This window comes from Oncorhynchus mykiss, chromosome 7 (genome assembly GCF_013265735.2).
Source record: "Oncorhynchus mykiss isolate Arlee chromosome 7, USDA_OmykA_1.1, whole genome shotgun sequence".
NCBI classification, from domain to species: Eukaryota; Metazoa; Chordata; class Actinopteri; order Salmoniformes; family Salmonidae; genus Oncorhynchus; species Oncorhynchus mykiss.
The window spans coordinates 64194133-64265268 of NC_048571.1; the positions used below are offsets into that span (position 1 = coordinate 64194133).

The 71136-nt window shown below is 43.6% G+C and overlaps 4 protein-coding genes across 11 annotated transcripts in view; 3 read left to right on the forward strand and 1 right to left on the reverse strand.

Moving 5' to 3' along the window:
• The window catches only part of LOC110528222 (microspherule protein 1), a 5866-nt gene extending 943 nt beyond the window's left edge, over nucleotides 1-4923 (forward strand). Inside the window, exons 2-8 of the mRNA XM_036984442.1 lie at nucleotides 2017-2092; nucleotides 2199-2227; nucleotides 2409-2501; nucleotides 3683-3765; nucleotides 3981-4068; nucleotides 4447-4574; nucleotides 4717-4923. Of these exons, the coding sequence (XP_036840337.1) occupies nucleotides 2017-2092; nucleotides 2199-2227; nucleotides 2409-2501; nucleotides 3683-3765; nucleotides 3981-4068; nucleotides 4447-4574; nucleotides 4717-4779 (560 nt within the window). The 3' untranslated portion in view covers nucleotides 4780-4923. The remainder of the gene's footprint in view (nucleotides 1-2016; nucleotides 2093-2198; nucleotides 2228-2408; nucleotides 2502-3682; nucleotides 3766-3980; nucleotides 4069-4446; nucleotides 4575-4716) is intronic.
• Nucleotides 4924-8051: 3128 nt separating this feature from the next.
• On the forward strand, nucleotides 8052-24840 carry suox (sulfite oxidase). Of its 5 annotated transcripts, XM_021610092.2 has the most exons (7): nucleotides 8090-8194; nucleotides 15713-15938; nucleotides 16662-16685; nucleotides 17651-17727; nucleotides 20450-20645; nucleotides 20903-21175; nucleotides 22882-24840. In XM_021610092.2, exons 4-7 carry the CDS (start codon nucleotides 17669-17671, stop codon nucleotides 24115-24117), a joined length of 1764 nt encoding a protein of 587 aa, XP_021465767.2. In that variant the 5' UTR covers nucleotides 8090-8194; nucleotides 15713-15938; nucleotides 16662-16685; nucleotides 17651-17668; the 3' UTR covers nucleotides 24118-24840. The 5 variants fall into 5 exon arrangements, with proteins under 5 accessions (XP_021465764.2, XP_021465765.2, XP_021465767.2 ...); XM_021610090.2 differs by lacking the exon at nucleotides 15713-15938 and having other exon boundaries at nucleotides 8087-8194; XM_021610093.2 differs by lacking the exon at nucleotides 16662-16685.
• Nucleotides 24841-33486: 8646 nt separating this feature from the next.
• On the forward strand, nucleotides 33487-36838 carry LOC110528996 (matrix metalloproteinase-19). Its single transcript, XM_036983812.1, has 7 exons — nucleotides 33487-33502; nucleotides 33827-33957; nucleotides 34176-34753; nucleotides 34921-35040; nucleotides 35294-35458; nucleotides 35674-35775; nucleotides 36008-36838. The coding sequence occupies exons 3-6, from the start codon at nucleotides 34585-34587 to the stop codon at nucleotides 35691-35693; spliced, it is 474 nt and encodes a 157-aa protein (XP_036839707.1). The 5' UTR covers nucleotides 33487-33502; nucleotides 33827-33957; nucleotides 34176-34584; the 3' UTR covers nucleotides 35694-35775; nucleotides 36008-36838.
• Nucleotides 36839-39033: 2195 nt separating this feature from the next.
• On the reverse strand, nucleotides 39034-58275 carry LOC110528224 (transmembrane protein 198). 4 transcript variants are annotated; one of them, XM_021610096.2, is made up of 5 exons: nucleotides 57716-58275; nucleotides 43107-43277; nucleotides 41436-42011; nucleotides 40905-41053; nucleotides 39034-40540 (listed from the first exon to the last, which is right to left on the reverse strand). In XM_021610096.2, exons 2-5 carry the CDS (start codon nucleotides 43246-43248, stop codon nucleotides 40391-40393), a joined length of 1017 nt encoding a protein of 338 aa, XP_021465771.1. In that variant the 5' UTR covers nucleotides 43249-43277; nucleotides 57716-58275; the 3' UTR covers nucleotides 39034-40390. The 4 variants fall into 4 exon arrangements, with proteins under 4 accessions (XP_021465771.1, XP_021465769.1, XP_036839708.1 ...); XM_021610094.2 differs by having other exon boundaries at nucleotides 43107-43371; nucleotides 57716-58274; XM_036983813.1 differs by having other exon boundaries at nucleotides 58135-58273.
• Between the last annotated feature and the right edge of the window lie 12861 nt (nucleotides 58276-71136).

Below are 71136 nucleotides of genomic sequence, written 5' to 3' on the forward strand. Positions count from 1 at the left end.
AGTAGTCCAAATTGGTGAAGTGAAATACAATTTTGACTTGTTTTCTTAAAAGAAAAAGAAAAGTGGTGTGTACATTCACTCCCTTTGCTATGAAGCCCCTAAATAAGATCTGGTGCAACCAGTTACCTTCAGAAGTCACGTTAGATTACTTAGATTAGATTAGTTAGATTGCACACAGGTGAACTTTATTTAAGTGTCACATGAACTCAGTATATATATATATATATATATACATACATACATACATACATACATACATACATACATACAGTGGGGCAAAAAAGTATTTAGTCAGCCACCAATTGTGCAAGTTCTCCCACTTAAAAAGATGAGGCCTGTAATTTTCATCATAGGTACACTTCAACTATGACAGACAAAATGAGAGAAAAAAATCCAGAAAATCACATTGTAGGATTTTTAATGAATTTATTTGCAAATTATGGTGGAAAATAAGTATTTGGTCACCTACAAACAAGTAAGATTTCTGGCTCTCACAGACCTGTAACTTCTTCTTTGAGAGGCTCCTCTGTCCTCCACTCGTTACCTGTATTAATGGCACCTCTTTGAACTTGTTATCAGTATAAAAGACACCTGTCCACAACCTCAGTCACACTCCAAACTCCACTATGGCCAAGACCAAAGAGCTGTCAAAGGACACCAGAAACAAAATTGTAGACCTGCACCAGGCTGGGAAGACTGAATCTGCAATACGTAAGCAGCTTGGTTTGAAGACATCAACTGTGGGAGCAATTATTAGGAAATGGAAGACATACAAGACCACTGATAATCTCCCTCTGGGGCTCCACGCAAGATCTCACCCCGTGGAGTCAAAATGATCACAAGAACGGTGAGCAAAAATCCCAGAACCACACGGGGGGGACCTAGTGAATGACCTGCAGAGAGCTGGGACCAAAGTAACAAAGCCTACCAGCAGTAACACACTACGCCGCCAGGGACTCAAATCCTGCAGTGCCAGACGTGTCCCCCTGCTTAAGCCAGTACATGTCCAGGCCCGTCTGAAGTTTGCTAGAGAGCAATTGGATGATCCAGAAGAAGATTGGGAGAACGTCATATGGTCAGATGAAACCAAAATATAACTTTTTGGTAAAAACTCAACTCGTCGTGTTTGGAGGACAAATAATGCTGAGTTGCATCCAAAGAACACCATACCTACTGTGAAGCATGGGGGTGGAAACATCATGCTTTGGTGCTGTTTTTCTGCAAAGGGACCAGGACGACTGATCCGTGTAAGGGAAAGAATGAATGAGGCCATGTATCTTGAGATTTTGAGTGAAAACCTCCTTCCATCAGCAAGGGCATTGAAGATGAAATGTGGCTGGGTCTTTCAGTATGACAATGATCCCAAACAATGAATTTATTTGCAAATTATGGTGGAAAATAAGTATTTGGTCACCTACAAACAAGTAAGATTTCTGGCTCTCACAGACCTGTAACTTCTTCTTTAAGAGGCTCCTCTGTCCTCCACTCGGGCAACGGAAGGAGTGGCTTCATAAGAAGCATTTCAAGGTCCTGGAGTGGCCTAGCCAGTCTCCAGATCTCAACCCCATAGAAAATCTTTGGAGGGAGTTGAAAGTCCGTGTTGCCCAGCAACAGCCCCAAAACATCACTGCTCTAGAGGAGATCTGCATGGCGGAATGGGCCAAAATACCAGCAACAGTGTGTGAAAACCTTGTGAAGACTTATAGAAAACGTTTGACCTTTGTCAAAGGGTATATAAGGGTATATATATGTTGGTGCACTGGCAGCTACTCAAACAGTACTATCTGCCGGCTTATCTGTTCATTACACAGTTTACATCCCAAATGGCACCCTATTCCCTTTTAGTTGGTCAAAAGTAGTGGTGCCATTTGGGACACTGTTAGCCCATCACTTGACATCCATGGAGTGTAGTTACTATATTTATTTAAAAAAAAGTTAACTATACACAAATGTTTGACTGTTAAACTAAAACTAAGTGAGTTGAGCCTTATTGTATGGTTTGATTCTCTTTTGCAGTTCAACCTCTCCCAAAAGGAAACCAAGTTCTTAACTTCTCTGATGCTGAGCAGCTGGTGGATGATGCTAAGCTAAAGTAAGAGAAACGTTCTGACCACAATTAATTAAAGTTCCCCTGAGGTTAAATTCAGAGCTCCTCCCGTGTCGGTCATTTTAATCAGTGTCTCTGTCTCGTTACCCAGGGAGAGCAGGGATGAGGTGCTGGAGCATGGTGGGTTACTCAACCATAGAACCTTGTATATACATTACACATTACTAACACATAAAAAGGAGTCTAAGAAGGTGCTTCATTGACCAAATTCAGAGCAACTGAATGCATGTTAATGGTTTATTGGAGTAGAAATTCTTTGCATCATCTCTCCTGCCCTTCCTCATTCTCTCCTCACTCTCAGAGCTGATGATCTCTGACCGCCATCAGAAGAAGGAGATAAGACAGCTGGAACAGGAGCTACCACGCTGGCAGGTCCTGGTGGACAGCATCACAGGTGAGCAATACAGTGCATTTGGAAAGTATTCAGACCCCTTAACTTTTTCCACATTTTGTTACGTTACAGCCTTATTCTAAAATTGATTAAATTGTTGGTTATGACGCTACAAGCTCGGCACAGCTGTATTTGGGGAGTTTCTCCCATTATCTGCAGATCCTCTCAAGTGCTGTCAGGTTGGATGGGGAGTCGCTGCCCAGCTATTTTCAGGTATCCATAGAGATGTTAGATCGGGTTCATTCTGGGCTCTGGATGGGCCACTCAAGCACATTCAGAGACTTGTCCCGAAGCCACTCCTCCAGACAGACAGACAGCGTCTAACACGCTAAAGCTCAGTGGGGGAACTGACCATACCACAGGCGCTGTGTGTATGGTGCCCTGAAACTAAAGTACCCCTCTGTTGTCTTGTTGCACCCCAGCTAATTCTGTTCAGTGGAGATGTAAAAAATAAAATAGGCATTCATCTGTGTGTAGCTTAAAGAACATTGTGGCCAGTTGGGTTAAAAAGTTTACACGTAACAATGTTTCAGTCATTATTTTCAGAGATAGCTAAACGGCCCCACCCATTGCAAGTCAAAATGTGATTGGTTCATTTCACTGTCATTCCAAAATTCGGCTCTAATACAGTTGTATGGCTGAGGCCTTCATCTGAAGGCCTAGTCAATGGCTGACTGAGATAGCTACCCAGAGACCACCAAAGAAAATCCTGATTGGATATTTTTTTCTCTTCAGCATTAATCTCTGTCTTTCCAACACAAACACAACATTTTTATTTAATTGGAAACCCATTTTGACAATGTAGCCCACAGACCTGTTGGCTCTGTAGGCGAACTGCAGGGGGTCAAGGAGGGCATCTGTGATGGTTTTGAGGTGGGATAGGATAAGGATCTCGAATAGGATAGGGGGGATTTATAGCCTAGTATCAGTCTAATTGAGGTGTAGACAATAGAACTTGTTAACGCGGCTGCATTAACTTCTAACATGGCTGCATGGGATTTGTCAGATTATAAAGTCGGGTGGTTTCGTTGCGTCCAATAGCTTTTCAGACACTGCCAACGCAAGGAGCCGCTTGTGGATTTGACCGTTATAACGCAGTTCCGACACATCAAAACAACCGCTATGCGGGTGTCGGCTAGTGCGGATCTGATATAATCTAGCCCTTTATGTTGTTTTGTTCTCAGGGATGAACTCTCCAGACTTTGACAACCAGACACTGGCAGCGCTGAGAGGCCGGATGGTTCGCTACCTTATGAGGTCACGAGAGGTGAGCAGCTAATTTCAGAATTGACAGTTAACTGAATTTACATTAGACCGTCCAAGACCAAATTATATTAGCACCGTGGTAAGATGACTGTGGAGCAGGTTAATTATACAGAAATGTATGCTTACAAAATATGAAAATATATACACACATGACTAACTTGCTTTGGTCTGCTAAATGTCCTGTATTTTATGAAGCTGATCTGACTGTTCCTCTAGATCACCCTGGGCAGAGCCACCAAGGACAAGCAGATCGATGTAGATCTGTCTCTGGAAGGACCTGCCTGGAAGATCTCCAGGAAACAAGGTGACTCACTACATCACGTGCAACACAATGACATTGGTCCTCATTTAACACTGGTTGTGTCTAAAATGGCACCCTATGGGGTGGCGCTATAGGCCCTGGTCAAAAATGGTGCACTATGTAAAGAATAAGATGCCATTTCAGACACACCACCTATCTGCATTATCTGGGTCTGAAGCTGAACAACCAGTATTATCTGGACTCTACAGGGCAGTGCTTGTCTTGTCCTCACGGCTTTACACGGCTTAGTGAAATTATACCCTGTTAAAATGTGACTGTTTTCTGCTAAATGTCTATCATGGGGTAATATTATCAGGACTTTACCCAGTTTGTCATTGTGTGTTTATAACTGGTTTATAATTATATGTCCATAATGTACAGGGATCATTAAACTAAAGAACAACGGAGACTTCTTCATAGCCAACGAAGGCCGCAGGCCCATCTACATAGACAGCAGACCAGTCTTGTCTGGCTACAAGTGGAAACTCAACAATAACTCTGTGGTGGAGGTGTGTGGATGGTTCTGGACAACTTAAATGGCAGGGAATATGATTGAGAAATCTGTTAAAAGTGACAAAGGGTATATTTCATAAACAACAACAGCCACCTCTTATAATACCTCACAAGTAATTTATCTCTCCATATTGCCGGTCTTCGTTTTGTATTCCTGATCAACCAGCAGCTGATCTCACTCATCAAGGCAGAAGCAGCTAAGATGAACCAGCAGTGAGAGAGAGAGAGAGAGAGCTGTGCTGCCTCAGTGGAGCAGAGGCCAAGGCACATGCCTTTGTCTACTGCCCAGCCAGCTCCTACATACAGAGCAATGAGGTCCACATGAAGGAGCACAGACTTGAATGAAAGGAACACAGAATCCCTTTGGTCATGGTTATACAGTGGAGTAAGAGCAGGACACCCACACACTGAGAATGGTTGTGATATTTGGTAACCTTTCCACTGCTGGGTATTTTAAGGTGAATCTTATCTCAAAGACCCTCAATTATACTTTCAAAACTACAGGACCATAACACCAGTTTAGTCTTGTTTAAATTGGCATTCATATCATGAGGTTCCACAGTGCATATAAGACAATGAATTGGTTTTAATTCTGTTTTTCCTTTTTTTCCCCCATACAGATTGGTTTAGGTTGAGCTGGTACATGCAAAAATGCATTTAGGACCAGGATAGGGAATCACTTGAAAAGGGATATTGTGTATGTATGTATGTATGTATGTACAGTTGAAGTCGGAAGTTTACATACACTTTAGCCAAATACATTTAATCCTAGTAAAAATTCCCTGTCTTAGGTCAGTTAGGATCACCATTTTTATTTTAAGAATGTGAAATGTCAGAATAATAGAGGAAATTATTTATTTATTTCATCACATTCCCAGTGGGTCAGAAGTTTACATGCACTCAATTGGTAGCATTGCCTTTAAATAGTTTAACTTGGGTCAAGTGTTTCGGGTAGCCTTCCACAAGCTTCCCACAATAAGTTGAGTGAATTTTGGCCCATTCCTCCTGCCAGAGCTTGTGTAACTGAGTCAGGCTTGTAGGCCTCCTTGCTCGCACACGCTTTTTCAGTTCTGCCCACAAATGTTTCTATGGGGTTGAGGTCAGGGCTTTGTGATGGCCACTCCAATACCTTGACTTTGTTGTCCTTAAGCCATTTTGCCACAACTTTGGAAGTATGCTTGGGGTCATTGTCCATTTGGAAGACCCATTTGCGACCAAGCTTTAACTTCCTGCCTGACTGATGTCTTGAGATGTCGCTTCAATATATCCACATAATTTTCCTACCTCATGATGCTATCTATTTTGTGAAGTGCACCAGTCCCTCCTGCAGCAAAGCACCCCCACAACATGATGCTGCCACCCCCGTGCTTCACGGTTGGGATGGTGTTCTTCGGCTTGCAAGCCTCCCCCTTTTTCCTCCCAACATAACAATGGTCAATATGGCCAAACAGTTCTATTTTTGTTTCATCAGGCCAGAGGACATTTCTCCAAAAAGTATGATCTTTGTCCCCATGTGCAGTTGCAAACTGTAGTCTGGCTTTTTTATGGTGATTTTGGAGCAGTGGCTTCTTCCTTGCTAAGCGGCCTTTCAGGTCATGTCGATATAGGACTAATTTTACTGTGGATTTAGATACTTTTGTACCTGTTTTCTCCAGCATCTTCACAAGGTCCTTTTGCTGTTGTTCTGGGATTGATTTGCACTTTTCACACCAAAGTGCGTTCATCTCTAGGAGACAGAACGCGTCTTCTTCCTAAGCATTATGACGGCTGCATGGTCCCATGGTGTTTATACTTGCGTACTATTGTTTGTACAGATGAACATGATACCTTCAGGAGTTTGTAAATTGCTCCCAAAGATGAACCAGATTTGTGGAGGTCTTTTTTTCCTGAGGTCTTGGCTGATTTCTTTTGATTTTCCCATGATGTCAAGCAAAGAGGCACTGAGTTTGAAGGTAGGCCTTGAAATACATCCACAGGTACACCTTCAATTGACTCAAATTATGTCAATTAGCCTATCAGAAGCTTCTAAAGCCATGACATCTTTTTCTGAAATTTTCCAAGCTGTTTTAATGGCACAGTCAATTTAGTGTATGTAAACTTCTGACCCACTGGAATTGTGGTACAGTGAATTATAAGTGAAATAATCTTTCTGTAAACAATTGTTGGAAAAATTACTTATCATGCACAAAGTATATGTCCTCACCAACTTGCCAAAACTATAGTTTGTTCACAAGAACTTTGTGGAGTGGTTGAAAGGCGAGTTTTAATGACTCCAACCTAAGTGTATGTAAACTTCTGACTTCAACTGTATGTATCTATATTAGTGCTACTTAAGCCAAAGCCATGTAAATGTGACCGTTTCTTAGATTTTTGTATGAAAGTTTGGATTAAACTTTGTCATTAGTTGTATGTCCTTCCTTTGGGGAGCCATTTCTTAAGTGTCATCATAATAGCATGTAAATGTAGGGGGTTTGTTCTACCACAAGGTAACGCTGTTGGATAATTAAATCGGTTCAAAATGGCAAATTGTTTTTGTTTTTTACTCTTCAGTCTTGATTCTGAAGCACACATTATTACAGAGTGTATTTCATGTTATTCATATCTGAGAGTTGAGCGGTCAATGAAAAATATAAATTCTACTCCATAATTTGCCTGATAGGTGTAGACAGAACCTCAGAGTCCCATGAGCAGGTGTAGTGCTTGTCTGACTACAGTATAGTACTATTTTCTTTGCAACATAGTAGAAAGTTGCTAGTTAATTTCCAAAATCGGAGACACCACAGTCTCCGTTTTAATATGCTGCAATATTAAAGAATATCACATCAGTGGATATGCAGATTTTCTAGAAGTGAAAGAAGTCTATTGAAAAATATGATTTTAATCTGTGAACGCTCACTTGTAGTAGCAATTAATACATTAATAAATAGTGGTATGATTTACATAAACCCTATGCTCTTATGCTATCTCCTCATTGTGGAATTTTCTGTTCAATTTAAATCAAACACTCTGTGTTATCATGGGTGCCAATTTATAGTGATGGGCATTCTGAGTCTTTTCGGTGAGCTGGATCATTTTTGCTACGTTCACCTAAAAGACATTTGTCTAAATACAGATCTTCGTTTAGAAATCTTTCCCCACTATTTGTTGTTCATACAGTGAGGATTTACCATCTTCAGATAATGTAAAACAAAGTGGTATCTGATCAAATGTGGATGTTGGATATTTAAATTGATCAGCAGCATCAGGAATTGGAATAACAAAATAGGTTTACTCACGGCTTGCTTTATGTTTTACCATTTTATTTGGGGATGTAGACAATTTCTGAAGTAGCTAGTTAACCCTATTTGGCCAATTTCTGCCAGCGAGTATTCCACAATGAGCGAGTTCGTTTAACATTGCCAGTTGCCCTGGATGGGCGGATGTTGCATATTTTAGACCATTCCATTGGTCGTTAGGCAACATCTCCACCGAGCCGGTGCACCGGGGCATGCAAGACGAACTCGCCCACTGACAATCAAACTACGTACCCAACCGGCTAGTGGAGGAGAGCTCGATCCTCGAGGACTTGTCAGCAGTGCATCTGGAATATAAAAAAATAGACAATATTAAACTTTAGGTGAGTAACAGTTAATGTCACTTTCTTTTAAAGATGCTAATTTATCGTTTCTATTCAATAATTGGAATGCAAGAACACTAGCCACACCTAGAAATACTATTGAGTGGCTTGTTTATGACATGGTCCTGACATGGCTAGCTGGCAAATCCACATGCTAGCTAATGCTAACGTAATGTAGCTAGTTTGCGGCTGGTAGCAGCTATGATACAAGCCATGACATTTTATCAGGTCTTTGCCATCCATCCGATTTTCAGATTATGCAGGCACATCAAAGGTAACGTTAGGTAATTAATTTAATTAAATCATGAGTATTTCTTAATCAATTGAACCAATGATGGCATTCGAAATAAGGGTATGTGGAATTAGTGCTGTAGCAAATATGGTTTTGATTACTTAAGAAAAAACACATATCTAGCGAACGGTGCACCAAAAATCGAACCCGGGTCGCTGGTGTGAAAGGAAACGCATAACGTCAATAGGTATGAATTAGAACACTGCTGACGCAACACTGCCCCTTACAAACGGGAAGCACGTTCCGGTGCTTCGTATGCTTAGCCCCCCTTACAAGTCCGGGTCGTGCGTTCCGATGTCCTCACAGCAGTCATCCCACTTTTAACACGAACGGCAAGGCATCGAACCCGGGTCGCTGGCATGAAAGCCAGACACCCGAGTTGCGTCAATACTCAGTAGGGTAAACTCTCTGGGAATTGTACAGTGGCTCAATAAGCAGCATCACTATAATACAATTGCAGTGTCCAGGATTTGTTACTCTGTGTTTATATTGTATGTATGTATCAAGCCAGGATGCTGTGTTTAAAGTATATTTGACTTGTTTAAAATACATTTGAGTTTTGATTAAAAGCCTACTAAAAGGGTGTTTACCACATGAGTGCCTCAATTTGCAAGAAAATAAGTAAATGCACTCTTTCAGTGTCCAGGACGTTTTCTTCTAGGCAGGAAGCGCCGGATTGCTGTGTTTAACGTGTTATCACAATCGGTCTTATGTAGATTTATGATGGACAATAAACCACTTAACAGTTGATTAATCACCGACTTTTCACTCTTCTGATAGTGTAGTCAGGTGATTCTCATGAAACCTGTTTTAACCCTGGCAGTAGTTGAATTACACTGAACTAAAATATAAACGCAATATGCAACAATTTCAAAGAGTTTTATGAGTTTAAAATGTGTTTATTTTTTATTTAACCTTTTTAACTAGCCAAGTCAGAACAAATTCTTATTTACAATGACGGCCTACTGTTCATATAAGGAAATAAGTCAACTAAAATAAATTAATTTTAGGCCCTAATCTATGGATTTCATGTGACTGGGAATACAGATGTGTTGGTCACAGATACCTTTTAAAAAAGGTAGGGGCGTGGATCAGAAAACCAGTCAGTATCTGGTGTAACCACCATTTGCCTTATGCAGCGTGGCACGTCTCCTTCACATAGAGTTGATCAGGTTGTTTATTGTGACCTGTGGAATGTTGTCCCACTCCTCTTCAATGGCTGTGCGAAGTTGCTGGATATTGGCGGAAACTGGAACATGCTATCGTACACGTCAATCCAGAGCATCCCAAACATGCTCAACAGGTGACATGTCTGGTGGGTATGTAGGCCATGAAAGAAGTGGGGCATTTTTTATCTTCTAGGAATAGTGTAGAGATCCTTACGACATAGGGCCTTGCGTTATCATGCTGAAACATGAGGCGATGGTGGTGAATGAGTGCCATGACAATTGCCCTCAGGATCTCGTCACGTTAGCTCTGTTTATTCAAATTGCCATCGAAAAATGCAATTGGGTTTGTTGGCTGTAGCTTATGCCTGCCCATACCATAACCCCACTGACACCATGGGGAACTCTGTTCACAACGTTGACATCAGCAAACCACTCGCTCACACAATGCCATACATGCTGTCTGCCATCTGCCCGGTACAGTTGAAACTGGGATTCATCCGTGAAGAGCACACTTCTCCACCGTGCTAATGAACACCGAAGGTGAGCATTTGCCCACTGAAGTCGGTTTTGATGCCGAACTGCAGTCAGGTCAAGACCCTCTTGAGGGTTACAAGCATGCAAATTAGCTTCCCTGAGATGGTTTCAGACAATTTTTGCAAAAACTCTTAGGTTGTGCAAACCCACAGTTCCATCATCCGACTGGGTGGCTGGTCTCAGAAGATCCCGCAGGTAAAGAAGACGGATGTGGAGATCCTGGGCTGGTGTAGTTACACGTGGTCTGCGGTTGTGAGGCCGGTTGGACGTACTGCCAAATTCTCTAAAACGACGTTGGTGGCAGCTTATGGTAGAGAAATGAACATTCAATTCTCTGGCAACAGCTCTGGTGGACATTCCTGCAGTCAGCATGCCAATCCCTCAAAATGTGAGACATCTGTGGCATTTTGTGTGGCAAAATTGCACATTTTAGAGTGGCTTTTTATTTTCCCCAGCACAAGGTTTGATTGTGCTGTTTATAATCAGCTTCTTGATATGCCACACCTGTCAGGTGGATGGTTTATCTTGGCAAAGGTCAAATGTTCACTAACGGGTATAAACAAATTTGTGCACACAATTTAAGAGAAATAAGCTTTTTGTGCATATGGAACATTTCTCGGATCTTTTATTTCAGTTCAGGAAACATGGGACCAACAGTTTACAGTTTACATGTTGCATTTATATTTATTCAGTGTAGAAAACCATGATGCATCTTCAACAATCAACTATCATTCTGAAGGCTAAGATGTCTAGTGTCTGATTTAAAATACATTTTCACACTTCATTTTTTACATTTTAACCCCAAATTCTCATTACCCAAAATGCATCCAGATGAAATTGTCAGATAATTTTTATATACCTGCGTTGGTGGTTGTGGAAGTTGTGGTAAAATGCATAATATCTGATCAAGTGCCAGTTTCGTGAGGGTCACCCACAGCTCTGACTGGTGTTAGGCGGTACTGTCAGCAACTGATATGAGATGATACTGATATAAGTAAATGATGCAGGTAGCTGCTAAAGTCATAAACAGGAATTTAAACAAGACTTAAATAAGTGTTGATACAACATGTATAGCTTATTAATACTACAAGGGCCCAGAGTTTTCCCCAGTTAGCCTACTTCTTCTTTCCCTACTGAATCTACTTTTGTAACAGTTCTGAATGGGCTGAGAAAAGAACTGACTCTGACAAGCTAGCCCTCCCCTTGGTTCACGCCCCTTGGCTAGTTTGGCTTGGTAGCCCTTGATTGGTCGAGGAGGAGGCGTTGAAGGAGATTGAAAGACCTATTGGTTGCTGGAGCAGAACTGGTATAGGGTGAAGTTGCCCCTAGATGCTGATCTGGGGTCAGTTTTGCATTTCCCCCACTATTGGTTAAGGTTAGTATCGAGGAAGGGAAGCTTATCCTAGATCTGTATCTAGGGCAGGGATGGGTAACTTCAGCCCTCGGGGGCCGGAGTGGTGTCACACTTTTTCTCCATCCCTTAGCACGCACAGCTGATTAAACTAATTACTCTCTGAACTGAAGTTGATTATTGGAGTCAGGTTTGTTAGCTGGGGCTGGGGCAAAAGTACAACACCAATCAGGCTCCCGATCTAGGGGAAACTTCACTCCGGAGCAGCAGGAACATGTTGGCAGTGAAACAGAGAGCAGTTAATATCGAGTTATAGTGAGTCATGCTAAGTTAACTGGAACTGGATATCTCATATGACAAATGCCCCTTAAATTGTTAAGGCTAACCTTTCTATTTGAAAACATACATTCTCAACACAGAGTCATTTAGGACACAGAGTTCCATATACATTGAACTGAAACTGAATAGTTTTGCCCTATTCCTGCCATGTGAGATTTTCCCCTCTGTAGATATAACTAGGGACTATACTGTACACACAATAAAGTGAACAGGTTACTTCATGGGGAATGACATGTCTACTTTGAACAATTATTTTGAACTTTGGTGCATGCCCTGGTTGTATTGTTGGGTGCATGCCCGACTCATGCTGGGGTCACCCAGGCACTGTGAAATCTGATAGCACCAACTCTCTTTTTAGGTCACACACACACTCTGGGCTCTATTTTAACAAACCTAGGCCTAACGCAATGGTAAATCTTAGTGCTTGCGGTAGCGTTATAGGTTTGGGGGTGTGGCAGAAATATTTCAGCTATTTTCACAATTGGAATTATGGGTGCGGTAGTGCGAAAGGACTGAGTTTTGATTCATAAATTAGCTGTAGGTGTGTGTAGGCTTGACCCCCTCACTGGCCAATCACAACATGCTCCAGGGCTAAATATGTGGTTGCTTCAAGTTGTGTATTTACTGTCTTTTATGTATTGCATTGTCATCAACTCCAATAAGAATGTTAGTCCGTTACAGCATAGTTTGTTAAATAGCCTAGAGAAACTAAATGTATGTAGGCCTATGTCATCTTTCCTAAATATGTTGAACATGTTTGCGGTCTACATTGTAGGAAGCCTAATTACGTGGCTTTAATAAATGGGTTTGGTTGTTTAGCAACAAAACCGAAGTGTGTGTGTGCGCAACTATGGGGCAAAGCAGATGGGGTTGGCTTAGAATGTAAATGATATTTAGTCTCCAATGTTTATTGAAAACAAATACATTTGCACAATGGTCACTTGTTGTCTCAAATACATTGTTACAGTTGTTGGTTAGCTAGCTTTTGAATTTTAGCATTAGCATTGCCATGAAATCGGTCAAAACACCTCAAAACAAGACATGCTATCAAGAACAAGATGAAACAAGCTGAAATGAACCACGTACGATTCCCCACATGGCAGTTTCTTGTCAATGTTGGTAGCCATCTGGCCATCCAGAATCACAACAGCTCTGACTTCTGCCCCATTGAAGCGTGTGCATTGTTTTCGTGACATTTTCAGCTAGCCCATATGGATATATACTGAACAAAAATATAAACGCATCATGTAAAGTGTTGGTCCCAAGTTTCATGAGCTGAAATAAAAGATCCCAGAAATGTTTCACGCGCATGAAAAGCTTATTTCTCTCATTGTGTGCCCACATTTGTTTACATCCCAGTTAGAGAATTTCTTCTTTGCCATGATAATCCATCCACCTGACAGGTGTGGCATATCAAGAAGATGATCAAACAGCATTATCATTACACAATAAAAGGCCACTCTAAAATGTGCAGTTTTGTCATGCAATGCTACAGATACATAAAGTTTGGAGAGTGTGTGCAATTGGCATGCTGACTGCAGGAGTGTCCACCAGAGCTGTTGCCAGATAATTGAATGTTCATTTCTCTACCATAAGCTGCCACCAACGTTGTTTTAGAGAATTTGGCAGTATGTCCAACCGGCCTCACAACTGCAGACCACGTGTAACCATGCCAGCCCAGGAGCTCCACATCCGGCTTCTTCACGTGTGGGATCGTTTGAGACCAGCCATCCAAACAGCTGATGAAACTCTATAGTTTTTCTGAATGTAATAAAGCCCTTTTGTGGGGAAAAACTAATTCTGATTGGCTGGGCCTAGCTACCCAATGGGTGGGCCTATGCCCTCCCAGGCCCATCCATGGCTACGCCCCTGCCCAGTCTTGTGAAATCAATAGATTAGGGCCTAATTTATTTATTTCAATTGACTGATTTCCTTATATTAACTGTAACTGTAAAATTGTTGTTTTACTATTTTTGTTCAGTATATATTGTTAAACATAGCATTCACACTGATATAGGGGCTAGACCCACTGTAAATTACATTGTCTGCCATGTACATGTCAAACATTGTCAATAAGCAAGATTAAATTCACTATTGATAAGGCTTAGAAGAGTGAATAATTCTAATCAAAACTAAACAACTTGTTTTAAATAGGCTATGTCGAAATACAGTTACAGGCACCATAATTGCTCCCCGTGGGCATATAATATTAAAGGAAAAAATCAACCCAAAACCACTATTCCTATAGTTTCCAATGTGAAATAACACTAATCAAAACTTTACTGGCCCGGACATGGCGTAGCCTAGTTAAAATGCATTAGGGTCATGCAGGGCCAATAGGTTGACGTGCTTTCTATGTTCAGCTGTATTAGGCAAAAGTTGGTTATTATGGTATGTATTAAAAAGCTGTGTAATATAATCTAGCAGTGTAAGTCATTACTTTATTACTCTAATTTTGAGAAGATTTTTTAACATTTAACATCGGGATGCTGCCCCTTTAAGACAACAGCCTTTAAAAAGAGATATTGATCCGGCTACAGTAGATTAATGCTATGTGCCTTTTTGTAGTTTTCTTTGTGCAGACTATCAGCAGTAGCTAGCATATTACTAGGATGTTCACAATTGAACGTTTACTTGTAAATCAATTTCCCTAAATTCAGCAAGTGGATTGATGAGAGCTTATTTTTACTCTCGACAGCTCATGTGTGCTGTGTGAACGCATCAATTTAGCTTTGTACTTCTCGAGAAGTTGTAATTCGCGAGGAGCGTTGTTGAATGAACGTCCAATCATGTTGCTCAAATGCAAATAGCATGACTTTTTTGCGTTTTTTTTCTCTTCTGTTTTTCCCCATAGTTGCGCCCACGTCGGTTTTGTTGCTCAACAACCAACCTATGGCAGACAATGACACAGCAGGTACATTTTGAACTGGTACGCCAAATTGCACTGAGAAGTTACTGGCTCCTGGGTGGATGAAACCCACAACAGAGGTGTCATCTGCGTATTTAAAGAATTTTTGGGCTGGATCAGAGGATTGACAATCGTTCGTGTACAGGATTGGCGAAAGTGCGCAACCTTGCGGGGCTCCCATATTCACCGTTTTAGATGTGGAGATAGCGGAATTAAATTTAACTTGTTGGGTACGGTTCACAAGGAAACATTTAATCTAGTTGATCAGTACAGAGTTGACACCCATATTCACCAGTTTATCCACCGGTAGCTGGGATTGGATGTTATTGAACGCGCTACTGAAGTCAATGAATACCACTTTAACTTGGCTATTTGCCTGTTCTAAGTGTTTGTAAATGTTGTTCAGCATGACCAGTAACACATCATCAACACCCCTTGTTTGGATTTAGTTTTATTTATCCGTTATTTTACCAGGTAAGTTGACTGAGAACACATTGTCATTTGCAGCAACGACCTGGGGAATAGTTACAGGGGAGAGGGGGATTAATGAGCCAATTATAAACTGGGGATTATTAGGTGACCGTGATGGTTTGAGGGCCAGATTGGGAATTTAGCCAGGACACCGGGGTTAACACCCCACCCCAAGTTGAGACACCAGAGAGAAGATGTTTTTTATAATTATTTTTTCAAAACATTTCATGGGTACAGATTACAGGGCATAAGTCATTATTTTATTTTGGCCTGTTTTTTTAGGTACTGGGACAATCAGCTGTTTTTTCCATGAATCTGGAATTATCCCGCTTTCCAGTGACTCCACTTTCTGCTGCGATGTAAAATCACACATCAAACCTGTAATAGAAATTGTTCAAATAATTTGCAAAGACAAAGTCATTATCAACGGTCATGCAATGTCTCTGTCCATCAGGGCCGCCCAGTCAGTGGGCTTGAAACAGTCCTGGAGGGGGTCAGTAACTTCAGGAGTCCAGCTTTTAATCTCCACCTATTTAGCCTTCTTTCGCTGCAGTCGCGGTTTGTAGACTGGGATGAGCCGGACCATGTTATGAGCTGAATCTCCGAGATTGGGTAGTGTCTTGGAGGAATACGCACCTGGGATGTTACCATAACAGAGGTCCAGACAGGCTTCATTTCGGGTAGGACATGTAAAATATTGCTGGTATGATGGTAAATGTTCAGATTGACTGCACATGTTAAAGTCTCCCATGATCAGCTTTACTGCGTCAGGTGACTGTTTCAGCCTGGGAAACAAGGTCATGGATCACGTCGGCAGTTGTGGGCTGTGTAAACAAACAGTCGGGCTTGATTTATTTCCTGTGGCAGGTAGTATAGCTGTAGGTTAAGAGCAAGGAGTTCAATATCTTTAGTACAGACCTGGTGCTTCGTTGTGATATGGGCTGAATTACAGTATTTCTCGTTGATGAACTCAAACTCCTCTGCCTTTCCTCTTACTGGAGTTGATGCTTCGGTCCATTCTAATGATTGTGTAGCCGTCCAGCTCCACTGCAGAGTCGGGTTCCTGTTCCATAAGCCAGGTCTCAGACAGATCAGGCAGGATTGTCGGTACTCGGACAGGTATTGCCTGTAGCTCGTCAGTAGGCTTGGGCGGTATACAGTATACTGGTGTATTTGGAAATAGCCATGGGATGATTTTCAATACTGTTTAAATTATTATTTTTTTCAACCAATTTTCATTTTTGTAGCTACTTTGTAAGCAAATACCTGCAGTCAACTTGTGCAATACGTTAGGAGATAAAGCAGACCACGTTCTTCATTTCACCTGTCACGTTACTTTACATTATGAAACGTATTGTAGTTCCCCAGTTGAGCCAGTCACATGTTTGTTTGTTTGTAAATAGCACAATGTGAGAAAGCGGGAGCAGGTGAGTCCACTGTGTATTGACAGTATTCACATTTTATATTGAAAGTCCATTCTAGTGTAAACTTGCAGCCAAGGGTCGGAGAATAAGCAGGATATCTTGTGTATGATATCCGCGGTTGCGGCTCTCTATATCCATTGATATGGATATATTGGTCGACAGCATGATTGGTGCATTTCACTTAAAACATTTTTTTTAAACTAACAGCAAAAGTACTGCTGTTTGCCTCATTATTAGCTATCTAATTTCAGACCACTAAAAACTGGTTGATTCAGGTGGATCGCAACTTTAAAACACATTAAATAAACAAGCACGAAAACGACAAGCACAAATGACCGTGTCTCTGCAAGAGCAGCCCCCATACACAATACGTTTTATAAACATCGTGGAAGGATCATACAGATTGCATTCACTCACTGTTTTGCTGCTCCTAAACTTGATCTTTTAATAAAGCTTTGGTGATTTAATATTTATTTAAAGCAGTCTCATGAACCAAATCCTTTGTTGATAGGCTGCTGAAAGGAAAAACCAAGCATTCTGTGTTATTGTTAAGACCTGCTTTTGGTTGGACTCAACTTTCGTGCTGCATGCAATTGTCACTTTTGTGCTTGCTTTTACGACATACCTCAAATATTACCACCCCTCCCATCTCAGTACAAGTGGGTTGATGTGAGACAGGTAAATTGCCGAACCTGGCATAAGGGATGGAAAATGCCAGTGCGCCAGTTTTTACATGACAAAATTGCAAACAAAAAACTATGATTACAGATCTCAGGTACAGATCTACCATGTTATAATATAACAGAACAGTAGGGTCAGCATTTCCCATGAGGCAGTTGACTGTGTAAAAAAGAATGACAATGTTTTGTACGGGTCCATGCTATGGGTATGTTTAAATGTGGTTTTCATGTTAGGGGAACGTGTATATTTGTGCTTCTTGTTTATTAATTGTACTTCTTTCCCCTCAGACTATCAACACCAATGCAATGCTGCTCCTCAGACACTGTCGAGGCCTAACCAGAGTAGGCCTTCTCAAGACTCAAAGGTAGTCATAAAATAAGCTGCATTTGTTACCTTTCAGCTTGAAAGTAATATCAAAGTTATAAAAAATATATCACTAACTGCATGGCCATTCTGGCAGACCTGGCATCTGCCTTTTCTCCTTATTGCTATAGTCCACTTTAATTACCTGTTTATGTCTTGCCTAGTCAAAGGTCTGAGTCGGAACAGCCACTAAAAAGATCTTACATGTCTTTAAAAAAAAAACACACCATCCACCCAGGGCTGTCAGCCAGGAAAGTGCAAGGCAGGGCCAGTATGACTTTAAAGGAATCATTTTCACTACGGCTAACTGCGTCCCAAATGTCATCCTATTCCTTAGCATTCGGAAAGTATTCAAATGCCTTGACTTTTTAAAATCAAATCAAATGTATTTATATAGCCCTTCGTACATCAGCTGATATCTCAAAGTGCTGTACAGAAACCCAGCCTAAAACCCCAAACAGCAAGCAATGCAGGTGTAGAAGCACGGTGGCTGGGAAAAACTCCCTAGAAAGGCCAAAACCTAGGAAGAAACCTAGAGAGGAACCAGGCTATGTGGGGTGGCCAGTCCTCTTCTGGCTGTGCCGGGTGGAGATTATAACAGAACATGGCCAAGATGTTCAAATATTCATAAATGACCAGCATGGTCAAATAATAATAAGGCATAACTGTTGAAACTGGAGCAGCAGCACGGCCAGGTGGACTGGGGACAGCAAGGAGTCATCATGTCAGGTAGTCCTGAGGCATGGTCCTAGGGCTCAGGTCCTCCGAGAGAGGGAAAGAGAGAAAGAGAATTAGAGAGAGCACACTTAAATTCACGCAGGACGCCGAATAGGACAGGAGAAGTACTCCAGATATAACAAACTGACCCTAGCCCCCCGACACATAGCCTCCAGCATTTATGCTGCAGTAGTTTGAGACAGGAGGGGCCAGGAGACACTGGCCCCATCCGAGGACAACCCCGGACAGGGCCAAACAGGAAGGATATAACCCCACCCACTTTGCCAAAGCACAGCCCCCACACCACTAGAGGGATATCTTCAACCACCAACTTACCATCCTGAGACAAGGCCGAGTATAGCCCACAAAGATCTCTGCCACAGCACAACCCAAGGGGGGCCGCCAACCCAGACAGGTCTTAAACATTTTGTTAAGTTACAGCCTTATTCTAAAATGGATTAAATCGTTTTTTACCCCATAATGAAAAAGCAAAAACCGTTGTTTAGAAATTTTAGCACATTTCAATTTTTTTTGTATTTTTTAAAATATAACATTTACATAAGTATTCAGACCGTTTACTCAGTACTTTGTTGAAGCACCTTTGGCAGTGATTACAGCCTCGTGTCCTCTTGGGTATGACGCTTTAAGCTTGGCACACCTGTATTTAGGGAGTTTCTCCCATTCTTCTCTGCAGATCCTCTCAAGCTCTGTCAGGTTGGATGGGGAGCGTCGCTGCACAGGTATTTTTATGTCTCTCCGGAGATGTTCTATCGGGTTCAAGTTCTGGCTCTGGCTGGGCCACTCAAGGACATTCAGAGACTTGTCCTGAAGCCACTTCTGCTTTGTTTTGGCTGTGTGCTTAGGGTTGTTGTCCTGTTGGAAGGTGAACCTTCTCCCCAGTCTGAAGTCCTGAGCGCTGGGGAGCAGGTTCTCATCAAGGATCTCTCTGTACTTTGCTCCGTTCATCTTTCTCTCGATCTTGACTAGTCTCCCAGTCCCATCCCCACAGCATGATTCTGCCACCCCCATGCTTCACCGTAGGGATGGTGCCACGTTTCCTCCTGACGTGACACTTGGCATTCAGCCCAAAGAATTCAATCTTGGTTTCATCAGACCAGAGAATCTGGTTTCTCAAGGTCTGAGAGTCCTTTAGGTGCCTTTTGGCAAACACCAAACGGGCTGTCATGTGCCTTTTACTGAGGAGTGGCTTCCGTCTGGCCACTCTACCATAAAGGCCTGATTAGTGGAGTGCTACAGAGATGGTTGTCCTTCTGGAAGGTTCTCCACAGAGGAACTCTGGAGCGCTGTCTGAGTGATCTCTATCTATAAAATGTCAAGGGGTCAAAATACTTTCCAAATGTACTGTACGTAGTGCACTACTTTTGACCAGGACCCAAAGTAAAAAGTGATCAACGGTAGTGCACTAAATAGGAATGTGGCCCTAGTGTCAGAAGCTGGGTTAATGATTTCCAAGCAGGAGCAGAGATAATCAATTACCTCCTTATCAAACAAGCTTCTGAAATACAGATTTGTCTCCCCCTTTATTTGTTTAGTTAGTCTTATTGCTTATTGATATGAACTGTAAGCAGTTTGCCTGACCTTTAACATCTAAGGAGTGGAGTATCCTAGCAGAGGCCTCTGTCTGGGTTATCAGGTGAAATCTGGACCATAGAAACTATTTTAACATGTCAGTTAAGTCTAATGGGCCCAAACTTTTTTAGATTAGCCCTCTGGTCCATGAATAGAAAAAGCTTTTGTCAGTTGCATAGTTACGCCTTATCTTACAGCAGGATCTACTCAAGTATATTTGCACTGCCTACCATAACTTGTCCTTTGTATGGACATGGGTGTAACTATATGTAACATGAATGCAATCAGTACATGAGTAAACTGCTATGTGTGTCTCAAATGACTCCCTATATAGTGCACTGCTTTTGGCCAGAGCCATTTGGGACCCACCCCTACTGTTTGTCTGATTGTGACACTGGTCTGTGTGTCTCCTACAGGGTGCAGTTGTTGCAGGGTGCGGCCCTTCCTGTGGCAGTGTGTGCGGGCAGCCTCTGTGCACGCTGGGGCAGCAGTCATGGGGGGCATAAGTCAGGGCAGTACCAACGCAGCCATGGCCCCAACTGGAGACACGCCCTAGCAGGGCTGCTGGCTGGGACAGGGGCTGTACTGGCCTATGGCCTCCACCACAGCCAGGTGAGAGGGGCAGTCTGCGTACTAATAGCTGATGTGATGGAAGTTGTGGTGCATTTATGCTATTATACTGTTGGAGAAATCTAACCTACAATATGGGCATTTAACAGCATTTATAGTTTTTCAAGGCTGTATATTGTTCAGTACAATTCATTTTGTTACCTGTTTTGCAGCATAAATTATGTCAAATTACTTTTCGGTATGTTTCTGCTCTTTTTTTCTTCTTGCTGATATTTGACTGTTGTTTGTCTTCTCTCCAGACTGAGCAGGCAGCCGCCACTATAGTCCAGCCCATAGCCCCAGCCTCCTCTCTACCCATCTACACCCAGGACGAGGTCACCAAACACCGCTCTGTTGAGGAGGGCGTCTGGGTCACCTACAAGGGCAGTGTCTATGACATCACAGAGTTTGTGTCCATGCACCCTGGTGGTGATAAGATCCTGCTAGCAGCAGGTGGGGCTCTGGAGCCCTTCTGGGCACTGTATGCCGTTCACAGTCAAGACCACGTGCTGGAGATCCTGTCTGAGTATAAGGTGGGCGAGCTGTGTATGGTCTTGTTATCTGGTCTGCGCAAGTGTGAATAATTCTACTGTTGCTACGACAGCATATCTTCCCACAACCAATTCTTATTATGAAACCTTTGTTACAATTTACTCTCTTTGTTTATCTAAATAACATAACAATAAAATATATACAGTGCCTGCAGAAAGTATTCAGACCCCTTGACTTTTTCCACATTTTGTTACATTACAGCCTTATTCTAAAATGGATTAACAACAACAAAAAAACTCAGCAATCTACACACAATACCCCATAATGACAAAGCAAAAAGTTTGATTTTTATTTTATTTTTGCAAATGTATTCCATATTAAAAACACATACCTAATTTACATAAGTATTCAGGCCCTTTGCTATGAAACTCGAAATTGAGCTCAGGTGCATCCCGTTTCCATTGATCACCCTTGAGATGCTTCTGCAACATGGAGTCCACCTGTGATAAATTCAATTGATTGGACTTAACTTGGAAAGGCACATACCTGTCTATATAATGTCCCACAGTTGACAGTGCATGTCAGAGCAAAAATCAAGCTGTGAGGTTGAAGGGATTGTCCGTAGAGCTCCGAGACAGGATTGTGTCGAGGCACAGATCTGGGGAAGTGTACCAAAAAAATTCTGCAGCATTGAAGGTCCCCAAGAATACAGTGGCCTCCATCATTCTTAAATGGAAGAAGTTTGGAACCACCAAGACTCTTCCTAGAGCTGGCCACGTGGCCAAACTGAACAATCGGGGGAGAAGGACCCTGGTCAGGGAGGTGACCAAGAACCTGATGGTCACTCTGACAGAGCTCCAGAGTTCCTCTTGGAATTTCCCAAAAGGCACCTAAAGACTCAGACCATGGGAAACAAGATTCTCTGGTCTGATGAAACCAAGATTGAACTCTTTGGCCTGAATGCCAAGCGTCACGTCTGGAGGAAACCTGGCAACGTCCCTGCGGTGAAGCATGGTGGTGGTAGCATCATGCTGTGGGGATGTTTTTCTGCGGCAGAGACTGGGAGATTAGTCAGGATTGAGTGAAAGATGAACGGAGCAAAGTACAGAGAGATCCTTGATGAAAACCTGCTGCAGAGTTCTCAGGACCTCAGACTGGGGCATAGGTTCACTTTCCAACAGGACAACGACCCTAAGCACACAGCCAAGACAATGCAGGAGTGGCTTCGGGACAAGTCTCGATGTCCTTGAGTGGCCCAGCCAGAGCCCGGACCTGAACTCAATCGAACATCTCTGGAGAGATGTGCAGCAACTCTCCACATCCAACCTGACAGCTTGAGATCATCTGTATAGAAGACTGGGAGAAAATCCCCAAATACAAATGTGCCAAGCTTGTAGTGTCATACCTAAGAAGACTCTAGGCTGTAATTGCTGCCAAAGGTGCTTCAAGAAAGTACTGAGTAAAGGGTCTGAATACTTATGTGAATGTGATATTTCAGTTTTTTATATTTAATAAATTAGCAAACATTTCTAAAATCCTGTTTTTGCTTAGTCATTTTGGGGTATTGTGTGTAGATTTGTTCAAATTCTTTCCTCAATTTTAGAATAAGGCTGTAACCTAAAAACATTTGGAAAAAGTCAAGGGGTCTGGATACTTTTTTGAAGGCACTGTGTATGTGTGTAATATATATATATATATATATATATATATATATATATATATATTTGTATACTTTTTTAAAAAAAAGGTGGGTGAGCTGAGTGCGGAGGATCGGCTGATGCAACAAAGCGTGAAATCCACGGACCCCTACTCCACCGACCCGGAGCGGCACCCTGCCCTGCGCATCAACAGCCTCAAGCCCTTCAATGCCGAGCCCCCACCCGAAATCCTCTCCGACAACTACATCACCCCTTCAGCCATCTTCTTTAAGAGGAACCACCTGCCTGTGCCACAAGTGGACCCGAAATCCTACCGGTTGCAGGTGGAGGGTGTGCCTGGTGGAGTATCTCTGAGCCTCTCTCTGGAGGAGCTGAAGACACACTTCCCCAAACACACAGTCACGGCCACGCTGCAGTGTGCTGGCAACCGCCGCTCGGAGATGAATAAAGTCAAGCAGGTGAAGGGGCTCAATTGGGGCATCGCTGCGATAAGTAATGCTACGTGGAGCGGCGCCAGGCTGAAGGATGTGCTGCTGGCAGCTGGCTACAGGTCAGAGGTGGCCCAGCAGACATCCCACGTTCAATTTGAAGGCCTTGACAGTGACGTGACCGGCACCACCTACGGAGCATCTATCCCGCTCAACAAGGCGGTAAGTGAAGAGGGTGACGTGCTGCTGGCTTACCAGATGAATGGAGAAGACCTACCTGCTGACCACGGCTATCCCGTACGGGTGGTGGTGCCGGGAACGGTGGGCGCCCGCAATGTCAAGTGGCTGGGAAAGATCATAGTGAGTGAGGAGGAGAGCAGCAGCCACTGGCAGCAGAATGACTACAAGGGCTTCTCCCCCGCCACTGACTGGGACACGGTGGACTTCAAGTCGGCCCCAGCCATCCAGGAGCTGCCCATCCAGTCGGCCATCACCCAGCCAGTGGAAGGAGCTGTGGTGGAACGCAGCGCAGAGGAGGTGACGGTGAAGGGCTACGCTTGGAGCGGGGGCGGCCGGGAGGTGGTGCGTGTCGATGTGTCTCTGGATGGGGGGCGGACCTGGCAAGTGGCGCAGCTACAGAGCAGTGAGAAGGGGCAGGTCCCGGCTCCCTCGCCCCCACCCGGCAGAGCCTGGGCCTGGAAGCTGTGGGAGCTGACAGCCCCACTGCCCCCCGTGGTCCAGGAACTGGAGATTGTGTGCAAGGCGGTGGACAACAGCTACAACATGCAGCCAGACTCAGTGGCACCTATCTGGAACCTGAGGGGAGTTTTGAGTAACGCCTGGCACAGAGTGAAAGTCACAGTCAAGGAGGATGAGGAAAAGCAGAAACTGTTGTGATCTAGGGGGTTGTGTTCAAGTCTTAAAGAGTGTAGAGGTAAACAGATGATGTTTTAACCTGCCCCTCTCCAGACAGACAGTGTGTAACACGCTAAAGCTCTGGGGGAACTGAAACTAAAAACCCCTCTGTTGACTTGTAGTGCCGCAAAACAGCTAATTCTGTTCAGTGGAAAAAATCGGCATTCATCTGTGTGTAGCTAATGTTGAGCGCTTAAAGAACATTGTGGCCAGTTGGGTTAAAAAGAATCCCAAACACACCACAAAACAAGATAAATAAATCTGTTGGTGTCAACAGTTGCTCAAGGACAAGCAAAAACACCTTGCCAGTGCTGTCCTTTTCATATCCTAAAATCTATTCACTAACTTCTTTGGCTTTAATGATAAGCTTGCTTCCATTTCATGATTTTATAAGGGTGTCATTTGCTGGATCCAGAGAATATTCTAATTCTTTGAGTTGCATTGTCTTAACCCATATTGATTATAGCAATTGATAAATTGTCTATCGTATAACTAATTATTCATTGTGTAAGATCAAAAGCACTTTGATCTTGTAAGTTTCAGCTAGTGTTATCTGCTGCATTAAGCAAGGTACCGTATTGTTTTGATTTTCACCAAAGTTCTCAGTTATATTTTTGAGAGATTGTTTTGCACACAATGTATGCATTTAAATGAATCAGCGATACTGCTTTTGTCAATTGTGATAAAACATATTTTCTCCACCTATCTGGTTACATGCTACATGATTGATTAGGAGCTTTAAATGAATATGTAATAAATAACACTTAAAAAAACGTATTTAGAAATAACACATTAATGTTAAATATTAAACTTACACTACATGACCAAAAGTATGTGGACACCTGCTTGTCAAACATCTCATTCCGGGGCCTCCCGGGTGGCGCAGTGGTTAAGGGCGCTGTACTGCAGCGCCAGCTGTGCCATCAGAGTCCTGGGTTCGCGCCCAGGCTCTGTCGTAACCGGCCGCGACCGGGAGGTCCGTGGGGCGACGCACAATTGGCCTAGCGTCGCCCGGGTTAGGGAGGGCTTGGTCGGTAGGGGTGTCCTTGTCTCATCGCGCACCAGCGACTCCTGTGGCGGGCTGGGCGCAGTGTACGCTAGCCAAGGTGGCCAGGTGCACGGTGTTTCCTCCGGCGCATTGGTGCGGCTGGCTTCCGGGTTGGATGTGCGCTGTGTTAAAGATGCAGCGGCTTGGTTGGTTGTGTATCGGAGGACGCATGACTTTCAACCTTCGTCTCTCCCGAGCCCGTACGGGAGTTGTAGCGATGAGACAAGATAGTAGCTACTATCGAATTGGATACTACGAAATTGGGGAGAAAAAAAACAAACAAAAAAAAAAACATCTCATTCCAAAACAATGGGCATTAATATGGAGTTGGTCCCCCCTTTGCTATAACAGCCTCCACTCTTCTGGGAAGGCTTTCCACTAGATGTTGGAACATTGCTGCAGGGATTTGCTTCCATTCAGCCACAAGAGCATTAGTGAGGTTGGGCATTGATGTTGGGCGATTAGGCGTGGCTCGCAGTCGACGTTCCAATTCATCCCAAAGGTGTTCGATGGGGTTGAGGTCAGGGCTCGTGCAGGCCATTTAAGTTCTTCCACAAAGACACTCTAATGTACTTGTCCTTTTGCTCAGTTGTGTACCAGGGCCTCCCACTCTTCTTTCTATTCTGGTTAGAGACTGTTTGTGCTGTTCTATGAAGGGAGTAGTACACAGCATTGTACGTGATCTTCAGTTTCTTGGCAATTTCTCGCATGGAAATGCCTTCATTTCTCAGAACAAGAATAGACTGACGAGTTTCACAAGACAGTTATTTGTTTCTAGCCATTTTGAGCCTGTAATCGAACCTACAAATGCTGATGTTCCAGATACTCAACTAGTTTAAAGAAGGCCAGTTTTATTATTCTTTAATCAGAACAACAGTTGTCAGCTGTGCTAACATAATTGCAAAGGGGTTTTCTAATGATCAATTAGCCTTTAAAATTATAAACTTGGATTAGCTAACACAATGTGCCATTGGAACACAGGTGTGATGGCTGCTGATAATGGGCCTCTGTACAACTATGTAGATATTCCATACAAAATCTGCCGTTTCAAGCTACAATAGTCATTTACAACATTAACAATGTCTACACTGTATTTCTGATAAATTTGATGTTATTTTAATGGACAAAAAATGTGCTTTTCTTTGAAAAACATTGACATTTGTAAGTGACCCCAAACTTTTGAACGGTAGTGTACATATTACATATTGACCGGTGCCCCCGCACATTGACTGTCCCGGTACCCCCTGTATATGGCCTCGCTAATGTTATTTTACTGCTGCTCTTTTAAAAAAGTATATATATTTTTTACTTATCTATTTTTCTTGAACTGGATTGTTGATTAAGGGCTTGTAAAGTAAGCATTTCACTGTAAGGTCTACTACACCTGTTGTATTCAGCATTTCACAGTAAGGTGAACCTGTTGTATTCGGCACATGTGACAAATAACATTTGATTTGACTACACAGAAATTGTGCTGGCAGATCAATATCATTATTATGTTTATCAGATACAGAACACTTGACCAGAAATCTGCATGTTTTTGCACATGCTATTTATTTTTATAGCAGGATGAATAAATACAGGAATTAAGCAAATCAATAAATGTTTTTGCATGGTGGCATCTGGTTGTGAACCCATTCCTCTAACTCACGGATGGTCAACTGATGGCCCCTCCTTTGAAGGCCGATGGATCAATTTCCAAAATGTGTTTGTGCATCAGCAGTTCTTCTCTTGTTATGTCAGTCACTGACATTCACTCAATTAGCGAATGTCAGCAAAACAACAGCCCCCAAAAGGCTAGGGTCGGCTCTGACTGCGTGGATGTGGGTATGCAGACCCACTCATGATGAGGTCAGATTTTTTGTAGCCCCCACTCCCATCAAAGTTGCCCATCCCTTCTCTAACTTCTTCACTTTAATGGCTGTTGCAAACTATTCTCCAGACAAAACATGCACCATCACACACATTTACCAGAATCTAACCTCGTGCCCAGGCAAGAGAGTCGGCTGGTGGACAAAATGACTCAATCTTAATTGAAAGGAGTAGCTTTTCTGCTTGCATGACCTCAAGTACTCACATCACCACAAACACTCCCCGTGAAGACTGGACCATGCCAAAACCACACAAAGCCTCCTCTCCACCCAGTGTCTCCACTGTTTGCAGCTTGTAAAGCTTATGACAGTGATTTGGAAGAGGTACAGTATATGTTAGAGTGGACCTTAATGATGGCTGACAACTTCTCCATCCCAGTCGGCCCCATTATACATGTGCCACCACATAACTCCACTGGCACCAGCATAACTATTCCAGCATGGCACACGACAATAAAATAGACTAGCATGCCTCTTTCCATCCCCACACACACTGTTTTCACACCTCTGGCTTGTTAGGCTATTGTACAACTAAGCGATGTGTGCTTCAGTAAATAGACATGGGAGCCAGCTACACTCTTAGAAAAAAGGGTTATTCGGCTGTTCCCATAGGAGAACCCTTTTTGGTTACAGGAGAACCCTTAATGGTTCCACGTAGAACCCTTTTGGGTTCCATGTAGAACCATCTGTGGAAAGGGTCCTACATGAAACCCAAAAGGGTTATACCTGGAACCAAAAAGTGTTCTTCAAAGGGTCCTCCTATGGGGATAGCCGAAGAGCCCTTTCAGGTTCTAGATATCACCCGTTTTTCTGTTTTTTTTTCTTTCAATTTTACCGCTAGTCAAACTATCCTACGGTGCTAGCGGTTAGGCTCAGAGATTGTAAGTATGGACGGTGTGTGCCGGCTCTAACATTCCCGCTACATTTAGATGTTAGAGCTGGCACACACTGGGTCCATACTTACAATCTCCAGTCTGATACTACAACAGCTGTTCTTTATCCTTTCAACTGTACTTTCACAGGCCAGGGCAGGGAGAGGGTGTGAAAGACAAAGAGCAGCCATTTTCTGGATGGTGCAACTGATGTTTGCAGCAGGTTCTCTGAGCCTAACCGCTAGCACCGTAGGATAGTTTGACTAGCGGTAAAATTGAAAGAAAGAAAAAAAAAAAAGAAAAACGGGTGATATCTAGAACCTGAAAGGGCTCTTCGGCTGTTCCATTAGGAGGACCCTTTGAAGAACCCTTTTTGGTACCAGGTAGAACCCCTTTTGGGTTCCATGAAGGACCCTTTGCTAAATTGTAATTATTCGCCTACCTCCTCATGCCTTTTGCACACAATGTATATAGACTCTTTATTTTTTTTCTACTGTGTTATTGACTTGTTTATTGTTTACTCCATGTGTACCTCTGTTGTCTGTTCACACTGCTATGCTTTATCTTGGCCAGGTCGCAGTTGTAAATGAGAACTTGTTCTCAACTTGCCTACCTGGTTAAATAAAGATATAATAAAAAAATAAAATAAACACATACTCAAGGGAAAGAGAAGCAAGGATATACATTTCAGGTACCAAGACTAGATACATGCTTGTTTGAAGTTTGGTGTTGTTTTAACCACTGTGGGGTTGAAGGAAAATTTAATAAAAATATTTTTATTTGGTAGCTGAGAAAGCAAACCCGATTCAATGTGATTCACTTCCTTGTTAATCATGGATGGGCATTCACACAGAACCCCCATAGGCATCAAACAGATACATGAGATAAATGTCCCTACAAACAGTTGTAGAATGCAATCATGATTGAGTTTATGACATTGTACTTAGGTTCACCCTGCATACTCAATAAGTATGACTCTTTCTCTTGGAAGCCTACAGGCTGACCAAACAGATACATTGTGAATAGATATCTTTGTTAACCCTATCAGTCCCGAGACCCAAGCAGAAATCGTCTTTTCATTTATCTGACTTGTTGTCCAGCCCTTATATTTAGCCTCACAATGAAGTGTTTTACAATGTTCTTTTCAGGACAACCAGGGCTACAAGTTGAACACAAAACAATTTGACATCAACAGTTTAATCCATGAGTTTATTGACACGTACATTTTTAAAGAAGGTCAGCCAAAGCAAGAACCTGATAAAAATGAATTTATATGAATGCTATAAGTACATAAATTGTTTGCTCATGGGGAAATGAATGTCCAACTAGTCAGTGACAACTGTGTAGAGTTTGTTAATGTCACAATGTTTACTTATTACAGTTTTAAAGTCACTATGTCAAGGGATTTTCTATGCACTTCTATGTAGAAGAACTCCTTATCTTGTAACGACTCCTGTGTAGCTAGTGAGCATCATAGAGAAAAACATGAGGCTCAGTGTTTCATAGATAGCTTTATGTAGTTTGTAGCTCAAACCATTCGGATTCTACAGACGTTTTTGTAAAAAGACCCAGCCCCATGCCCCTTTGGGATCTGTCCTTGTCTCACAAACACCGCTCTAGTTCAGCCCCTGTTAATCACACAGATGAATGGTTGGTATCTATAGATGCAGAAGAATAGACTAATCTAATGGTACAACAGAAGTCTGTAGTTCAAACATACAATGTTTAAATGGTAACTCTCACAACAATTCCAGCCTTTGCCCAGCAAATGTTCAAAACATGTATTCAGGTGAGAAGTTGTGGATGGGGGGAATTGCTCATAAATATTCATTTTGGAGGTGGGTAAACATAGTTGTACCTGATCCCAACATTGCTCACTAAAGCATATTTACCAGAAGTCCATTGGTACGGTCTGATAATACAATTATGTGTATTGCATCTATTGCCACTTGTGTTGTATATTCAAATCCCCCATGGGACACAAAAAAAAATGATGAAATGTTTTATTGTGTTGGAAAGAAAAGTCTAATCATCACCTTGAAAATGAAGATAAAGGGCAAAGTTCAATCCAACCCCCATTGCAGTAACACTTTTTCCAATGGTCAAATTAACTCACAGATTGGTTTTCAGGGGGATCACTCACAGGTATGCTTTCACTTTTCAGACTGAGATGGGTGTGGGCATGGGATGAATATTGTAAATAAAGGATTTGGAGAGATAAAAATTATATCTGCCCCATGTGAGATGAGAACTCACATTGATCTATGAAGCAACTGTATGGAATCAAATCTGGTTAAAAAATCGAACTTGCATTAGATGGCGCACGCGAGCAAGGTGAAACAGCACTGCACGACCAAACACTAGGCAGGTTTCCATTGACCCATATTTATTCAGGTTTCCATTGACCCAGATTTATTCAGGTTTCCATTAACCAAGCTTTATTCAGGTTTCCAATTACCCAGATTTATTCAGGTTTCCATTGACCCAGATTTATTTGACAAAAGCAATGCCGCCCCCAAAAATATTATTGTGACATATGTAATGGAAACGGCAGATATAGGATATATTTTATAAAGATAAAAAAACTATCGTTTTACTGGTGGATTTTTTATTTTGTAGAACTTTCATTAATGCGACAAATTATGACGGAAATTTAGTTTTCACAATAAAGGATGATTGACGAATGTATGCGGGGCACGTGATGTGATCACGTAACTATAAACGCCACTCCACAATTTATTCTAAATGCCTAGCCTACTGCCTGCAAAATCTATTTTGTCCTGACTTTCCTAGCCTAGATTCTTGGCGATATGTTAGGCATATGAGTTTTGAGAATATGACAAATATTAGTCAATTATTACATTCTATCCATGCTGGCTTTCACGGGCTACCTGAGACATGAAACAGATCGGTGGGAGGCCATACTGCTGTTGCCAATTTATTACGCAATTTGCCTAAATGGGTAACGGAAACATCAACCCATCAACATCAAAAAAATGTAGAGATAGTTAAGATAGTTAAATGGCAACGCACCCTAGCAGGCAATCTATTTTCTATGCAACCTATCGAAATGTCTAAATGTGCATGTAATTGCACTCAAAACACTGTCTCCTTTCATCTATGTGGTCAAAAATCCGCTTTGGAGCAGTCAATCCGCGATTGGTCCAAAAACCTGAACAATTACATTTCAGTAGTCTTAAAAAAATAATGTTAAATGCAATTTATTATGTGACTTGTTAAGCACATTTTACTCCTGAACTTATTTAGGCTTGCCATAACAAAGGGATTGAATTCATATTGACTCAACATATTTCACCTTTTTATTTTGTTTTTCAATTGCAATTTTTGATAAAAACATAATTCCACGTTGAAATTATGGGGTATTGTGTGTAAGCCAGTGACCAAGACATGTCAGCTGAATCCATTTAAATTTCAGACTGTAACACAACAACATTTTGAAAAAGTCAAGGGGTGTGAATACTTTCTGAAGACACTGTAGATGAGTATAAAACGGTAAGCAAAAACGTAGAATTTGGTCATACGTGGAAATGTGCCTTGCTGCCTTTTTCATTTTGTGTAACGTCTAGTCAAGGAAGCATCATGCAAAATATATTGGAAAACTACACTTAACAAGACCATTGCCAAATAAGGCGCGCTATCACCTGGTTTACGTTCAGTAAGTTTTTACTTTCTGGAACGTTCAATTAAACAAAAACGGTTCTGTACTGAACGACCATTTGAGAAACGGGGAGGGGTTGGGTTGTGGGTTGAGGAGCAGTGTCAGCAGGGCCACACCCCTTTAAATTCATCACTCTTTGCTTGAATTCATACCTCGCTAGTCGCCAACAGTGGTCGCTGGACCCACCAAACTGCAGCAAATGTACAGTACCTTATAATCTGTTCAAGAACGTATAAGAACGTTTTCAAAGTATTTAAGACAAGAGCATCCTGCAAAGTCTGTTACAAATCTCATATTTGCTTGGCTTTCCTAACATTTACAGCTGTTTTACCTGTGTAGAACTTTGGCAAAATGGGTGACCTTCAGCAGATGACAGTGCTCATGGCTATTGTGCAGTGCGTAATGACAGGAGTGATGGACAGGAGGATGGAGGTCACTGAAGCAACGGTAGGAATTTACCAGCTTCTTTCAAATGTATTATAATATACACTATATATACAAAAGTATGTGGACACCCCTTCAAATGAGTGGATTCGGCTATTTCAGCCATTCACAAATCGAGCACACAGCCATGCAATTTCCATAGACAAACATTGGCAGTAGAATGGCCTTACTGAAGAACTCAGTGACTTTCAACATGGCACCAGAATAGGAAGCCACCTTTCTAACAAGCCAGTCTGTCAAATTTCTGCCCTGCTAGAGCTGCCCCAGTCAACTGTAAGTGCTGACATTGTGAAGTGGAAACGTCTAGGAGCAACAATGGCTCAGTCGCAAAGTCGTAGGTCAAAAAAGCTCACAAAACGGGACCACCGAGTGCTGAAGTGCATAGCACTGTAAAAACCGTCTGTCCTCAGTTGCAACACTCACTACTGAGTTCCAAACTGCCTCTGGAAGCAACGTCAGCACAAGAACTGTTCGCCTGGAGCTTCAGGAAATCGGTTTACATAGCTGAGCAGCCACACACAAGCCTAAGATAACCATACGCAATGCCAAGCGTTTGCTGGAGTGGTGTAAAACTCGCCACCATTAGACTCTGGAGCAGTGGAAAGTGTGATTCATCATCCGGCAATCCAACGGACCAGGAGAACGATACCTGCCCCAATGCATAGTCCGGGGCTGTTTTTTATGGTTCGGGCTAGGACCCTTAGTTCCAGTGGAGGGAAATCTTAACGCTATAGCATACAATGCCATTCTAGACGATTCTGTGCTTCCAACTTTGTGGAAACAGTTTGGGGAAGGCCCTTTCCTGTTTCAGCATGACAATGCCCCCGTGCACAAGGCGAGGCCCATACAGAAATTATTTGTTGAGATCGGTGTGGAAGAACTCGACTGGCCTGCACAGAGCCCTGACCTCAACCCCATCGAACACCTTTGGGATGAATTGGAATACTGACTGCGAGCCACACCTAATGGCCCAATATCAGTGCCCAACATCACTAATGCACTTGTGGCTGAATGGAAGCAAGTCCCCACAGTAATGTTCCAACATCTAATGGAAAGCCTACCCAGAAGAGTGGAGGCTTTTATAGCAGTGTATCTTTCTCCATTATTTGAATTGCAGTGCAACTTCTGAATACTGTGCATTATTGTCATAATACAAACTTTATCTGAACTGGACCATGTATAAACCCATTGTATGATGCAAAGTGCCATATGTACAACCTGTGGCTTTTACAGTCTTTCTGGTAGACTGCAACTGAATCAGCATTGGTTTCTCTTGTGGCTGTTGTCATTCATAATGTTAGAGGTGAATAATATCACTTTGAAACTTCTAAAGTTAACCCTTGTATCCCACTGTGATTATTGTGTTACCAGGCATACCTGATGAAGTATGGCACACTTCACTGGATCCTCAGAACCAGGGCTTCCAGAAAGAAGATGTAATTGAGGTACTCAGGTAAAGTAGATCCACAGCAACACAAACTACATTCTATGAACACAACAACAACTTACATGTGTAATTCTTCATGGCAATGTGTGATTCCTCTTTCCCAACACAACAAATCTGAACACACTTACTCTAAATGCCCCCTTTATGAATACAGATCCAAACACAGCTCTATTGTATAGCTTTTTGCAAGTCACATTGATACATGTACTACAATCAATGCAATTCTTTAGCATAACATTTCCCATTGGAAGGAAATGTTTCCTTGCCTTACATTTACACTACACACACGCTGTATCTGCTATTGGAGCTTTCAGTCCTTCCTTTCCCTAGGGTGTTCCAGAGGGTAACAGACCTTCCTGTCACTGGAGTGATTGACAAGGCCACCCTAGAGATGATGAGACAGTCTCGCTGTGGCATAGAGGACCCCTTCAATCAGAAAACCCTCAAGTACAGAGTGCTGGGTGAGTGAAAACATGTGGACAGGATATTATATCTGGGGGTGGGATGGACCACTGTTTCCCAGATGGTTGGTCAGGACTTAAAACTTAGGGAGACACTATGCACATTAAATGATAATAATAATCCTCATCTAATAAAAATAATCTTCATTTACACACTTGTAGTTTCTCGTCTAGACGTGTTTGTAGTAAAATGCATGTTTTTTTTGTCTCTACTGTAGGCTACTGGCGCAAGAGAAGCCTGACCTGGTGCATCTACAACTACACTCCAGACGTGCCGAAGAGTGAGACAAAGAGGGCCATCCGCTCTGCTTTTAAGTATTGGAACGATGTGGCTCCCCTGAGCTTCCGAGAGGTTGAGTATGGACGAGCTGATATCAGGATCTCATTCCACACGAAAGATGCCACTTGTGCCGTGCCTTTTGACGGGAGGGGTGCGTCTGCCTATGGGCCGGATACAATTGGGTTGGAGTAACAATAGCCTAACACACACACAGTAGGAGTAACCCTAATTGCCATTGGAATATAAAATAATACAAAATATTTTAAATCTGTAGGTCACATGCTGGCCCATGCTGAACACCCACACCCATTGTTCATTTTGACTAGGATGAGTTTTGGACCGAGGGCATGTTCTACGGCATTAACCTACGTATCATCGCTGCCCATGAGATAGGCCACGCCCTGGGTTTAGACCACTCGCAATACAGAAGTGCTCTGATAGCCCCTCTTTACACTGGTTACCGTAGCAACTTCCGTCTGCATCCCGACGACGTAAAAGGCATCCAAGCTATGTATGGTAAGTGGAGCCTGAGTTTGACCTGAGGATTTTCTGACCTGCTGGCTTTCCATACACAGTAGTACCTCCTTATCAGAATACTTTATTATTACAATAGGGCTCAAATGTCACATATAATGCTTTTATCCTCTAAGTCTAATCCCTTCCACCAATTATGTCTGTTTTAGGTAAACGTGGTACAAGTGTTCCAGTTGAGCCAACAGTGACACTCCCCACAGACAGCCTCCCTGATGCTGAGGGAGACATCCCAGACCCCTTCACCGCCAGGCTAGATGCCATCATGTTGGGTAAACTGTCTGCGCACAATACTGGCCAGCGATATACATTCAAGAGCAGTCTCCTTTGGAAGTGCTTATTTTTGTCTCACCAAGTTTTGCCTTCCACTAGTCAAGAAAGATTGAAGCAATATTTCTTACTCTGATTAAGCCAACTAACCTTATTTTACTCTCTTCATTGGAACTGAAGATGGGATATGACAGGTTGACATCACACTCTGATTGGACCTTCAGTGTTCTATTTCATGCCCCTCTTTCTCATCAGGTCCATGGAGGAAGACATTTGCCTTCAGTGGTGATTATGTGTGGACGGTCTCTGACATGGGGCACAATGCACCCATGAAGATCGACCGGCTGTGGATGGGACTGCCTGGGAACCTGAAAACAGCTGTTTACTCTCAGAGAACCAACAAAACATACTTTTTTAAAGGTACAATATTTTCTCGACTTTAAAAAGTATAATGTTTTTGATTAACAAATGAGGTAAAGTGAGATGATTTTTAAAGAAAGACTGATAGTATGAACTGTGTAATACTTGTGTTAAGTTACTTGACAGTGATTGACTGACAGTGATCCGGCCCAGAATGTGTTACTGTTAATCTCACTTCATTTCAGCCTACTCACCAAAACTGATTCTGACCACAGGTGATATAGTGTGGAGATAGTCCAGGAGAAAACTGGTGTACGGGTATCCCAAAGAGCTCAAACGCCTCCCACCTAATATTGATGCCGCTGGTGTTTTTCAAGGTAGTTGAACACAACACAGCACAATTCTGTCTATACTTTTTAACCAGTAAAATCAACATTGTTACAAATGACAACTGAGCTTTATGGTTTCAGTAAGTTGTGATAATAGATTAATGATAACAACTGAAGCCTTAGTATTTTTACCCGCTTGAATGTGATGAATATGCCAAATAACCACCTTAAAAAAATGTTTGTACTAATCACCTTTGTCCTCTGTTGTCCGTCTCCTCAGGGTACAGGGTATTGGCAGTGGGATGAGCTGCGCTCCAGTAACCTCAACGTGTACCCCAAACCCTTGTCTAACCTCTTCAATGGGGTGCCCTCCAGCCCTGATTCTGCCTTTACCTGGACCAATGGAAAAATCTACTTCTTCAAGAGAGACAAGTACTGGCGTGTGAACAGTCTACTGAGCGTAGACAAAGGCTATCCACTCAGAAAGAGGGAACGCTGGATGCACTGTTAGGAGCAAGACACTAGGGGGAAGCAGACACCATAAGCCTTGATAGGGTGCTTTTGTGATGTGTGCTCAGTTCAGGGAACCACAACAGCAACCACAACCACACTGTGATAACATTGTGTTCACACTGTGAGGTGTCTGGAAACCATATATACATATCGCCATGAGATGATTTTTAAAGAAATACTGATAGTATGAACTGTGTAATACTTGTGTTAAATTACTTGACAGTGATTGACTGACAGTGGTACTGGTACATGATTTCAAGTGAGGATTGAGTTAGGTACAGTCAAAGTACATAAAACTGAAATGTTATATCAAATTAATTATTCTTGAAACACAATAACTTTTATCAGGTTGCGTATTGAGTGTCGTCCCACATAAGTAAAATGCATTTCTAGTTCTGGAGCAGTAACCTGCTGGGTTTGTTCATATCCTGATGGCGAAGCTCTCTGTTTCCATCAAACACAAGCAGGACCTCCAGCTGTATTCATCTGCTCTTTTCTTCCAACAGCCCAAACATGTTAGGCTTAGATCTGTGTGTGTGTGTGTGTGTGTGTGTGTGTGTGTGTGTGTGTGTGTGTGTGTGTGTGTGTGTGTGTGTGTGTGTGTGTGTGTGTGTGTGTGTGTGTGTGTGTGTGTGTGTGTGTGTGTGTGTGTGTGTGTGTGTGTGTGTGTGTGTAGGCTATTTGTTATGATCTTAGGGGGCATTCCAGGGGGGCCATTTTCTCCCTCACCACAGATGTGGATTGGATTATTCAGTTGTGGTGTGTCCTCTTTTCAGTACTGATTTCAACGGTGTTCCAGTTAGAGACTTCTCGTTTTCTTTTGACGTTTCACTTGCAGATACGGTGGACGGTTCTGAAAAAGTATTTGTGAGTTTGTCATCATGTTATGCATTTCTAGGACTATGGTGTGTATATTTTATCACTGCCCACAAAGAGAAGCATGATATCATTGGTGTTCAGACACCAGCTTTCACAGGTCTACATTTTATAACTGGTTTATAATTGTGTACTAATGTCACTGTTGAACCTCATCCTGCATATTGATGTGGCTCATACAAGCTCAAGGGAATTCACATTTCAGTGTATAGGCCTACCATTTCAAAATAATTTTTGTACACTGAACAAAAATATAAATGCAAAATGCAACAATTTCAACGTTTTACTGAGTTACAGTTCATATAAGGAAATCAGCCAATTGAAATAAATTCATTAGGCCCTAATCTATGGATTACACATGACTCAGACTCTCCCCTATAGGTTCAGGTTTTGCAGTTGGAGTCCACACCTTTGGGGGGGGGGGGGGGGGGGGGGGTACTGTCACGCCCTGACCTTAGAGAGTATTTTTATGTCTCTATTTGGTTTGGTCAGGGTGTGATTTGGGTGGGCCTTCTATGTTCTGTTTTCTATGTTTTTGTATTTCTATGTTTTGGTCAGGTATGGTTCTCAATCAGGGACAGCTGTCTATCGTCCACGAAGAGCACACTTCTCCAGTGTGCCAGTGGCCATCGAAGGTGAGCATTTGCCCACTGCAGTCGATTACGATGGCAAACTGCAGTCAGGTCAAGACCCTGGTGAGGACAACGAGCATGCAGATGAGCTTCCCTGAGATGGTTTCCGACAGTTTGTGCAGACATTTTTTTGGTTGTGCAAACCCACAGTTCCATCAGCTGTCCGAATGGCTGGTCTCAGACGATCCCGCAGGCGAAGAAGCCGGATGTGGAGGTCCTGAGCTGACATTGTTACAGGTGGTCTGCGGTTGTGAGGCCAGTTGGAAGCACTGCCAAATTCTCTAAAACGACATTGGTAGAGGAATTAACATGACATTTTCTGACAACAGCTCTGGTGGACATTCCGGCAGTCAGCATGCCAATTGCACGCTCCCTCAAAACTTGAGACGTCTGTTGCATTGTGTTGTGTGACAAAACTGCACATTTTAGAGTGGCCTTTAATTGTCCCCAGCACAAGGGGAATCTGTGTAATGATCATGCTGTTTAATCAACTTCTTGATATGCCACACCTGTCAGGTGGAGGGATTATATTGGCAAATGAGAAATGCTCAGTAACAGGGATGTAAACAAATTTGTGGACAACATTTGAGAGAAAAAAGTGTTTTGTGAGTATGGCAAATGTCTGGGATCTCGAGTGGTGCATAAGGCACTGCATCTCAGTGCTAGAAGCGTCACTACAAACAAACACCCTGGTTCAAATCCACAACCGGCCGTGATTGGGAGTCGTGATTGGGAGTCCCATAGGGCGGCGCACAATTGGCCCAGCGTCGTCCGGGTTTGGCCGGTGTAGGCTGTCAATGTAAATAAGAATGTGTTCTTAACTGACTTAACTTCAAACATGGGACCAGCACTTTAAAAAATAGTGTTTTGTTCAGAATATATGTATGGAATTACTTTTTTCATCTAAGACATCGTTGTGCAAATTAGTCATGACAGTCAACAAAAAAACAGGCCTGGTTTCCTTTATGATGTAAACCTACTCTGATCTCATTGCAATGGCTTATGAACAACAGAGACACCAAGTTTAGCGAAATACTTGAGGTCAGAAGAGCCTATGACGAGAGCCATGTGCTTTCATGCATGATACTTGTGGGCTGCTAAAGTTCGGAACTGCCACAGCAACACCACTGCTTAAACCAACCAGGGAGCAGGAAATCACCCCCATTTGTTGCCTTCAAGACCCTCTGTGTTTCTGATTCCAAGGCAGAATTTGGCAGCTGATGTTGCTAGGTGACCAGTGAGGGAATATAGAGCCATTTAGCCTCAGACAAATAACTCAGACAGCTTTTGTTTTTAAACTAATTTAATGGTTTATCTTTCAATTTCCTATTGACAATTCTGTACAGATTCAGAATAGTTGAGAGTACTGAGTGAAAGTAGGCCTACTGTCCCTCTAAAATTCTAAAACAAAACTAAATTACAATTATAAAAACACTGGTAATTCCTTAGTAACCTACAGTACAGCAAATGTATGCTCAATTTTTTTCCATAGCACATTCCTTCAATGTTATTGTTCATATACATTACTGAATACAGGTACTACACAGGTAAAACTGCCTTGAAATTGTAATGAAAACAAGCTACTGCTCAAAAATAACTGGCATAACCAAGTATGGTTTGAAACAATATTGTATAGTATTGCTACCACTAAAAGAGGCACTGCAGTTCCAATGAAAACAAACATAAATGTCACTTGAAACAGTTGCCCATGTAATCTCCATTGTATTTAGGCACAAAATGGTTGCCGTGTATCTCTCTGGACCTGAACCTTCTGCACTCAACTATACAGGCAGTTACTTCGAAAAAGGGACAAGTAAACAGCAATACACACACCTTAACATTACAAACGCACACACACTCACACAGACAGAAAACACTGGTCAGAGAAATGTATCTCGAAATGTCCTCTTATTTGTCCCGTCACAGTGCCTTGTCAACATCAGCTGGTGTCCTGTTCTGAGGCGGTTGACCCGAGTTTACACACCACTGGTTCATTTCAAGTCATTAAAGCACAGTTAACTCCAATTATAAAAGTTGAAATCACTCGGAGGTAGCTCTCGTGTAATTCATGGCCATTTCCATTCCCAGTATTGCTTTCTGAACAGCAAGAACAAGTCTGTTTTCATCAGTCAAGTGATTTCTCCCACATGTAATCAAACAATCACATAATGGCACCAGAGAAAGTATACGACCTCAGAAGTCAAATGAGATAATTTCTGCTCCTTCTTCTGACTGTGTACTCTGCTCTGTCCTAACCCCAGACTTTTCACATGGACATGCCACCGCTCAGAGCAGACAACACAGGGAGAGGCCACACAGGCCCAGTCTATTGAAAGAGTGATTACAGCACACATCAAACGGGGGGCCAAACACCAACCACTCTCAGGGAACAGCTCACAGATCGAGGACCCATTCCATCACCTTCCAGTCTGCCATTCCAAACGAGGTACAGTACACTGGAGGTGTGCTTTGATCTTCACTTGGACAGCATTCAAGGCCCTTTTCCAAGTCAATGTAAGGAACGTCCATTGTTCAATAGACTCACATTGTCTGTAGGGTCAACAGTACACTACATAGGGAGGAGGACTGTGGAGGGGGGGACAAGAAACAAGTGAGTCATCCCCCGTCTGTCCCTCGGTGCGTCAGACCCTGTTGACAGGTGTGGTGATGGTGAGGGGTACGGTGGAGCTTGTCTCATAGTCAAAGTCGATTATTGTGTGGTTGGTAGTTCCCAGGCTGCTGAGGGAGTTGCCTGTGCCCATCTGTCTGTCCCTAAGACTCTGCAGGTAGCTCTGAGAGAAGGAATAAAGGAGAGAGGGGAAGAAGAGGAGAGAGGGAATATAATCAGAATCAACCTTGGAATCTGTTCTACATGTTGGAATTCAAATAGAATAGAGTGTGTGTGTGTCAGTGGAGGCTGGTGGGAGGAGCTATAGGAGGACGGGCTCATTGTAATGTCTGGAATGGAATTCATGGAACTGTATCAAACACATAAAAACAACATTTTTTACTCCGTTGCATTTATTCCATTCCAGCCATTACAATGAGCCCATCCTCCTATAGCTCCTCCCACCAGCCTTCTCTGTTGTGAGTGAGTGAGTGAGTGAGTGAGTGAGTGAGTGAGAGAGTGAGAGAGTGAGAGAGAGAGAGACTGACCGGTGCCAGCAGGTCTCCGGCATAGCGTTTGACAGGGGTGGGCTTGCGACGGTATGTGCCCTCCTGCCCACTGTTCTGCTGGCGCTTCTTGACATCTTTCTGTCTGATCTGCATCAACTGGGCCCGCTTCTGCCTCCTGCTGATGATGACTTAGACGAGAGAGATGAGAGAGAGATATGAGCGAGAGGAGAACCAGAGGAGAGCCAGAGGAGAGAGGTGTGTTTACTCAGTGAGTCATTTCTTAGTAATTCTACAGAGCACATGAGAACTTTAGGGGACAATTTGACATTCTTAAATCATCTGAAATGTAATATGAACAGCTGACTTGGAGACAATCTGTCTTGTTTCAATACCAGAACAATGTTCTCCAATACCATAAAACCATTGTAGCAGTGAAGAGAACATAATATAGTCCATAGTCCATATTGAGATATACAGATGCATCATACTCTACAAACAGCTTCCTCTACCTCCCATGCTTACCACAGAGATCCTATACATTACGTGTATATGGAATTCTATGATGCTTACCCTCAGTGTGTGAGAACCCCACGGCTGTCAGCTTCCACTGCACCAGCACCCCCATGAAGCTGAGTGCCGGCCAGATACCCATGATCACCCAGCTGTACCAGCAGAGCGACGGCGCCGGTGACAGCCTCAAGCACTGATACGCGTGTCTGGCCAGCGCCAGCATCTCCACAAAGTAGTCAACGCACACCATCATGATGGCCGCCCCGAACACAGACGTAGACAACACGGTGAAGAGCTTCTGCCACTGTAGGGTGAGCACAGCAAACAGCATGCCAGTGCCCAGCAGCACCCCTAGGGGGACCCAGACGGTGGTGGGTGTGTAGAACTGGTGGGTGACCAGCAGGGTGGCGAGGGCAAGTAGCAGGCCCAGTAACAGACCCGTCATGAAGAGACCCACGGAGCGCACCAGCATGGTGACCAGGCCACACAGCAGGCCGATGCCCAGGCCGATACCCGCCGAGGCTTCCACACTCAGCTGGGTGTCCAGCACCCGCTCCTTGTGGCACAACAGGAAGATTATGACAGAGCCGAACATCAGGCCCGACAGGAACATGACCGCCTTGAAGCAGCGATATCCTGGGAGAAAAGAGAGGTGAAGAGGGAAATGTGATGGAGAGAGGAGTAGAGAGAGGGAATGGTGAGGGAGAGGGGTAGAGCGGGAGAGAGGGAGAGAGGAGAGGAGTAGAGAGAGGGAATGGTGAGGGAGAGAGGAGGGGTAGAGAGGGAGAGAGGAGAGGGGTAGAGAGGGAATGGTGACGGAGAGAGGAGAGGGGTAGAGAGGAGAGGGGTAGAGAGGAGAGGGGTAGAGAGGGAATGGTGACGGAGAGAGGAGAGGGGTAGAGAGGAGAGGAGTAGAGAAAGGGAATGGTGACGGAGAGAGGAGAGAGGGAGAGAGGAGAGGGGTAGAGAGGGAATGGTGACGGAGAGAGGAGAGGGGTAGAAAGAGAGGGGGGTGAAAAGAAAACAATACTTATTTAAAGTTGTACTTTACTTCAATGGGGGGAGATTCAATAGCCTGAGGAATCTAACAGTAAAAAAATATGCAGGTGATAAGTTAGGGCTTAAAGAGAAAGTTAAATTGCAGAGGCTAGGGCATCAGCAACTCTATAAATATTACAGAATATCGACTGTAAGCAATGTAATGCCGTATAAATTACCCTACAGTTAAAACTAAAAAGAGAGGCGGTGTGGAGGAGAAAGAAGCAATTGTGGTTATTAAGTTGGATTTGGTGCGAAAAATATGAAAATATAAAGTGTGTTTTATTTGTTATCATCTAAGGCCATGCACCCCACACTAATATGATGATTATTGTTCTGCTGTAGATTGCAGGAAACGTCAGTTACAGGTGTTAAAAAATCAGCAGCAGCACCTTGTTAAAATATCCTGGGGAGAACCCTGCTGTATAACACATTAGCAGACATATGATACGTCTGAATACACATTCCTTATCCCCTGCTCTATTACATTGTTTGCGTCCCAAATGGCACCCTATTCCCCACATATGGCTCTGTTCAAAAGTTGTGCACCATGAGCCTTGGTCAAAAGTAGTGCACTATATAAGGATTGGGGTTCCATTTGGGACGCAACCCTTGTTATTGAAGATTTTGTTTACTCGTTGACATGACGTGGTTGGGTTACGACTTGTGGTCTTGACCCCGTGGTGACCTTACCAATGAAGCAGTAGATGATGCCGAACAGGCAGCACATGGAGCAGATGACGGCAGGGATGACCTCATACTTCCTCTCGATCTCCAGGCTGCAGGCGTTCACCTCGGCCAGGCCCTCCCCTTCAGCCCCGTCAGGGTCTGTCATCCTGGGGCTCCCTCCGACCGACCAGACCACTGGGGAGACAAGGAGGTGGTGGTGGTTGAAGGTTGGGACTGAAGGATAAGGAGTGGTGCTGTTATCGGAAGTTCATCAGAACAGCTTGAGTGCCTGTAACATGAAAGATAAATATCTGAGTAGGTCATAGATCATCACAGGCCATCACAATGCGTTAACTCACAATGCAATAAAGTGGTTGACAGTATTTATTTGTCTCTGTTAAGACTTTAGGGCACAGTACTGGCAAAGAGGACTGAGAACTTTAACATCTATGGCTAGGTTAACAAACACTGTCTTACCCACAAAATAGAGAACACAAAGTGGTGAGTTGCGAGACTCCATTGATGCTAAATATCAAAAGTTTAACATGGTGTATGTAGGACACTCTAGAACCCCCCCTCCTCCTCACCCCTCCACCCCTGATTCAGACCTCTGACCCCTCACCCCCGCCAGTGTTCCCCGGGGCTTCAGGAGAAGTGTGAAATCTGCCGCCCATCTGGGACTTCTCCCTGGTGACTCTGCATATAGGCCTGCCAGACACTCCATATGCTGCTAGCCTAGCCCCCCATGATAACCCACAGTCCTGTATACCACACATACACCCCGTTGCCATGACTACAGTATCATGGGAGTACATAAACATGGACAACCACATACTACAGAGACATCTGTAGTATATTAATGAAAAAGAACAGTACCAAAAAGGCCTATAGACACCAGTACCAAGTACCGGAACGTCTTATATAATATTGAATTATTGCAGTGTCTGTCTACTCTACTGTATTTGTGTAATTATGACCACTCTAATCAACATAGCAGCAGATGTCCAGTGTCCACTCAAGTCCACTCAAACAACATCATTTTCAGTGTGCATATTCAACACTGATTTCATATCAGCAGCAAACACCCACTCAAGTTTACTGGGGTCCACGTTTTAAATAAAATATTTTTTACAACTCTCCTAAATTGAACTTGAGGTGTCTATGTCAGGCATTTAAAATAGGCTATGTAGTAAAAATGTCTGGGTGAAAGTAAATTACTATACTAAAAGTAGGGCTACTACGGACATCGAGTGGTGCTAGTGAACAGTTAATCAGGCAGCCCCAACTCCCCTCCCAGTTTGCCTGTTGGGGAGGCTGTGTAGGGCTCATTGCTCAGGGTGGGCTGCTCTCTCTGGGGCTGCTGGCCAGCCTTCTTTATGATCTCACCCCAGTTCTGATCCGATTACAGCAAACTCACGTTTCCAGGCTCAGGAGAAAAACAGTAACAGAGCAGTGTGCCTGCTCTCCTGATCTGCTCTTTCACTTCTCAATCCCCCTCTCCCTCCATTCTCCCAAACTTCTGCTTTTAAACTCCTCTCCCCCCCTCTCCATCTGAGATACATTATGACCTGGCCATGACTTGACATGGAAAGAATGAGGGCCCGTTGGATAGTAGCTCTCTGCTTCCCTCTCTTTTTCCAGAGCTAGAGGAAGAGTTCTCGCTTCATTCACTCAGTCCTTCACGTGTCTGCCTCTCTGTCTCAGCCAGATAGAACAGAGGGGACTGTCTCACTTGTTTTCAAAAGGCCAAGGACAACTCAAGACAAATGATCTAGCCATCTGAGCGCTCCACAGCCCCACTGGTCTGCTGTGTCTGTGGCACGACTTTCCAAGTAGGTCTGAGAGGATGAAGCCAGGACAATGAATGCTTTAGAATGAGACTGAAATCTGATATACAGAAGTCATACAGTATTTAGGCTAATAATTTGTATTTATTTATTTATTTTATTTCACCTTTATTTAACCAGGTAGGCAAGTTGAGAACAAGTTCTCATTTACAATTGCGACCTGGCCAAGATAAAGCAAAGCAGTTCGACACATACAACGACACACATGGAGTAAAACAAACATACAGTCAATAATACAGTATAAACAAGTCTATATACGATGTGAGCAAATGAGGTGAGATAAGGGAGGTAAAGGCAAAAAGGCCATGGTGGCAAAGTAGATACAATATAGCAAGTAAAACACTGGAATGGTAGATTTGCAATGGGAGAATGTGCAAAGTAGAAATAAAAATAATGGGGGTGCAAAGGAGCAAAATAAATTAATTAATTAATTACAGTAGGGAAAGAGGTAGTTGTTTGGGCTAAATTATAGGTGGGCTATGTACAGGTGCAGTAATCTGTGAGCTGCTCTGACAGTTGGTGCTTAAAGCTAGTGAGGGAGATAAGTGTTTCCAGTTTCAGAGATTTTTGTAGTTCATTCCAGTCATTGGCAGCAGAGAACTGGAAGGAGAGGCGGCCAAAGAAATAATTGGTTTTGGGGGTGACTAGAGAGATATACCTGCTGGAGTGTGTGCTACAGGTGGGAGATGCAATGGTGACCAGCGAGCTGAGATAAGGGGGGACTTTACCTAGCAGGGTCTTGTAGATGACATGGAGCCAGTGGGTTTGGCGACGAATATGAAGCGAGGGCCAGCCAACGAGAGCGTACAGGTCGCAATGGTGGGTAGTATATGGGGCTTTGGTGACAAAACGGATTGCACTGTGATAGACTGCATCCAATTTGTTGAGTAGGGTATTGGAGGCTATTTTGTAAATGACATCGCCAAAGTCGAGGATTGGTAGGATGGTCAGTTTTACAAGGGTATGTTTGGCAGCATGAGTGAAGGATGCTTTGTTGCGAAATAGGAAGCCAATTCTAGATTTAACTTTGGATTGGAGATGTTTGATATGGGTCTGGAAGGAGAGTTTACAGTCTAACCAGACACCTAAGTATTTGTAGTTGTCCACATATTCTAAGTCAGAGCCGTCCAGAGTAGTAATGTTGGACAGGCGGGTAGGTACAGGTAGCGATCGGTTGAAGAGCATGCATTTAGTTTTACTTGTATTTAAGAGCAATTGGAGGCCACGGAAGGAGAGTTGTATGGCATTGAAGCTTGCCTGGAGGGTTGTTAACACAGTGTCCAAAGAAGGGCCAGAAGTATACAGAATGGTGTCGTCTGCGTAGAGGTGGATCAGAGACTCACCAGCAGCAAGAGCGACCTCATTGATGTATACAGAGAAGAGAGTCGGTCCAAGAATTGAACCCTGTGGCACCCCCATAGAGACTGCCAGAGGTCCGGACAGCATAATGTGCGGTGCAGTAACACCCTTATTGAAAACCTGAGAGCATTTCACCTTGAGGTTATAGTATGGACTTCTCTTTCATCATATTCAGTTATGATGACATGGATGGATTTGTGGCATTACCTCCAACCTGCCCAAGTCAAAGTTAACACACTAACAGGAACTTTTATTGAAGTTCATGCCAAAAAAACATCCTCTGATTGTGCAAGACAGCACTTTTGCAAACTATCAAATATATCTGTTTACAGTGAAAATTCTAGTCAAACTTCACCATTCAGCTGGACCAAAAACAGGAATAGGAGAAGGTTTGAAGAGCAAGGGAAAGCTAAGATAACGGCTCACCTCTGAAGACATTCAAAAGTGACTGCAAGGGTGTTGCGGGTAATCCATCAAGTTGCACAACTTGTTCATCCGACCGCACACACACACACCAACTCTCTCCCAAGTCCATGTGTCTGTCCCCACATTGTCCCTGTGAGAGTCACAATGGTGGCCAGTGTGTGTGTGAGGCCTGGAGTCCGTGCCGCTCAGGGAGAATGGTGCCATTATGGGGCGGCACAAAGGCTATAAGGCCCTAGCATTGACCTCTACTGGCATATGCTGGGAGATAGGGCATATCACAGAGAGATGGAGGGACCCAGGGAAAGGAGGCTGTGTCTGAGTGTGTATGTGTGTGTGCCATGGCATTGAGCATGTGGGTGGATGAAGGATCCCACTGGGCACACACTGGTTGAATCAATGTTGTTTCCACTTAATTTCAATGAAATTAAGTTGAACCAACGTCGAATAGACGTTGAATTCATGTCTGTGCCCAGTGGGATAAAGGGGTCTAGATGATGGGGGTCTAGCTGGTAGCTGTCCAGAAGGCTGATATTGTCACCCATTCTCACCAGATAAGGAGGAAGTGACGTGGCTCCATGTTTTGTCTCGGAGCTCAAGGCACAGAAGTAGAAATTGTCTCTTTCGATACATTTTGATGAAGTACATCTTGAATGACCTCCAATATGACATTTCTGTGTGTGTTGTCATGACAACGGGTAAAATAAGGTTGCTGCTAGTGCTGTATATGTGAATATAGTCACACTTATAGATGACTGAGTATGTTGGTATGAAATGACCTTGGAACAAATTGCTTTAGAATGTTGCCTAACACACTTGCTTGACAAACACCATGGATGGATGGAGGGAGGGAGGGGTGGGGTGGGGTGGAGGGGCTCAAGCCTCAACAGCTGAGAGACAGGCAGAGCCATGCCCAGGTTCCCCACATAGCTAGTTTGGGTGAGTTTCATTAACCACTGATGGAGTTGTGGGGGTGTGAGAGAGGTCAGGGATTCCAAGGGTGCTCTGGCTTTAAGGCAGAGGGCAGCTGAGAACTAAACGTTACAGTCCAGCTGTATGGTGGCACAGCTTGGCACAGGGGGGTATGCGAGACTGTACCATTTGCCATGGTCTCCCCCTGCCTGGGCATGATGCCTGTTGATCTACAGCTCCACCCCCCACCCTTATAGCTACAGCTATAAACCTAATTCTCCATGATTCCAAATGCCCTGTGTCCTGCCCATTGGGCATGGTGGAGACTGGAGAATAGTATGGACATGATAGGACCAACCTACTCCATGGTGTCCACTTTGTGCCAACTGTGGTTGCCTATTAACCATAAGAGAATCACTCTCTCTCATTGGCAGGAAGCTGTGGCCAAGAGGAGGAAGTGGAGATCAGTGGCGGTGCTGGAGGTGACTTTTCCCTCAGGGCAGGAAGCTGTGGCCAAGAGGAGGAAGTGGAGATCAGTGGCGGTGCTGGAGGTGACTTTTCCCTCAGGGCAGGAAGCAGAGCAGGAAAGTTAGAGTTGGATTTGGAGGCTGGAGTGTCAACACCAACACTCTTATTTTCTGGTTTAATTTAAGACTAAAAAAAACTTGGTGATATAGGTTTGAATGCCTTGGCTATTAGAACATGATGATGACAATGGGTTATGCTACAACTGTGGGTTATGATCTCTAAACAAGTCAAATAAAACACTCCACTCTCAGTCCACATGTTCAAAATGATCTCAGAACTGGATTCTGTTTATATGGGCCTTTCATCATGGATTCAGATGCACTCACTCATGCTCTAATATGTGAGACACTATGATATCAACATTCACAGCTGAGAGAGAATGCTCTCTGGCTGGCAACTTGAACACAACTTGTGTACAGATAAAGCCAATTTTTTATGTGGTCAAATAGGTGAAACACCCTTTCTGGATAGATTTGCCAATCCTCCTGAACTTGAATAACCCCTCTCACTGACCTGTCCAATCCATTACCAACCAAACCTGGTCCTTAAATATTTGTAATTAAATCAAATAGACATCAAATACATGTTGATATATGGTGCAATGAGACATCTTCCATTTTGTTTCTTATGAAGTAAAATTGCTGCACTTAATACACCTTGTCGTTACTGAATACATCTTGTCGTTACTGAATACACCTTGTCGTTACTGAATACATCTTGTCGTTACTGAATACACCTTGTCGTTACTGAATACACCTTGTCGTTACTGAATACACCTTGTCGTTAGTTATTGAGGAATGCTAATCAGATTAAAGGTAGTCCTGAAGAGTGTTATGTAAATGGATGTTTTGAGCAGAGAGGGAAATACTGAAAAACCTGCTGCATTTGGGAGCTCATTTGACTGGGAAACGAAGGGACAAGACTCGTTTGTCATCTCAGCTCATCTCAAAAACAGGGAGCAAATGAGATGCACTCCACATGATATGTGACAGTGTTTGAAAGTGGTCTACTGAGAGACAGCCACAGACACCCTCCCTTTTATCTCTTAAAAGGCAAAGAATTGACACTATGTTCTATTGAGGAGGAACATAAATACCATGGTTACAAGTCATTAAGTGCATTTCAACAGATTTATTATCATGATTAGACCACTATGGTAAAATCACAGATCTATGATAACCTTTACTCATCCATGCTGACTAACGAAGGAAATTATGAATCTGAAGATGAAACGAGGATAGAATGATCTACCAGTCATAAAGACATCCTTAAATAATTGTAGCATTTTTATTTAACTAGGCAAGTCAGTTAAGAACACATTCTTATTTACAATGACGGCCTACACCGGCCAAACTCGGACGACGCTGGGCAAATTGTGCGCCACCCTATTGGACTCCCAATCACGGCCGGTTGTGATACAGCCTGGAATTGAACCAGGGTGTCTGTAGTGACACCTCTAGCATGGAGATGCAGTGCCTTAGACCGCTGTGCCACTCGGGAGCCCTTAAACCTCATCTACACTCCTTCCACATCCTCACATCCAGACATTTTTATTAAGTTGGTGATAAAGTCACAGCTCACCACCATTCTTTCTTTCAGCCTGTCTCTATCATTTCTCCTCTAAATCTCTGATCAGTGCCTCTCAAACAACACTTTGTTCCTCAAGAGTGAATGAGGCGGAGGGGGGGACCTGCAATGAATTTGGCACTGACACCTCCAGTCTTTCTGTAGCCAGGCTTGGACCGAGAGCAGAGAGCTCTCGGTCCAAGTTCTGGACCAGGCTCTGAACCCTACAGTGCTCTTCAAAGAGAGAGAGGGAGGGAGGGAGGGAGAGAACGAGAGAGAATGCAATCTGTAACCCCTTCAGAGAGCAGTAATTACAGAGTGAGAATATATAGAAAGTGATTTTAGGGGCAGTAAGTTTACAACAAAGCCTAACACTGACATGAACTCTAAGACCAAAAACACTGACCTTTCTAACATGTGCAGACGTGCCAAAATAACAAACCTCTAATGTCATCATAAAAGATAACACATCACTATCAAACACCCCAAACCATCTACCTCCCAATCACCATGGAGGAAAAGTTATGGTCACGTTTCTCCAATGTAGTCTATAGGCCTACATTTCTTCACTTACAGACACGCAAACAACTGTCTCTGATGGCAAGCATACATCTTTTATATTATGACTGAATGAGTATCCAGAAAACCAACTGTTTAACACATGGTTTAACATACTGTATATCCTTTTAAATATTGTAATAGTTTTATCAGTCTCAGAAAGAGATCCTATTCTCCCTCAAGCCCTTCCACTCCATGCCTGCCTTTGTGAAAGGCCCAAACAATGGAGGCCTTTCAACTCTGATTGTAAAGAGTTCCTTACAAAAAAAAAAAGGAGAAAAACCAGTAAGTAGAAGAACAGAGAAACAATGAGAGGCCTTTTCGAGAGGCAGTCACGTGTATGATACACATGTAGACACACACCCCTATTTCCATGCACTCACACAACAGACCCACAAACGTCACGCACACACACTCATGCAAATATAACAACTCCAATCCACACATTATAATCATCCCCACCATGCACATTGACAAGTCTGTGTTTGTACAAATGGGGATGCCTTTTTCTAGAGACTGACAATGTCAATGTAGTTCAGAGAGACAGAAATGCCACGACCTCCTTAAGAATTGCATTAAGTTGTTAAATAGCCTACAACAAAATAAATGTTTTGAGCAGAAAGGGAAATACTGAAAAACCTGCAAAAAGTTGTCAAAAATATAAAAAGTAAAGTAAAGTACAGATACCCCAAAAAACAACTTATGTAGTACTTTGAAGTAATTTTACTTAAGTACTTTACACCACTGAATGTAGTGTACTTATCATTACACAGAGTTAAAGAGTGATGGGGGTCTTTATGAGAGCAAACATTGAATGCAATAATTATGTCTACACGTCACACGGTTTAGAACTAGCAGACTATAAGAAACCAATTGGACATGCAGTGTCATTGCAAAGCCAGACTAGGCTATACAGGGAGTGGAGTGTGATGGAGTCACTATGAACACAAAAACAAAGGAGTGGATGCCTAGCCTCACCTACAGCGCCTTCAGAAAGTATTCACACCCCTTGTTTTCTTCCACATTTTGTTGTGTTACAGCCTGAATTTCAAATAGATTCAATTCAAAACGTGTGCCACTGATCTACACACAATAAATACCCCACGATGACAGAATAGTATTTTGTTCTAAATTTTTACAAATTAATACAAAATTAAACGCTGAAATGTCTTGACTTTGAATGATTACCCCATCTCTGTACCCCACACATACAATTATCTGCAAGGTCTCTCAGTCGAGTAGTGAATTTCAAGCACACCAGGGAGGTTTTCCAATGCCTCGCTAAGAAGGGCACCTATTGGTATATAGGTAAAAAAAAAAAAAAAAAAAAGCAGACACTGAATATCCCGTTGAGCATGGTGAAGTAATTAATTACGCTTTGGATGGTGTATCAATACAATACAAAGATACAGGCGTCCTTCCTAACTCAGTTGTAGGGGGGGTTAGGAAACCACTCAGGGATTTCACCATGAGCCCAATGGTGATTTTAAAACAGTTAGAGTTTAATGGCCATGGTTGGAGAAAATTGAGGATGGATTAACAACATTGTAGTTACTCCACAATACTAAGCTAAATTACAGAGTGAAAAGGAAGCCTGTACAGAATAAAAATATTCCAAAACATGCACCCTATCTATAATAACGCACTAAAGTAAAACTACAAAAACTGTGGGAAAGAAAATGTACTTTATTTCCTGTATATAAAGCATTATATTTGGGGAAAATCCAACACAGTTCCACTCTTCATATTTTCAAGCATGGTGGCTCCATCATCTTGGGACTAGGGAGTTTTTTGATAAAAATAAATAATAGATCTAAGCACAGACAAAATCCAAGAGGAAAACCTGGTTCAGTCTTCCTTCCATCAGAAACTGGGAGATGAATTCACCTTTCAGCAGGACAATAACCTAAAACACAAGGCCAAATATACACTGGAGTTGCTTACCAAGAAGACAGTGAATATTCCTGAGTGGCCAAGTTACAGTTTTGACTTGAAAATCTATGGGAAGACTTGAAAATGGCTGTCTAACAGTGATCAACAACCAACTTGACAGAGCTTGAAGCGTTTGTGCCACTTCAAGGTCAGCTCTGTCATTTACAGCAGCGCAGAGCAGTTCTTCCATTCCACCCAACATCTGTCTGGTACCAGGGTATAATTGTACCTCCATATGGTCTCTCCCATCCTAAAATACCTCCTTCGTGTACACTTCTAGGGTTCTCTGGCAGCCCCTAAGCCAGGGGAAAACTACATCACCCAATACTTTTGAGTCTCTCTATGAATGGATGTTTGTGGATCTCCAAGACCCCAAAAAACCCTACTATTCCTTTTGGATGCTCAGTTCGGTCAATGAGACAGCAGAACTGTTCCACACCCAAATACTTTGACTGCCCTTACTAGACTAATGCTACAGGAGAAGACTCACTCCATCTCCTGGCCTAACCCACAACAAGCATCTCCTCTTGTCAACAGGGTTCAACATAGACTATTTCCAGGCTCTTTTAACTGAGGGGGCTCATTTGTGGGAGATCCTAGTGTGTTCAGTGTATAGATACACTCTGCCAGTGCAGGACCAACACAGCACAGTATATTAGAGTACAGGCTACTCCAAGGCAGTAGTATGCCTAAATGAGTCCTTGGCTTGTAGAGCAATGCCTGACAACCATGGGATATGATGGAAATCAGGATAGTAACTCATTCAATCCATTTTGAATTCAGGCTGTAACACAACAACATGTGGAATAAGTCAAGGGGTATGAATACTTTCTGAAGGCACTGTATGTAGGCCTGTGCTTTTAAACAAAGCTAGCCTTGTTCTTCTGAGCTCATGTCCTATGAACTAGCTACTTGAAGGTCTGTGACACAAAGAAACTAGACAGTGAGACAGATTGAGTAGACCATGTTGGGATTATTGAGACACAGTTCAGAATGTAACTTGGTATTATAATCAATTACATGCATCTGGTAATAAACACTCCATGACAAATATTGTTATCGTGATAGACTTCCCTTTTCTGTATAGACAAGGAAGTCTGCTCTGTGCATTCAGTTTTACTGGAACGAATTTAACATTGCAGACATAGATACAGCAATAACATTACAGGGGTCAAAAAAACTGGGATATCCAGACCCAGAACAGGTCTATGAAGAGAGGTCCCTGGAAAGGATAATAAACAAAAAGTTAGAGCATCTATCAATCACAGGACTTCTCCTGAAATAGCCTGATGCAGAGAACACATGAGAAAGGCTTGTCAGATCATGGAAAGTTAAACGTCAACAAACTTCCCGTTCTAAATTATCTCAAAACTTTCAGCTCAGCAAAAAAGGACCCAGATTTCAAACTGCATTACAGATCAACAGGACAGGGAGCATGCCTCAGGGGCTGCACTCTCCACCCTCCTCATTGATGGTATATACAGCTGCCCAAGCATTGCAACAGCAGTCTTATTTACACACGACCCATCGTTGCCCCCTCGCTCATCCTACAGATGAAGAGACGCTAAGCTAAAGTTGAGGCCTTTCAACTCTGACAGGTCATGTTTTTGGCTGGACCATACGAGCCTTGGCAGGGTTGACCTCTGCTACCACAGCTGAAGGTCTCTTTTTTTATTTCACCTTTATTTAACCAGGTAGGCCAGTTGAGAACAAGTTCTCATTTACAACTGCGACCTGGCCAAGATAAAGCAAAGCAGTGCAACACAAACAACACAAAGTTACACATGGAATAAACAAAGGTACAGTCAATAACACAATAAAGAAAATCTATATAAGGTGTGTACAAATGGATTAAGGAGGTAAGGCAATAAATAGGCCATAGTAGCGAAGTAATTACAATTTAGCAAATTAACACTGGAGTGATAGATGTGCAGATGATGATGTGCAAGTGGAAATACTTGTGTGCAAAAAAGAAAAAAAGTAAATCAAAACAATATGGGGATGAGGTAGGTAGATTGGATGGGCTATTTACAGATGGACTGTGTACAGCTGCAGCGATCGGTAAGCTGCTCAGATAGCTGACGCTTAAAGTTAGTGAGGGAGAGAAGTCTCCAACTTCAACGATTTTTGCCATTTGTTCCAGTCATTGGCTGCAGAGAACTGGAAGGAAAGGTGGCCAAAGGAGGTGTTGGCTTTGGGGACGACGAGTGAGATATACCTGCTGGAGCGCATGCTACGAGTGGGTGTTGTTATGGTGAACAGTGAGCTGAGATAAGGCGGAGCTTAACTTAGCAAAGACTTATAGATGATCTGGAGCCAATGGGTCTGGCGACAAATATGTAGCGAGGGCCAGCTGACGAGAGCATACAGGTTGCAGTGGTGGGTAGTGTATGGGGCTTTGGTGACAAAACGGATGGCACTGTGATAGACTGCATCCAGTTTGCTGAGTAGTGTTGGAGGCTATTTTGTAAATGACATCTCCGAAGTTGAGGATCGGTAGGATGGTCAGTTTTACGAGGGTGTGTTTGGCAGCGTGAGTGAAGGATGCTTTGTTGCGCAATAGGAAGCCGATTCTAGATTTAATTATGGATTGGAGATGTTTAATATGAGTCTGGAAGGAGAGTTTACAGTCTAACCAGACACCTAGGTATTTGTAGTTGTCCACATATTCTAAGTCAGAACCATCCAGAGTATTGATGCTAGTCGGGCGGGCGGGTGCGGGCAGCGATCGGTTGAAAAGCATACATTTAGTTTTACTAGCATTTAAGAGCAGTTGGAGGCCACGGAAGGAGAGTTGTATGGCATTGAAGCTCGTTTGGAGGTTTGTTAACACAGTGTCCATAGAAGGGCCTATTGTATACAGAATGGTGTCATCTGCGTAGAAGTGGATCAGGGAATCACCAGCAGCAAGAGTGACATTGTTGATGTATCCAGAGAAAAGAGTTGGCTCCAGAATTTAACCCTGTGGCACCACCATATAGACTGCCAGAAGTCCGGACAACAGGCCCTCCGATTTGACACACTGAACTCTATCTGGGAAGTAGTTGGTGAACCAGACGAGGCAGTCATTTGAGAAACCAAGGCTGTTGAGTCTGCCGATAAGAATACGGTGATTGACAGAGTCGAAAGCCTTGGCCAGGTCGATGAAGACGGCTGCACAGTACTGTCTTTTATCAATGGCGGTTATGATATCGTTTAGTACCTTGAGCGTGGCTGAGGTGCACCCGTGACCAGCTCGGAAACCCGGAGTGTACAGTGGAGAAGGTATGGTGGGATTCGAAATGGTCAGTGATTTATTTGTTAACTTTGCTTTCAAAGACTTTAGAAAGGCAGGGCAGGATGAATATAGGTCTGTAACAGTTTGGGTCTAGAGTGTCACCCCCTTTGAAGAGGGGGATGACCGCGGCAGCATTCCAATCTTTAGAGATCTCGGACGATACGAAAGAGAGGTTGAACAGACTGGTAATAGGGGTTGCAACAATGGCGGCGGATAATTTCAGAAAGAGAGGGTCCAGATTGTCTAGCCCAGCCTTTTGGAGTTAGAGCTACAGGATGCAAATTTCTGTTTGAAAAAACGAGCCTTTGCTTTCCTAACTGACAGCGTGTATTGGTTCCTGACTTCCCTGAAAAGTTTAATTTCGTGGGGACTATTCGATGCTAGTGCGGTCCGCCACAGGATGTTTTGTGCTGGTCAAGGGCAGTCAGGTCTGGAGTGAACAAAGGGCTGTATCTGTTCTTAGTTCTACATCTTTTGAAAGGGGCATGCTTATTTAAGATGGTGAGGAGATTACTTTTAAAGAACGACCAGGCATCCTCTACTGATGAGATGAGGTCAATATCCTTCCAGGATACCCAGGCCAGGTCAATTAGAAAGACCCCTCTAATTGGGGTGTGGAGTGTACAGTCAGTAAAGACAGTAGAGTAGAAGACTATTCAACTCACTATGACACCACCAGTAGAAGTGTTTCCACAATAAGACCTGACGCCCATGACTATTATGGATAATATACACTCTGTCATCATGGGTCAGGGCTACATTAAGTAGGGTGTCTCACCTCTCCTTTCCACCCTGACCCTATTTCAACCCTGGTCATTAGCAGGGTTGACAGTTCACACCATTCATTCGGGTTGAAAATCTCATCAACCAGTTTGTCTTTGAGTCACCCTGAGTTGAAAATGCCAGTGTGAAAGTGGCTATTGGTGAACACCCTGTGATGGAGTTCCAATTTAACTCTCAGATCTACAGGTGGTGAGTGAAAGTATACAATGAAAGGAAAGTAGTTCAGAATGATTAGTTTTCTAACCAGACAGAACTAGGCAGTTACAATACACCTGGAGACTGAGGGTTATACGTGCCACCGAGGCTGCCTCCTAAGGTCAAGACCAAGGCTCCTGATTGGAGGGACGATGAGTGCTTCAGTACTAATTGAAAAACAGAATAACACAGTACACTACAGAACCTCAAGGACTAAGAGTTAAGTAAAACACCCCAACATTGACCGCCTGCTCTTTCCCCCTCATATGCCGCTCTCTCTCCGGAGCAGGGAAGGGCTCCATCACTGCATTTTCCCAGAGTGGTTTAGGCAAAGCCATCTGGCCCTAGCTAGCCGACTGGCTTTGGGGGGGCTTGCTAGGAGGGTGTAGGAGGGGGAAGAGCATTGAGGGGTGTAACTAGAGATGACTCCTTTGCCACAGAGGGACACAAGCTACCCCCCCCCCAAAAAAAACAAGGTGCACCCCCACCAGTAAACACACTGGGCCACAAGGCCAAGGTTCTTTCATGTCCTGTCTGAGGCTATGGTGGAGGAAGTATGGACGAAAACAAATAGAAAAAAAGGAATATGTGAAAATAACTGAACATGTAAACAATTGGTGTTGTTTGTATGTAATTGTATTACTGTCAAGGACAAAAAACATAACAATGCTTATCTGGTCAATAGGATCAAGGAGTGTACATGTCTGACTATGATAACAATCGTTAAAAGATAACAATCAATCCATTTCAGGCTTCTCTCCATAAAATGGCTAATTTCCCAAGTTGTTTACATTGTTATCTTCTGTATAATAACCCAATAGGTTCTACTGAAATTATCTTGAAACAGAGCTCACACATTAATTGACTGGAGAGTGACATCAACATTATATGATAAATTACTGAATGAATAAAACAAAAAAAGTTTAGCCTACACTTACTCTTGGAATTCATTATTAAAATAGTGTTTTTAACTTCAAAACGGTGTACTAGTCAGTAACACAAGTTTATGAGCATCCCACCCGCAGACTTTTTCAAACAGCAGCTCTTCTACAGGAATTAACGTTACATTGATTGTTCAATTTCACGGGGTGATTCAGTTTCATTGTATCTTTCTCTTGTTTGAAGGAGCTTAAAGATCATAAATAGTATTGTCTGCGGTGCGAATATAATCCATCATAGCCAATGATATGGCTGTAATTTACATCCTGTAAAGGTTCATCATTTATTTACACACTGTACAGAAGAACACTTACCGACTTCGTTCGGCTACGTGGATCTGTTTTCCGTGAAAACTGTCAGGCATGAACACAACGGAAAACAACAGAAAATCGAAGCAGCAGTGGAAAAACCGGTTCCAATGCACATAGGCTATAGTCACAGTGAGAAAAACAAAAGTTTTCCCTTCAATGTTTTAAGGACAAGAATAGGTTATTCAAAATGAATCAGCCCCGCGTTCTCGTCATCTTCAAAAACTGTGTCTAAAATTATAAATCGTTCTTTGCAGTCTCAACGGAGGAACTTAAGTGAGTTATTTCGGTTGATAACATGTATTTATAAGTTCCACGGCATTGTATTAAAAATCAGTTTGTCAGTTGGCTAGTTAGTCACGTCTGACAGAAGCTAGTTACAGCGAGCCAAATTGTTTTTCCTCCAACCCTTTTCTTTTACACACCTCCTCTTTCTGGCGTAGACTGTTGTTGATACCCAAGGGGTTTTCTCTCGAGTTCTAAACTCATAAAAAAAAAGAGTTGGCCCATTATTTTTCTCCGTGAGAGTCCAACCGTTCTCTCTCTTCCTCCCTCCCTCCCGCTCTCTCTCCTCCCTTCCTCCCTCCCGCTCTCTCTTCTCCCTTCCTCCCTCTCTCCTCCATTCCTCTCTCCCTCTCTCTCTCTCTCCCTCTCGCTCTCTCCCTCCCTCTCACTCTCTCCCCCCCTCTCTCTCCCTCCCTGTCTCTCCAACTTTCAGCCAACAGCTGAAAACGCTTGACATCATAGCCATCTGTTATTGCTGCCTGGTTGAATTCAAATTTGGTACTGAAAGGGCAAGGTAGGGGAACGAGGCTTGGATGGGACTGAGTTGGTCTTCTATAATAATAATAATAATAATATATTAAGTGTAATTACATAGTTAGGTGTGTGTGTATGAAATGTAACATTTCGTATGGTATATATTAATTTTGGATGTCCAGCACCCATTCCGTATGATATGCTACGAATTACAATTCGTGTTATATGTTACGAATTTTCTAAACGTACTTTAAACATACAATATGTTAAGAATTTGCTAAAATATGTTACAAATTCTAGCTAGATGGCTTACGTTAGCTAGCTCGCTAACTTTAGCTAGGCTAGTGGTTAGGGTTAAGTCTAGAAGATAGGTTAAAGGGTTAAGGTTAGGGGAAGGGTTAGGAGAGGGTTAGCCAACACGCTAAGTAGTTTCAAAGTAGCTAAAAAGTAGTTGAAAAGTTGCAAATCAGCAATAATAATGAAGTTGTCTGTGATGAGAGTCAAACACCCACCCATCCACCCAACTTTTGTTTTTGCCTTAAGTTACCATCTGTCTTATGTAACCATAGCAAATGTAACATATCATACTAAATGGAGTGTCACGGATTTACACACAGAATAATATGAAATGCTCCGCGACCAAGTTCCAAGCCTGAAAAGACATTAGGAACAGGCAGGGGACCTGGTGCACCCGAATGGTGTCACCCGATTAGCCATCAGGTGCACCTGATGACACTTAGTATTCTTCTCTCTCAGCTCTGTACAGTCCTGGAGTTCCTGTGGATTTGTAACTATCTGCCATGACAGACAGGCAACATGGCCAAACGTAGTCTATAGTGGGCTGATGGTGTCGGAACAGTTGGTTAGTGTTCTGTAGACGATACATTTGATGTGGGATTTGATGTGTTCATGTTTACAAGGCAATCTGTTTGACTGGAGGTGCAAAGGCTTTGAACTGCCTATAAAACTACAGTTTTTCTGTACTGCAGCACAGGGAGGTGGGAGGTTCAGTCAGTCAAATCTGGTTTCAGAGCTGGTCATGGGTGCAACTCAGCCACGCTCAAGGTCCTAAACAATATCTTAACCGCCATCGATAAGAAACAATACTGTGCAGCCGTATTCATTGACGTGGCAAAGGCTTTCGACTCTGTCAATCACCACATCCTCATCGGCAGACTCGATAGCCTTGGTTTCTCAAATGATTGCCTCGCCTAGTTCACCAACTACTTCTCTGATAGAGTTCAGTGTGTCAAATCGGAGGGCCTGTTGTCCGGGCCTCTGGCAGTCTCTATGGGGGTGCCACAGGGTTCAATTCTTGGACCGACTCTCTTCTCTGTATACATCAATGATGTCGCTCTTGCTGCTGGTGAGTCTCTGATCCACCTCTACGCAGATGACAGCATTCTGTATACAACTGGCCCTTCTTTGGACACTGTGTTAACAAACCTCCAGACGAGCTTCAAAACCATACAACTCTCCTTCCGTGGCCTACAATTGCTCTTAAATACAAGTACAACTAAATGCATGCTCTTCAACCGATCGCTACCTGCACCTGCCCGCCTGTCGAACATCACTACTCTGGACGGTTCTGACTTAGAATATGTGGACAACTACAAATACCTAGGTGTCTGGTTAGACTGTAAACTTTCCTTCCAGACTCACATCAAACATCTCCAATCCAAAGTTAAATCTAGAATTGGCTTCCTATTTCGCAACAAAGCATCCTTCACTCATGCTGCCGAACATACCCTTGTAAAACTGACCATCCTACCGATCCTCGACTTCGGCGATGTCATTTACAAAATAGCCTCCAATACCCTACTCAATAAATTGGATGCAGTCTATCACAGTGCCATCCGTTTTGTTACCAAAGCCCCATATACTACCCACCACTGCAACCTGTACACTCTCATTGGCTGGCCCTCGCTTCATACTCGTCGCCAAACCCACTGGCTCCAGGTCATCTACAAGACCCTGCTAGGTAAAGTTATTTTGCTCCTTTGCACCCCGTTATTTCTATCTCTACCTTGCATATTCTCCAACTGCAAATCTACCATTCCAGTGTTTTACTTGCTATATTGTATTTACTTCACCACCATGGCCTTTTTTAACATTTTTATTTGCATTTTTTTCCTCCCTTATCTCACCTCATTTGCTCACATTGTATATAGACTTATTTTTCTACTGTATTATTGACTGTATGTTTGTTTTACCCCATGTGTAACTATGTGTTGTTGTATGTGTCATGTATTGTCATGTTGTGTCTTTCTGTCCTTTCCTTTCACCCTGTCTCCCTCTGCTGGTCGTACTAGGTTACCGTTTCTGTCCCTCTTTCCCCCAGCTGTTCCTTGTCTTCTCTGACTACCTCATCCACCCCTTTTCCCACCTGTTCCCTTTTTCCCTCTGATTAGGTCCCTATATCTCTCTCTGTTTCTGTTCCTGTCCTTGTCGGATTCTTGTTTGTTGTGTTTCATGCCTGAACCAGACTGTCGTCATGTTTGCTGTAACCTTGTCTTGTCCTGTCGGAATCTGCCGGTCCGTCTGAGCCTACCTATGTTTGGTAATTAAAGAAGCTCTGTTTAAGTTAATTCGCTTTTGGGTCCTCATTCACGCACCGTAACAGAAGAATCCGACCAAGAATGGACCCAGCGACTTCGGATCCTCTCCACTCAGCCGTCGGGATCCAGGGAGCGATGCTAGGCAGACACGAGCAGGAAGTGTCTGCTGCTCGACATGCCGTTGACACCCTGGCCACCCAAGTCTCCAACCTCACAGAACAGGTTCACCATCTCCGCCTCGATCCACCGGCCACTTCCAGGGCTTTCGAATCTCCGGAGCCCAGAATCAATAACCCGCCGTGTTACTCTGGGGAGCCCACTGAATGCCGCTCGTTCCTCACCCAGTGTGATATTGTGTTTTCTCTCCAGCCCAACACTTACTCCAGGAGCACTGCTCGTGTCGCCTACGTCATATCTCTCCTTATTGGACGGGCTCGTGAGTGGGGCACGGCAATCTGGGAGGCAAGGGCTGAGTGTACTAACCAGTATCAGGACTTTAAGGAGGAGATGATACGGGTTTTTGATCGATCTGTTTTTGGGGAGGAGGCTTCCAGGGCCCTGTCTTCCCTATGTCAAGGTAATCGATCCATAACAGACTACTCTATTGAGTTTCGCACTCTTGCTGCCTCCAGTGGCTGGAACGAGCCGGCTTTGCTCGCTCGTTTTCTGGAGGGTCTCTGCGCAGAGGTAAAGGATGAGATTCTCTCCCGGGAGGTTCCTTCCAGCGTGGATTCCTTGATTGAACTCGCTATTCGCATTGAGCGACGGGTTGATCTTCGTCACCGAGCTCGTGGAAAGGAGCTTGCGTTCTCCGTTGCCCCCCTCTCCGCATCACTACCATCTTCCTCTGCCGGCTCGGGTGCTGAGCCCATGCAGCTGGGAGGTATCCGCATCTCGACTAAGGAGAGGGAACGGAGAATCACCAACCGCCTCTGTCTCTATTGCGGTTCCGCTGGTCATTTTGTCACTTCATGTCCAGTAAAAGGCCAGAGCTCGTCAGTAAGCGGAGGGCTACTGGTGAGCGCTACTACTCCTGTCTCTCCTTCAAGATCCTGCACTACCTTGTCGGTCCATCTACGCTGGACCGGTTCGTCAGCTTCCTGCAGTGCCTTAATAGACTCTGGGGCGGAGGGCTGTTTTATGGACGAGACCTGGGCTCGGGAACATGACATTCCTCTCAGACAGTTAAAGGAGCCCACGGCCTTGTTCGCCCTGGATGGTAGTCCTCTCCCCAGGATTCAGCGTGAGACGCTACCTTTAACCCTCACTGTTTCTGGTAATCATAGTGAAACCATTTCTTTTTTAATTTTTCGTTCACCTTTTACACCTGTTGTTTTGGGCCATCCCTGGCTAGTTTGTCATAATCCTTCCATTAATTGGTCTAGTAATTCTATCCTCTCCTGGAACGTCTCTTGTCATGTGAAATGTTTAATGTCTGCTATCCCTCCTGTTTCCTCTGTCTCTTCTTCACAGGAGGAGCCTGGTGATTTGACAGGGGTGCCGGAGGAATATCACGATCTGCGCACGGTGTTCAGTCGGTCCAGGGCCACCTCTCTTCCTCCACACCGGTCGTATGATTGTAGTATTGATCTCCTTCCGGGAACCACCCCCCCCCCCCCGGGGTAGACTATACTCTCTGTCGGCTCCCGAACGTAAGGCTCTCGAAGATTATTTGTCTGTAGCTCTTGACGCCGGTACCATAGTCCCCTCCTCCTCTCCCGCCGGAGCGGGGTTTTTTTTTGTCAAGAAGAAGGACGGGTCTCTGCGCCCCTGCATAGATTATCGAGGGCTGAATGACATAACAGTGAAGAATCGTTATCCGCTTCCTCTTATGTCTTCAGCCTTCGAGATCCTGCAGGGAGCCAGGTTTTTCACTAAGTTGGACCTTCGTAACGCTTACCATCTCGTGCGCATCAGGGAGGGGGACGAGTGGAAGACGGCGTTTAACACTCCGTTAGGGCACTTTGAATACCGGGTTCTTCCTTTCGGCCTCGCTAACGCTCCAGCTGTCTTTCAGGCATTAGTCAATGATGTCCTGAGAGACATGCTGAACATCTTTGTTTTCGTTTACCTTGACGATATCCTGATTTTTTCACCGTCACTCCAGATTCATGTTCAGCACGTTCGACGTGTCCTCCAGCGCCTTTTAGAGAATTGTCTTTTTGTGAAGGCTGAGAAGTGCACTTTTCATGCCTCCTCCGTCACATTTCTCGGTTCTGTTATTTCCGCTGAAGGCATTAAGATGGATCCCGCTAAGGTCCAAGCTGTCATTGATTGGCCCGTCCCTAAGTCACGCGTCGAGCTGCAGCGCTTTCTCGGCTTCGCGAACTTCTATCGTCGTTTCATCCGTAATTTCGGTCAGGTGGCAGCTCCTCTCACAGCCCTTACTTCTGTCAAGACGTGCTTTAAGTGGTCCGTTTCCGCCCAGGGAGCTTTTGATCTCCTCAAGAATCGTTTTACATCCGCTCCTATCCTTGTTACACCTGACGTCTCTAGACAGTTCGTTGTCGAGGTTGACGCGTCAGAGGTGGGCGTGGGAGCCATTCTTTCTCAGCGCTCCCTCTCTGACGACAAGGTCCACCCATGCGCGTATTTTTCTCATCGCCTGTCGCCGTCGGAACGTAACTATGATGTGGGTAACCGCGAACTGCTCGCCATCCGGTTAGCCCTAGGCGAATGGCGACAGTGGTTGGAGGGGGCGACCGTTCCTTTTGTTGTTTGGACTGACCATAGGAACCTTGAGTACATCCGTTCTGCCAAACGACTTAATGCGCGTCAGGCGCGTTGGGCGCTGTTTTTCGCTCGTTTCGAGTTCGTGATTTCTTATCGTCCGGGCTCTAAGAACACCAAGCCTGATGCTTTGTCTCGTCTCTTCAGTTCTTCAGTAGCCTCCACTGACCCCGAGGGGATTCTCCCTGAGGGGCGTGTTGTCGGGTTGACTGTCTGGGGAATTGAGAGGCAGGTAAAGCAAGCGCTCACTCACACTCCGTCGCCGCGCGCTTGTCCTAGGAACCTTCTTTTCGTTCCCGTTCCTACTCGTCTGGCCGTTCTTCAGTGGGCTCACTCTGCCAAGTTAGCCGGCCACCCTGGCGTTCGGGGTACGCTTGCTTCCATTCGCCAGCGTTTTTGGTGGCCCACCCGGGAGCATGACACGCGTCGTTTCGTGGCTGCTTGTTCGGTCTGCGCGCAGACTAAGTCCGGTAACTCTCCTCCTGCCGGCCGTCTCAGGCCGCTTCCTATTCCCTCTCGACCGTGGTCTCACATCGCCTTAGATTTTGTCACCGGACTGCCTTCGTCAGCGGGGAAGACTGTTATTCTTACGGTTGTCGATAGGTTCTCTAAGGCGGCTCATTTCATTCCCCTTGCTAAGCTTCCTTCTGCTAAAGAGACGGCACAAATCATCATCGAGAATGTTTTCAGAATTCATGGCCTTCCGTCAGACGTCGTTTCGGACAGAGGTCCGCAATTCACGTCTCAATTTTGGAGGGAGTTTTGCCGTTTGATTGGGGCTTCCGTCAGTCTCTCTTCCGGCTTTCACCCCCAGTCTAACGGTCAAGCAGAACGGGCCAATCAGACTATTGGTCGCATCTTACGCAGTCTTTCTTTTCGCAACCCTGCGTCTTGGTCAGAACAGCTCCCCTGGGCAGAATACGCCCACAACTCGCTTCCTTCGTCTGCGACCGGGCTATCTCCTTTTCAGAGTAGCCTCGGGTACCAGCCTCCGCTGTTCTCATCTCAGTTCGCCGAGTCCAGCGTCCCCTCCGCTCAGGCTTTTGTCCAACGTTGCGAGCGCACCTGGAAGAGGGTCAGGTCTGCACTTTGCCGTTATAGGACGCAGACTGTGAGGGCTGCTAATAAGCGTAGAACTAAGAGTCCTAGATATTGTCGCGGTCAGAGAGTTTGGCTCTCCACTCAGAACCTTCCCCTTAAGACGGCCTCTCGCAAGTTGACCCCGCGGTTCATTGGGGCGGCAGCGTAGCCTAGTGGTTAGAGCGTTGGACTAGTAACCGGAAGATTGCGAGTTCAAACCCCCGAGCTGACAAGGTACAAATCTGTCATTCTGCCCCTGAACAGGCAGTTAACCCACTGTTCCCAGGCCGTCATTGAAAATAAGAATTTGTTCTTAACTGACTTGCCTGGTTAAATAAAGGTAAAAAAAAAAAAAAAAAAAAAGAAAATTGGTCCGTTCCGTATTTCTCGGGTCATTAATCCTGTCGCAGTTCGACTTCTTCTTCCGCGATACCTTCGTCGCGTCCACCCGGTCTTCCATGTCTCCTGTATCAAGCCCGTTCTTCGCGACCCCGCTCGTCTTCCCCCCCCCCCCCATCCTTGTCGAGGGCGCACCCATCTACAGGGTCCGCAGGATTTTGGACATGCGTCCTCGGGGCCGTGGTCACCAGTACCTCGTAGATTGGGAGGGGTACGGTCCTGAGGAGAGGAGTTGGGCTCCCTCTCGGGACGTGCTGGACCGTGCGCTGATCGAGGATTTCCTCCGTTGCCGCCAGGTTTCCTCCTCGAGTGCGCCAGGAGGCGCTCGGTGAGTGGGGGGGTACTGTCATGTATTGTCATGTTGTGTCTTTCTGTCCTTTCCTTTCACCCTGTCTCCCTCTGCTGGTCGTACTAGGTTACCGTTTCTGTCCCTCTTTCCCCCAGCTGTTCCTTGTCTTCTCTGACTACCTCATCCACCCCTTTTCCCACCTGTTCCCTTTTTCCCTCTGATTAGGTCCCTATATCTCTCTCTGTTTCTGTTCCTGTCCTTGTCGGATTCTTGTTTGTTGTGTTTCATGCCTGAACCAGACTGTCGTCATGTTTGCTGTAACCTTGTCTTGTCCTGTCGGAATCTGCCGGTCCGTCTGAGCCTACCTATGTTTGGTAATTAAAGAAGCTCTGTTTAAGTTAATTCGCTTTTGGGTCCTCATTCACGCACCGTAACAGTATGTGTCGAACTGCTTTGCTTTATCTTGGCCAGGTCGCAATTGTAAATGAGAACTTGTTCTCAACTTGCCTACCTGGTTAAATAAAGGTGAAATAAATACATAAATAGTTAGAGTAAATCAGTCCATGAGGGAACAGAAGAACATTTCTAGAAAGAGATTCAGAGAACACAGCTAGACAATATGCCCACTTCTTGAAAATAGCCTTCACAAAATGTCCTCTTGTATATCTCTACACAGTCTTATAGACACATCTTTTGATATTACAACTTGAAATATGTTTGTTTAAATCACACACTCCCTACCGTAAAGCGTAACACTTTAAAACAAAGAGTTAATTCTACCATCTAGTATGCTACTCTACAGTTTCTTTATATCCCTCATTGCAAAACAAAAACCTGGAAATCATAACTCTTTGAGCTGTCAGTCAATATTTAATATCTGGGTCACTATTCTTGTAACAGGACACACACACACTTGTCGTGTTTGTACAGGCCCAGACCACTGCTGTGCTTCTCCCTCTCCCATCCCGGCTCTGGGTCTGTGGGATAGGGGTCTGACCGGATGCTAGCAACAGGAAGTGGCTAACACGCTCCAGATGTGGGGACCAGGGGGATCACCCCCGCCGAACAGGGAAAAGTGGGAGACCACAGGCCCTGATTGTAAACATACTGGGATTCCTGTGAAGCCACCTACTTTCTCCCTTATCTCGTCCTTACAGAAACAGGGTCTGGTCCTTACAGAAACAGGGTCTCGTCCTTACAGAAACAGGGTCTGGTCCTTACAGAAACAGGGTCTGGTCCTTACAGAAACAGGGTCTCGTCCTTACAGAAACAGGGTCTGGTCCTTACAGAAACAGGGTCTGGTCCTTACAGAAACAGGTCTGGTCCTTACAGAAACAGATCTGGTCCTTACAGAAACAGGGTCTCGTCCTTACAGAAACAGGGTCTGGTCCTTACAGAAACAGGGTCTGGTCCTTACAGAAACAGGGTCTGGTCCTTACAGAAACAGATCTGGTCCTTACAGAAACAGGGTCTCGTCCTTACAGAAACAGGGTCTGGTCCTTACAGAAACAGGGTCTGGTCCTTACAGAAACAGGGTCTCGTCCTTACAGAAACAGGGTCTGGTCCTTACAGAAACAGGGTCTCGTCCTTACAGAAACAGGGTCTTGTCCTTACAGAAACAGGTCTGGTCCTTACAGAAACAGGTCTGGTCCTTACAGAAACAGGGTCTCGTCCTTACAGAAACAGGGTCTGGTCCTTACAGAAACAGGGTCTCGTCCTTACAGAAACAGGGTCTTGTCCTTACAGAAACAGGGTCTGGTCCTTACAGAAACAGGGTCTCGTCCTTACAGAAACAGATCTGGTCCTTACAGAAACAGGGTCTGGTCCTTACAGAAACAGGTCTGGTCCTTACAGAAACAGGTCTGGTCCTTACAGAAACAGGTCTGGTCCTTACAGAAACAGGGTCTGGTCCTTACAGAAACAGGGTCTCGTCCTTACAGAAACAGGGTCTTGTCCTTACAGAAACAGGTCTGGTCCTTACAGAAACAGGTCTGGTCCTTACAGAAACAGGGTCTGGTCCTTACAGAAACAGGGTCTCGTCCTTACAGAAACAGGTCTGGTCCTTACAGAAACAGGGTCTGGGGAAATAGAGATAGGTAAGTTGACAGGTGAACCCTGAAGAAGACAGAAATTAAGTCTACGGTACAGCAGAGTTATTTTGCTCATTTGAGATAATAGTAGGGGGGATAGTAATGTGTGAGGGATACATTTTATTTGTCACATGCTTCATTAACAACAGGCGTAGACTAACAATGAAATGCTTATTTACGGGCCCTTCCCAATAATAAAGAGAGAAAGAAAAGATAAATAATAGAAAACTGAAACATAATAAAACAAGTAATAATAAATACACAATAAGTTATGATAACTTAGCTATATACAGTTGAATTCGGAAGATTACATACACTTAGGTTGGAGTCATTAAAACTCGTTTTTCAACCACTCCACAAATTTCTTGTTAACAAACTATAGTTTTGGCCAGTCGGTTAGGACATCTACTTTGTGCATGACACAAGTAATTTTTCCAACAATTGTTTACAGGCAGATTATTTCACTTATAATTCACTGTATCACAATTCCAGTGGGCCAGAAGTTTACATATACTAAGTTGACTGTGCCTTTAAACACCTTTGAAAATTCCAGAAAATGATGTCATGGCTTTAGAAGCTTCTGATAGGCTAATCATTTGAGTCAATTGGAGGTGTACCTGTGGATTAGAGGTCAACCGATTAATCAGCATGGCCGATTAATTAGGGCCGATTTCAAGTTTTCATAACAATCGGTAATCGGCATTTTTGGACACCGATTATGGCCAATTACATTGCATTCCACGAGGAAACTGCGTGGCAGGCCGACCACCTGTTCGTTGCACGAATGTACCTAACCATAAACATCAATGCCTTTCTTAAAATCAATACACAGAAGTATATATTTTTAAACCTGCATATTTAGTTAAAATAAATTAATGTTAGCAGGCAATATTAAATAGGGAAATTGTGTCACTTCTCTTGCGGTCATTGCACGCAGAGTCAGGGTATATGCAACAGTTTGGGCCGCCTGGCTCTTAGCAAACTAATTTGCCAGAATTGTACATAATTATTACATAACATTGAAGGTTTTGCAATGTAACAGCAATATTTAGACTTAGGGTTGCCACCCGTTAGATAAAATACGGAACAGTTCCATATTTCCCTGAAAGAATAAACGTTTTGTTTTCTAAATGATGGTTTCCGGATATTACCATATTAATGACCAAAGGCACGTATTTCTGTGTTTATTATATTATAATTAAGTCTATGATTTGATATTTGATAGAGCAGTCTGACTGAGCGGTGGTAGGCGGCAGTAGGCTCGTAAGCATTCATTCAAACTTTACTACGTTTGCCAGCAGCTCTTAGCAATGCTTGATTCACAGCGCTGTTTATGACTTCAAGCCTATCAACTCCTGAGATTAGGCTTGCAATACTAAAGTGCCTATTTGAACATCAAATAGTCAAAGGTTTATGAAATACAAATGGTATAGAGAGAAATAGTCAGATCTTCATAATTCCTATAATAACTAGAACCTAAAACTTCTTAACTGGGAATATTGAAGAACTGGGAATATTGAACCACCAGCTTTCTTTCATATGTTCTCATGTTCTGAGCAAGGAACTTAAACGTTTGCTTTTTTACATGGCACATATTGCACTTTTACTTTCTTCTCCAACACTGTTTTTCCATTATTTAAACCAAATTGAGCATGTTTCATTATTTATTTGAGACTAAATAGATTTTATTTCTGTATTATATTAAGTTAAAATAAAAGTGCTTATTCAGTATTATTCTAATTGTCATTATTACAAAAATATATAAAAATCGTCCGATTAATCGGTATCTGCTTTTTTTGGTCCTCCAATAATCGGTATCTGCATTGAAAAATCATAATCGGTCGACCTCTACTGTGGATGTATTTCAAGGCCTACCTTCAAACTCAATGCCTCTTTGCTTGACATCATGGGAAAATCAAAAGAAATCAGCCAAGACCTCAGAAAAAAATTGTAGACATCCACAAGTCTTGTTCATCTTTGGGAGCAATTTCCAAATGCCTGAAGGTACCACGTTCAACTGTGCAAACAATAGTACGCAACTATAAACACCATGGGACCACGCACCGTCATACCGCTCAGGAAGGAGTTGCGTTCTGTCTCCTAGAAATGAACGTACTTTGGTGCGAAAAGTGAAAATCAATTCCAGAACAACAGCAAAGGACCTTGTGAAGATGCTGGAGGAAACAGGTACAAAAGTATCTATATCCACAGTAAAACGAGTCCTATATCAACATAACCTGAAAGGCCGCTCAGCAAGGAAGAAGCCACTGATCCAAAAAAGCCATCAAAAAGCCAGACTACGGTTTGCAACTGCACATGGGGACAAAGATCATACTTTTTGGAGAAATGTCCTCTGGTCTGATGAAACAAAAATAGAACTGTTTGGCCATAATGACCATCGTTATGTTTGGAGGAAAAAAAGGGATGCTTACAAGCCGAAGAACACCATCCCAACCGTGAAGCACGGGGGTGGCAGCATCATGTTGTGGGGGTGCTTTGCTGCAGAAGGGACTGGTGCACTTCACAAAATAGATGGCATCATGAGGAAAGGAAAACTATGTGGATATATTGAAGCAACATCTCAAGGCCTCAGTCAGGAAGTTAAAGCTTGGTCCCAAATGTGTCTTCCAAATGGACAATGACCCCAAGCAATCTTCCAAAGTTGTGACACAATGGCTAAAGGCCAACAAAGTCATGGTATTGGAGTGGCCATCACAAAGCCCCGACCTCAATCCCATTGAAAATTTGTGGGCAGAACTGAAAAAGCGTGTGTGATCAAGAAGGCCTACAAACCTGACTCAGTTAAACCAGTTATGTCAGGAGGAATGGGCCAAAATTCACCCAACTTATTGTGGGAAGCTTGTGGAAGGCTACCCGAAACATTTTAAAGTTAAACAATTTAAAGGCAATGCTACCAACTACTAATTGAGTGTATGTAAACTTCTGACCCACCGGGAATGTGATGAAAGAAATAAAAGCTGGAATAAATAATTCTCTCTACTATTATTCTGGCATTTCACATTCTTAAAATAAAGTGGTGATCCTAAATGACCTAAGACAGTGAATTTTTATTAGGATTAAATGTCAGGAATTGTAAAAAACTGAGTTTAAATGTATTTGGCTCACGTGTATGTAGACTTCAACTGTACACAGGTTAATTGAGGTAGATACATGTACAGTGCATTAGAAAAGTATTCAGACCTCTTTCCTTTTCCCTCATTTTGTTACATTACAGTCTTATTCTAAAATTGGTTAAATTGTTTCCTCATCAAGCTGCATACAAAAAAAACAGATATACCTTATTTACATAAGTATTCAGACCCTTTGCTATGAGACTTGAAATTGAGCTCAGGTGTATCCTGTTTCCAATCATCCATGAGATGTTTCTACAATTTGGAGTCCACCAAGGCGCACACCTGTCTATAGAAGGTCCCAAAGTTGCAGAGCATGTCAGAGCAAAAAACAAGCTATGAGGCTGAAGGAATTGTCCGTAGAGCTCCGAGACACAGATCTGGGGAAGGG

Excerpts from the sequence above, each read along its gene's own strand:
- LOC110528224 (XM_036983813.1), bottom strand. The coding sequence starts at position 58,219 with ATGGGCCAACTCTTTTTTTTTATGAGTTTAGAACTCGAGAGAAAACCC. Across the intron at positions 43,278-58,134 it reads GTCTACGCCAGAAAGAGGAG|TGGTCTGGTCGGTCGGAGGG; the intron begins GTGTGTAAAAGA and ends TTGTCTCCCCAG. Across the intron at positions 40,541-40,904 it reads CCGGAGACCTGCTGGCACCG|AGCTACCTGCAGAGTCTTAG; the intron begins GTCAGTCTCTCT and ends TCCTTCTCTCAG.
- LOC110528996 (XM_036983812.1), top strand. The coding sequence starts at position 34,585 with ATGTTCTACGGCATTAACCTACGTATCATCGCTGCCCATGAGATAGGC. Across the intron at positions 35,041-35,293 it reads GCTAGATGCCATCATGTTGG|GTCCATGGAGGAAGACATTT; the intron begins GTAAACTGTCTG and ends CTTTCTCATCAG. Across the intron at positions 35,459-35,673 it reads CAAAACATACTTTTTTAAAG|GTGATATAGTGTGGAGATAG; the intron begins GTACAATATTTT and ends TTCTGACCACAG.
- suox (XM_021610089.2), top strand. The coding sequence starts at position 17,669 with ATGCTGCTCCTCAGACACTGTCGAGGCCTAACCAGAGTAGGCCTTCTC. Across the intron at positions 20,646-20,902 it reads ATGGCCTCCACCACAGCCAG|ACTGAGCAGGCAGCCGCCAC; the intron begins GTGAGAGGGGCA and ends TCTTCTCTCCAG. Across the intron at positions 21,176-22,881 it reads AGATCCTGTCTGAGTATAAG|GTGGGTGAGCTGAGTGCGGA; the intron begins GTGGGCGAGCTG and ends TTTAAAAAAAAG.